The following is a 72,089-nucleotide window of genomic DNA, read 5'->3' on the forward strand; positions in this document are numbered from 1 at the left end:
CAGCTAGCCTCATGGTAATCATGCTATCATGGCAACACTCACACACATGCAAGGATGCTAAAGCAAAAGAACTTACAGAGTACTCCAAGCCAAAATAGAAACTAGTTAGTAATCATAAGCATGATCTTAGTTCATGTTAAGATGGCTAATGCAACACATGCAGAATGCAACTAAGATAGGCTCGGCTAATCTACAATGACATGCGAAATGCTACAACTAACACGTATTCAATTTGAAATTAAAATACAAATACAGTTAGAGTGATGCGCCGAGCCCGATGCATGTAAGACAAATGTGTGGATGCACGCATGCATAGCATAAGGTATGCTAATTTAAATATGTCCTAGTCTACCATCATAAGCGGGTAAATAAAAGGGAAGAAAGACGTGGGGTTGGAAGACATACACACACGCAGCCACACTTATTACACAATTGCCCTCACTCGGAGGGTCCAAATAAATATTATCGTCCGAATAAATAATACTAAATTAATTATTACAAAATTTCTAATCTAATTAACAAATTAAATGCAAAGAGAAGATGGCCATAGCTCCCGCCTCGGGATGCGTGAATGATGCATGCTCGGATTTATCTTGCCCCGAAAGCCCGTGCCATACCACTGCTGCCTCTGTTTACACTGCCCTACTTCTCTGAAAACTGCCAAAATCCTGGGACAGGTTCCCTGAACCCTGTAGGACACCATCGGCTGGAGGGAATACACACCGGCCATGGAACTTATCCATCGGCTGGGATTTCATATTATCGGCCACCAATCCATGGCCGGTCGGCACTCTACAGTGCCGGTCGGCAAGAACTCCCTGCAGAAACTGGTTTTTGACAGCAACAAGGACAGACAGTGTATGGCATGGAATTTCAAGCAAATGTATGCGCGGGCACACTCCCTATCATGCAAGGGACTCAAGGGAGCATGACCCTCAACCCTCGGGCCATCAATCATGCATTTTGATGCGTGATGGCCTAAGGAGCCAAGGTTGCGATTCAATGAAAATGCATGCAAGACACGAATGAAGACCAAGACCCTATCATGTCAAGGTCAAGGGTCTTGGTGACTGAGAGTTAAGGCGTGTTACATCACTCGTAGTATGAACACTTCTTAACCCTCACACTTGGTTTGACACCCCAAACCAAGCAATGCAATGCATGTTATGCAAACATGGCTCGAAAATGCAACATATCACAAAAAAAGCAAGGCATGCCAAATATAATGCAACATATCACGGCGAGCATACAATGTTCCTAATATGCAATGCTACAATGCAACTCATTACGTAATGCTAATATGGTACAATGCACGCATGTAATTAGAGGCAACAAGTCAAACATACAACCATGTCCAAGAAGGGACTTAGACTGAAATGGGAGGCCTCAAATACCCCCAAAAACAGTGGCTAAAAGTGCCTCAAGTGATGGACAAATGCACTACAAACATGCAAGCCAAAAGGGGGGACCAAAGCTAAGGCATAACAAAGGGCATTCTACCACCACTAACCCAAATAAACATGGCATGAACTATACAACCAAAAACAGAATTTTAGCATGCAAAAAGAGCTCCAAAACCCACACATATGGCATCCCAAATGAAACAAACACCTAGGCATACACAATGCACGTTTCAAGGCATAAGAGGGTACAACTTCAAAGCATGAGAGGAGCGATGAATGCAAGTATACAAGCATGGTTTAGGGACTGAAATGATATGCTAAGTGATTCCAAATCACCGAAATAGCCTAACCAATGCATGTTCATGACCCATACCCTTAAGGCTCTCAAGCCAAAATGCAAAGAGGTGACACCAAACATGGCAAGCATGACTGAAACAGTGGCCAATAGATCTTGAACATGGCAAAATGATGCTAATACCTTCATAATATTAGGCTAGATCATGCGAGAATCATGGCCTTAATGTATGGCATACCTCTAGGCAACCTTGAGGAGATATAAAGCAAGTATAATATGCATGAAAGAGACCAACAAACCCACATGAGACAGAGGTAAAACATGTTGTATAAACACCAAATAAGCTCTGAAATGAAGCTAAACAAGATTAGACATGCATGCTACCACATTGAGCCAAATATGCAAACAAGAGAGAGACCAAGGGAGAGGGGTGTCCCTCCCTTATGCAAGACCTCAAACCCTCTTCTTTACCACTAAAAATCCACTGGATTTCAGTGGTGAAGAGAACCAAACACTCAAGCAAATAAAGCCTAACAATGGAAGCACCAAAAGGGCCAAACAAGGCCTAAGAGGGTGAGTTCGACCCCAAACCCCAAAACACCCTTAATGAAAGTTCTTAAGCAAGAAAATGTAAGACTTTTTTATGTTATACTCAAATCTTGAATCAGCATGCAAGACAGGTCAAGAACCAATGCAAGATTGGGGATAATAAAGTGAAAGTCTTACCCTTGAAGAACACTTCAAGAACAGTTGGTCCAGCCACACTCTACTGAGCATAATCAGTCCAAAATCTCAAAAAACAACCCTCAATGCCTCTCAATCTCGAAGCAAGGTGTAATGGTGTGTGTATTAGTGCAAAAGTAAGGTCAAAATGCACTTTTAGGCTAAGAAAACACACACAAGGGAGGAGAGAGAGGGAAATATAGAGAGAGAATGTGTATATATCAGATGTATATGTATATAAGCTCTGGTTTTTATGTTCAAAACTCCAACCCCCTACAATGGAAGAAGAGAGGTGCTTATATAGGCAAAAGAAATGGTCTCAAGCTTCTCAAAGAAGCTAAGTGAAAGGGGCAAAGGGGGCAAAGGAGTCAAGGCTTCTTGAGGAAGCTAGGACAGCTAACCTTCTAGAAGGAAAAGGGGTGCAAAGGCTCAAAACAGCCACTTCATGCACGGGGAAGAGTGTTGGTGCATTCCAGCTGGCACAGCTGGCATGCACCAAGTCTGAAGGGTGCAAAAGGGTCACACCGGCCAGCAAAATAGGTCACCGGCCAAATAAAGTGCCGGCCGGCCAAATATAGTGCCGACCGGCCATTGGTTTTAAGAAACCACTGCCGGTGGCACCAATAAACGGCCGGTGATGTGAGGGGACAGCCGGTGGGGTGTGGGAATGGCCAACAAGCCATTCCCTGCCTTTCAAGGCAAAAATACAAGTGCTTGGTGCAAAACCAGACACCAAAAAGTCGAGTCGAGAGATCCTGAGGTGAGGCGCGTAGCCGAGACCTTCGGGAACTCGAGACGAACACAAGCACAGATGATCACCGAGTGTTCCAACGGTGACGTCCAAGTCTTGAGGACGGTCAAAAATGGGGTGTCTACAGTGATATTAGTGGATCAAGGTCTTTTATCCACATCTTAGAACGTGCATTGGCTTTGCATTCTTCTAGAAATGCAATCGTTATTCATCATTTGCATTAAATTCTCTTTTAATCCTTTGAACATCTCACCACTTTAGTATTCGAACAGACTGATACATCTTTTATGCCTAAACCAATTCTCTCTTTTATTGATCGAGTATACGAAAAGTCATCTGATAATGTTGCTCTTCCTCGAAAGAACCTTCATGCATTGATTAGCTACCTTTACCCACCTTTCTATATTCAAGTCATGGAAGCTTTTGCAAATTATCAATCCTTGGACTACAAACACACTGTCCACAATCCTTTGATTCAAAAATTTGCAAATATGGACATGGGAAGTTCTTCTTCTAATCCACAATCTTCTGCATGGGATGAGGCTGTGGCTTCTTCTTCCTCTAGGGCTTCTGGCTGGAGAAGCTGGTCGGAACCTGAGGCATGTGAGTTAAGGGAGCGAGTTAATCACTACTTTGTCGAGTTCATTGATCCTCTAGAATTCCCTTCTGATGCTCGATGTTTGGTGGTTTATCCTTACGTGCCCATCGACCGCCGATGCAGTTTAAAAGACAATCTGCTTGTAGCATGGTACACATCCTCCATGCCTACAAAGATAGTACAAGCAACCCAACGCCCAGAAGAGGCACAAGGGTATAACCCATCGTTCTTAGCCCAGAAGGCGAGGCTTTGCTCTCTTGACTGGCTTAATTGTGTTAATGTCCCTCGGTTTCCTCCTTCTTTCGAAATGGAAGCCTCTATACCTCTTCCTTCGCAAAATCCCTGCTGGACAGAGAGACTGAGGCTTACCCTCTCTACGGAAAAGGTTTTTCCACCTTATATGCCTCTATCTTCCCTTACTCCAGCTCAGCGAAAGCAAGCCCAGCTTCTGCTTGCGGTATTTTCTCACTTACCTTTCAATGTTCTTGAAGACAATGTTCCTCTCAAGAACTTTCGATGGGCTTGTGATATTATGACTCGGGGTCACGTCCTCAACCCCATCGCCCAAGCAGAACTCCAAATGTTTTGGACCAACTCCCATTGCTTCTTCATTGGCACCGAACTTCTGTGGCCACCACCCAATCTTTGAACCAACTTTCATCCCTTCGAGTTCATACCCAGTACGAAGCAGAGAACCTTATCGAAGAATATGATGACTTCAAGAATAAAGACTCTGCGTACTGGGATGACTTGGATATGGACGAGCTAGAATAAGGTTTAAAAGAAACAGCGTTCGAAATAAAGGCTGAAGAACTCTTTTATCAAGTAAGAGCACATCAACTTCAGCAGCCAAGCCTAGAGGAAATAGAGGATAGAATAAAAAAGGAACAGAAATTTATCGACCATAGCTGGACTAAATTCCATGATCTTGTTATTTATTCTATTCCTTACTTTTATGAACTCGAATTTGTACCCAAAGAGGGCCCTTCAATGTAATTGCTTTTGTTTCAATACAATTAGGACTTTTATCTTTGTTTGGCATGGTTTGACTTTATCTCTGTTTGTCTTTACAAGCAAATTTAGGGCTTCGAACTTCAACAATCTCATCTTTCGAATCTAGATTCAATCATCTCAAATGAAACACTGAAAAAACCCAACAAGAGCTTTTCCAATTCATGGAATATAGTTGACAACTTTTGCTGGTTTCCATTTAGAATCTGTGCTTCGAATTTAATAATCTTACCCCTTAAAGCTTGTTTTAATCATATCTAACATATGGTCATATGATTAGTACGATCAATCAGTTTTAAATTGATCATTTTTGCTTCGAACAATAGTCCATACTTTCAAAAATATGGAAGCCCCTCTCAAGGGCTGCATTGTTTTCATCTGAGAAGCAATCTCTTCTATATACTATTAAACCAACTATTGGTTTTGATACTTCGAACAACAATTCCCATTCTTAAGGGATCTCAAGTTTTGCTTCGAAGGATACTACTCTCATTAAGAAACCTAAAACAGGTCTTTAATCCCCTTCGAAGTAAATAAATACTTGAACATTCTTACATCCTTAGGTGTGGAATGTGCTTCGAAGCAAGCTTTCAACATTCGAAGCCGTTTGTCATTTCATTTTGGCGCCAAAAATTGGCTACGAAGCCAAATATTTTATTTCGAAGCTGACATTAGTATTTGAGATGTGTTTCCCTCTAGAAATTATCAATATTGAGGGAAACTCCTCACATCCATACTTTTAGTACTTTTTGTGAATTATGTCCGTGTCACACGACCAGGTATACTTTCAGACACAAAAGTTTTAAAACCATTTTATTTCGTGCTCGGAATTCACCTATTTGTCTATCGCATAAACCCTTTATTTGTACTGACCTTCCACTCCTCTCTACGCTTTTTCCCAACTTCGTCTTCTGAAAAAACTTTCTATCAATGGCTTCTTCTTCGTTGAAAATGCTAGTTGTAGAGAGTGCAAGCCCGTCTGTAACCTTGAAAAGGATCATTGAGGTAGAATGTGAGAAGTACAAAGCTGGTGAGATAAGCGCCATTGACGGACGCATCTTCATCCCTCATCGTCATGAGTAGTAACACTATGTGCTTGGGCCCATCTTCAAGGAGATTCTTACTGAGCTTCCAGCTTTATATCCACGTCTAGAAGACCATTGTCTCCTTTACGAAGATGGTCTTGACTGGGGAAACTGGAGAATGAACCGCCCCCACCGCTGCTGGCCTACGGGGAGACCAGAGTGGCAAGAATGGTATGATCGGGTTGTCCCTGATAGGACTCTGGACCTTCAAGAGCTCTGCCTTTTCTACACCCTCCAACTATCCAGGTTCACTATCTCAGAGGAGCCTTTCTTAATACCTGCTGCCCTTTGCTTTTGAAATTCTGCCTTTAATTTCTTTCAATTTAGATGTGGGATGATAGCCCCTACTGTTCTTGATATCTTCCATCTATTAGGATTATCCCCCATTGGAACCCCCATTGAACTAGATTATCCTGACCTACCAACCCATTTTTCCTTCCCCTCCCTTAACTCATCCTATAGTGACTTTGTCAAGGCTGAGAATATAAGGGAGGGCCCTGTGACTGATAGGGAATTCTTTTCTTTCATACTATATTGGCTTTGCAAATTCCTTTTCTACACCTCTTCTCAAAGAATCATGCCTGAATTTGCCCCTCTTGCCAAAGCCCTTGTTTTACAGAAAAATGTGGCCTTAACTCCATATGGTCTAGGTCACGTATATAGAACCTGTTCTCTTTTTGGTGAGAAACCCTTGGATGCCAATCAAGGGGGTCCATTTTGGATACTTCAGCTTTGGCTTTTTGCTTATTTTACTGAGCTACAATCTAAATGCCTTAAATTTTCTGAGCCAAACCCTACTACTCATGGCATGAGGCTAGCCAACGCTTCACTCTATCCTTCTACCTTTGCTTTTTACTTCTTTTTCTTCTACAATCTTCCAGCTTCCCTTCCTTCTTACAGCTTTCGTCCCTTCGAACCTACTATTATTGGCCCATCTTGGTTGAAAACTTTCTAAGTGATAGGTTCTGTGCTTTACTTCATCACAAGAACATATGGGTCTCTATTCTGATCCCCAGAGAGTTATTCATTGGGACTATGAACCCCAGAGCTTACAAGTGCATTGCTGAGCCCTATTGTCCTGCTCAATTTGCTGGGCAATTTGGCCTCTCACAAGGGGTCCCAATACCTCTCTGCAGAAACACCAATTTAAATCTTACCAGCAGGGATTTAAAGGTTTGAAGATCCAGATTAGAAGAAGCAACTTCTAAATTTATACAGGACTTGATTGATTTTGAGTATATCTCTTTCATTCCTCAAGGTAACCTATCGAAAAGGTGCCAAAATTGGTGGGTGACCAATATGGAGGTATTCTTAGCCATTCCTTATCAGGACCTATTAATGGTGTTGGATGTGCCCCAAGCCAAGCCCAAAGGAGCTGGAGTTGTCGTCTCTTCCGCTGCTCCTACTACTTCAGTTCCTGTGCCTGCCACCACACAGTCTATTCCTACTGGCTTAACTCCTCCTAGAGTTACTTGGGCTACCTCGAAGAAAGGTATATACCCTTGTTTCTTTTCTCTTCTCCTTCTTTATAATGCTTTTAGCCTTATCTCTAGTTCTTCTTTTGGTGAAGGTGGTGCAGGTGCCTCACAGGAAGATTCTCCCCAAAAGATCCAAGCTTTAAATCTTCTCAGGAGCAAACAGCAACCAAAGAAAAGGAAACTTTTACTTGATCCTGAAGAGGAAATACCTGAGGTTCAGGCAGCAGAATAAGAAGAAGAGGCAAATCAAGAGTAGGAGACACCCTTAAAAAAAAAAGAAAGAAGATGATTGTCTCTCTTTCTGATTTCGTCGAAGATCCCACTCATGAGGCAACTGCCAAAGTAGTAGAAGAGGAACTCACTCCTGAGGAATCTGAATCCCAAATTGAAGAGAGAGAGATTGAGAAAGAGCAGGAAATACCAATACAGAGAAAAAAGAGAAAGAAGATGACTGTCTCTCCTTCTGATTTGGTCGAAGACCCCATTCATGAGGCAGCTGCCAAAGCAGTAGAGTAGGAACATTCTAAGGCCATAATTGTTTTTCAAAGAGCTGAAAAAAGGCAGCAGCAGCAACTATTAAGAGATGAAGTTGCTGCTGCTGATGCAATTCAAAGAGAAACTGCGAGAAGGCAGCATATTGCTGAGCATTATTCCATTCGTAGCTCTCCCATTATTGCTACCACTTCTGAAACAAGTAACTTTTTTCATGCCTCTATTCTTTTTTCTTGTCAAATTCTTGGTATTGAGACTTGACATTACTTTGTACTTCCTTTTTTTTTTTTTTTTTGCAGCAACAACTACTGAGCCTATTTTTCCAATAAGGACTCCCTCAGTTTCAGTTGAAGTTGATCAATTGCAAAATGTGAAGTTTATTCAGATAATACTCCCACTTCCTAGGCCTATATTCTCTATACCCTCCTTGAGGCCAAGTATTCCTGCTCATTTCCCTTCTGGCTTAATTCCATATCTCCCTCATTTGACTTTTGATTTATCTCGATTTAATTCTCTTTCAAGCTTGTTTTTCCTCATCCTCCTAAGGAAATTCCAGTTGCTACTCCATCTCTGATGGTAGCTTATTCTTCTATAGAGGGTACTGGCAGCTCTCCAACTCATGGTCTATTATCTTTACCTAGTTTCAGCCCCTCTTCCCTTGACTTATTGGTGGCTAGAACTATAGAGACTGCTGAAGATGCTCCATCCACTTCTCCTATTCCTATGCAGTCCTTTTTTCCTTCCACCAAAGCTCTTTCTGCACCTTTCATGTCCACGGATGAGGTAGACATCTTCGAAACCAGATTAGCTAGTCTCTTCGACATACCTTCCACCTCTCCAATGGCTAGCGATGAGACTGAGCCATTAGTTCTGGCTGATTCTCTACTTTGAGAGCTCTTCTACCAGTAGTAAGACTTCCTTGCCTCCAATAGACTTGGACAACTGTCTGGAGCTGCTGACATCTTTTTCGAGGATCCCTTTCGAAGCCTTACAGAGGCCTATAATAAGAAATGGCTTCCTCCAGTGCTACAAGATTGTTGAACAATCCGACATGACTGTCTCAGATCATTTGTCTCAGGCAGCAGGCAGCATTGATTTCTATATCAACATTTGCCATGCTGCCAAGGCTGCAGAGGAAAAATTGGTGAGAGACCAGAGCTTTGTTTCCAAAATACATACTAAAGTATCAGAGTTAAAGGAACAGCATTCCTCTGTCTCCCAATTTCGAACTCAACTATTGGAGAAGAAAGCTCAACTTGAAGAGGAGCTATCCGCGGTTAACCAGGCCATAGATCGAACTATCACAAAATTGCAGATTACCAATCAAGGACTGGCCGACCAAAAGCAGGAAATGACCACAGCCATCCAGTTGTTCTCATTATTTAAGAATAGAACATCCATTGTAAAAGAACAACTGAGACATTGTATTGATTTTTGGGCCAATTTATGGCAGAATGTATTCAACTCTTTATGAAAAGCAAATTCTTATTCATCATTTGAATATTCTTATGTTCTTTAAGTTAACATTTATTCTATTCCTTGTGTTTCCCATATGGTTGGAAACTAAGGCTTCAAGTATCTGCCATTAATCTTTTTGGGATGTACATATCCATTCAAATTTCTCAAATGGTATGCTCCAAAAGACAGGACTCTATGAACTTGATATGGTCATTTCCAGTTAGGTGACCATTTGCCTAACTTATGGCTTTTAATCCCTATTAGGAGTATTGTCTTCCATACCAAATCACCTTCATCGAAGCCAATGTGTTTCACTTTCTTATTATAGTTTTTGGTTGCTTTCTTCTTTTGGAAAAGAATGCTATTTAATGCCAGAATTCTAGCTTCATTTATACTTTCTAACTCCAAGCACATACTCTGATGGTATTGCTCAAGATCTAACTGATCCTGGCATCTCACCCTTAATGACTTAACATTAATTTCCACAGGTAATACTGCATCATGCCCATACACTAAGGCATATAGAGTGATTCCTGTACTTGATCTTGGAGAAGTCCTATAAGCCCACAATATATCCAACAATAAGTTATGCCAATCCCTAGGATTGTCTTTCACAACTTTCTGTATTCCTTTTTTCAAAGACTTATTGAATGATTCAGCTTGACCATTGGCTTGTGCATAATAGGGGGTGAAATTAACAAGGCTAATCCCAAACTCTGCCACAAAAGACTTTACCATTTTCCCATCAAATACAGTTCCATTATCAACAGTTATAGTCTGTGGAATGCCAAATTTATAGATTAAATGCTTAATGAATCCAATGACTTCAGTTTGGTCTACAGCCTTGTATGGCTTAGCTTCGACCCACTTGGTGAAGTAATTAGTGGCCACTAAGATGAAGCAATGATGCTTCGAAGAGGGTGGGTGTATTTTCCCCTATCATATCCATGGCCCATCCTCTAAATGGCCAAGGCTTCACAACTGCATGCAAGTCAGTTATGGGCACGTGCCTTATTGTGCCATGCTTTTGACATGCCTGGCAACCTCTTGCATATTCTATGCAGTCTTTAAGGATAGTAGGCCAATAGTAGGAATGCCTTCGAAGCAACCATCTCATCTTCACACCGGGTTGATGAGCACCACAGATGCCTTCATGAATCTCAGCCATAGCTGTCAACGCTTCTTTTGGGCCTAAACATTCCAGCAATAACCCACCTCCCCCATTTTGTAAAGAACATTACCATACATTATGTATTGCATAGACTGCAATTTAATCTTTCTGCTAGCTTTTGAAGATGGGCCAGCCAGATACTGCATTATTGGATGCCTCCAATCTTGTTCTTGTAAGTTATTATGATTGACTTCCAAGACCACATTCCTTTTATTTAAGGGTGGTATTAATTTCTGATATGTTGTTTGGCTTATGTCCCTTTGAGGATTATCCCTTCTCTTGAAATTCGAAGCTTTTTGAGCCACCTCATTAGCTTTATTATTCAAGAATCTTAGGACATGAGTTACATTTGCTATCTGAAATTAAGACAACAAATGTAATGTAACAACATAATATGGCAACATGCTTATACTTTGACATTTGAAAATCCCTTTCACTTGGTTAACTACCAACTGAGAATCTCTAAATATGTCAACTGCATGAGCTTGTAATCCAATAAGTATTTTCAGTCCCATTATTAAGGCTTCATATTTAGCTTGATTATTGGAACAAGTAATTTCATCCACTATGAAACCATGTGTGGTTCCTACTCCTTGTGGTGACATAATTACTACACCAATTCCAATTAGACCATTGGCTTTTGATCTATCGAACCACATTTGCCATGGTTCAACACTAGCCATACCAAGTTCCGTTATCTCTTGGCTTTCTGTTTGACATGGATGGTCTGCCAAAAAGTTAGCTAAAACTTGTCCTTTTACTGGCTTTTGGGAGACATATTCTAGATAAAATTCCGATAAAGCTAGTATCCATTTGCCAATTCTTCCCCTCAACATGGGTCTAGATAACATATATTTAACCAAATCTGTGGTTGCAATTACCAAGACAGTTGTAGGCAAAAGATAGTATCTTAATTTCATTGTAGCAAAATACAATGCAAAACACAGCTTTTCTACAGCTGAGTATTTACATTCGCAAGAATTTAGAAACCTACTAAGGTAATAAACAGCTTGCTCCTTGCCTTCTTCATTGTCTTGGGTTAAGAAAGCTCCCAATGAATCCTCTGCTGTAGCTATGTACAATTTCAAGGGCTTATCACCCTTTGGTGGCATCAGCACTGGAGGGTTGGCCAAGTAGGCTTTGATTCCTTCGAAAGCAGTTTGATGCTCTGTTGTCCACACAAACTCCTCTTCATCTTTTAGCCTTAACAAGGAAGAAAAACTTTAGTTTTCCCTGCAGTACTAGAAATAAATCTTCAAAGGAAATTAACCTTTCCAAGGAACTTTTGTAATTCTTTCTTACTTGATGGAGGTCTAGCTTCAATGATGGCTTTGGCTTTATTCTGGTCAATCTGTATTCCTTTCTTGTGTACTACATAGCCTAAGAAGTTTCCAGATGATACGCCAAAAGCACACTTAAGAGGATTGAGTTTCAACTTAAACTTTCTCATTCTTTTAAAAGCTGCTTCTAAGTGAAACAAATGTTCCTCCATGGATTGGGATTTCACTACAATGTCATCAATATAACACTCTAAATACCCTCCAATGAGGTCATGAAAGATAGTGTTCATAGCCCTCTGATATGTAGCCCCAGCATTCTTTAGGCCAAATGGCATTTTAACCAATTTGAAGGTGCCAATATTCCAAGGACATCTGAATGCTGTCTTGTGGATATCCTCCTCTGCAATACAGATTTGGTTATAACCAGAATGTCCATCCATCATTGATAAGACTTGATGCCCTGCTAAACTGTCTACCAACAAATCCACTATAGGCATAGGATACTCATCTTTTGGGGTCAGTAAATTCAAGTTTCTGAAATCGATGCATACCCTCAATTTACCATTCTTCTTAACTACAGGCACAATATTGGATAGCCATTCAACGTACCTGGCTGTCCTAATAAAGCCTGCCTTGAGGAGTCTAAGAATTTCCTCCTTAACTTTGTGGATCACTTCTGGACTCATTCTTCTTGATTTTTGCTTGTATGGCTTGAAATTAGGCCTCATGGGAAGCCTATGTTCCACTAATGATCTATCCAATCCTGGTAGTTCATTATAAGACCATGCAAAACAATCTTTGAATCTCTTTAAGACCACCAACAACTGGTCCCTGTCAAGAGCATCCAAACAAGCACTTATATAGATGGGCTGCTGTATGGAACCTTTCCCTAAGTCCACTTCTTCCAAGGGGTCTTGTACTTGAGAACTCACTGTTCCTTTTTCTTTGATTCCTTCTAACTTCGAAGCAATCTCCTTACTTTGTTCTGCTCCCAGTTTCTTTGGTTCGACATCCTTACCCTTCTCCTCATAGACAAAGTCTGTTCACAAGGCATCTTCCTCTTGTATTTCTTAGACTTTTATTTCAATGTCCAAATCACAATATTTATCTAAGGCCAAAAATCTAACCTGTTATTGTTCCTTCTTACAACCAATCATCATGGCTTCTTTCTCTTGCCCTTGCATTTTCTGGACTATTGATTTTATATCCAATACTAAGAACTTAATTAGAGCCAAAGACTTGGCTTCTTAGGTTTCATCTCTTTGCCTGCAACCAGGCATCATTGTCATCATTAACGACAAACTCTTCATCAGCATTCTCCTGGACCAAGTGCTTTAGGTGTGCAAATTCTTCATCAGCCGTCACATCGGCTGATTCATTAGGTTTTCTCAGCATACTGAGTGGTGCCACTCCTTCAGTATATAATTTGGCCTCTGCAAAATTTGCACAAGTTATGAAGGGTTGAGGATCTGCATTGATTTCCTCTGTCTCTCCATTGCACAAGGCCATCATGATTTTCTGATGTAAAGAAGAAGGCACACATATGTTGGTGTGAATCCAATCTCTTCCAAGTAAAGTATTATACTTAGCATTGCTGTTGATAACGAAGAATGCTATCATGCAGTCCCTGGTTCCCACACTCAAGTTGATGGGCAAAATACCTTGGGCCATTTGTTTGTCTCCAGCGAAACCAACAATGGCTGTACTGGTTGGGATTAGTCTGGGGTTCTTCTTTCCTAGTTTCTTCAACGAAGATTTTGGAAGCAGGTTTACTGCTGCCCCGTTATCCACTAGCACCTAATACATCTGTATTCTATCGAAGAAGGCCTTGATATACAAGGGTTTGACATGCTGTGTCATGGACGTCATGGGATACTCAAAAGGGTATGAGAGGTTAATACTTACCTCTTCCTCACTCTCATCCTCAGTTTCCATTGGTGTGGCTGCTTCGGATTCATCTTGCACTGTACTTACTAGTGAGTCTTCACTGGAGACTAGAATTGGGTCAACCTCCTGACCTTGGTTTTCATCTTCAGCTTGAAACTTCTATGGTAATATAAGCACCATATTCACTGACACCAGAGGGAACAAGACAAATTGGACGACTAGCTGCACCTACTTTCCCTCTTGGTCAATTTGTTCAATTACTTCAGGAGCATCTTCCATGCTACATTCTGGCACTTCTGTATTAGTAACTTCCTTCGAATGGTCTGTTTCTGTTGGTTTTTTGACCAAAAATGTCTGTTCAGCCATGAAGGCTTCAAACATTTCTTCCTCAACCATCCCCTTCGTTTGGCCTGCGATGACTTCATCTTCTATCTCACTATCACTTTCCATCAAAGCTTTTTCCAATCCTACCAAGCTGGATCTTTCCTTGGCCTTTAGTTCAGAATGAACTTTGGCCAACTGCTCCCTGCTACAACTACTTTTGTCTGGGAGAGTTGATTTCAGATTATGGTCTAACTTTGAATCTTTTTCTCCTTCTGCCTGGCTCTTTAACTGAACCAATGAAGAACTTTCCCCACCTTCTTTCAGATCCTTCTGGTACTGAGTGTACCTTCATTGGATCTTCCTTCTTTGGGACCTGGAAATCACTGGGACCATATTTGGTTCTTTAGTTTTTGGATGCTTAAGCAATACCCAATTGTTTGGAGCCATTAAAAGAGGTTTGACCATCCTACCTAGGTTCCCAACAACATTTCTTTGGGTAGATATCTCCTTAGGTTTGTTCTGCATGAAAAAATAATCTGGAACTCCAGGTACCCACGAACCTACTGACCCAGCTGTTGAATTGTTTCTTTCTTCCTTCGAAGCCATCTTTGAAGCTGGCTGTGAAGGCCACTGCTTGGCCCTGACTCCCTGTTTTGGACCTAACTCAGGCCTTTGATGAAGGTGGCCACTTTCTGTCCTGTGTGAGGCTAGTCTAGGAGGCCAATCTCTGGCTTTGATCCCATAAACCGAACCCTCCTCTGGTCTCCTTTCAGGATGACTGCTCTCCACTCTGTAATAATTAGGTGCTCTGGACTCATATAAAGGCGTTTTGCCTTTAGAATGCACTGTAGCGGCTGCTGGCTCAGCCATTAATGGCTGCTGCCTAATGTTAGTTGGATATGGCCTTTTGTTATAAGCATTTGTTGGTTTAGGAAGCCTCTGCACATCCTTGTAATATTACTTTCCATCAATTGGAAGCCTTTTCAACCACTTGTAACTCAACCTGCATCTGGGACACATTCTTTGCATGACAGCTGCTTCTAAAGAATCGTCATCCAGTGCTTCTTCATCAGAGTCTTCCCTCTGGTCTGAAAAACCTTGTCCAATAGCTGGTAGATTTTCAATGTCTTTCTTGACAGTTGTCTGGCTGGCAACATGCATCTGCACATTGACTTCTTCCAATTCTTTCAAGGACAAGTTCTGGAAGTCTATCGTGATAACATTGGCTGCCACCTCTCCAATTTCTGGGAATGGATTAGTATCAATCCCCATGGCCTTTTCTACTTTAGTTGTGAATTTTAAACTCCCCTTTTGAACCTGCTCTTGGATCTTGTCTCAAAAAACAATGCAATTTTTAGTTGAGTGAGACCAAGAATTATGCCATTTACAATACACTTTTCCTTTAAGTTCCTCTGGAGATGGAATTTTGACTCCTTTTGGTAACTTCAGGAAATTTGCAGCAAGCAGACGATCAAAAATGTCATCTGCCTTTGTTAAGTTGATATAGTATTTCTTATGAAGGTCTTTCTCTTTAAACTGCTGGTCAATTGTTGTGTCTTTATGAATTAATGCTTCATAGATCACAGGTTCTTTTCCTACGATCTCTGCTGCATCGATCTCATAATTAGGATCTCTATAATACGTCTTGTACGATGCATTACTTTGATCTTGTTCTTCTTCTAGTAATGCTTCATACCTAGACACCTTATAGGTTAATTCCATCAAGTCTCTAAACTCAGTTAAGTCAAACTTCTTTCGAAGCCTAAACTCTAGACCATTTTGAGCCAATCTCACAAATTTAGGCTCTGGTAAGATGATCCTACATTTATTTCGTGCTCGTTTAAATCTGGCAATAAACTGAGTAGCCTTCTCATCAGGCCTTTGACTCAATCTTGCCAAGTTTGCCATGGAAACCTCTGGCTCTGTTTGGAAGAATTGGGCATGAAATGCCTCTTCCATTTGTTGCCAAGTTTGGATAGAGCCAGGTGTAAGGTTAATATACCATACAAATGCTCCCCTAGTTAGAGAATTTAGGAATAATCTTAACTTCATATAGTCACTATTGGTAAATTCATTGCACTGAGTCGCGAACCTAGCAATATGCTCAACTGTTGACTGGTTTCCATTCCCATAAAAAAGGGCAAAATCTGGTATCCTGAAACCTCTTGTGTATTCATGTACCCTATCTACCCATTCTCGGTACGGTTTCCTGTACACAGGAGTCTGAACCCCCCGAGCCATTGGTCCACACATCTCTTTAACAACATCAGCAATTTGGTCCCTAGGGACCATATTTTGTGCCTATTGAACCACTACTGGAGGAACAAACACAGGATTTGGTGGACAACCTTGTGCCTGGGGTCCTCTTAGTCCATAGGGTGGTACATTTGGGACTGGTTGCCCTTGTGGTACTGGCTGTTGTTGAGCGTATGGATGACCTCTTTGAGCCTGTCCTGCAAAAGGACCTGCAAAAGGTGCTGGAACAGGTGTTGTGTCTCTTCCAGTTGTAGGAAAACCTTCCAACCCCCGGGTATAAATTCGAATAAAGGGTTAGTGAACCCCCTTGTGCCAGGTATGGCTTCGAACATGGGATTTGGAACCATCCTTATGCCATTTTCTTGTACTAGGCTAGATCCACCAATTTGCATGGCTTCATTGTTAAGTAATGAGGCATTTTGACTTGCCATAGGCCTCAAAAGAGGCTCATACCAAGACTGAGGTGGTGGTCTTTCATGGTTTTGGTTACTAGTTTGACCATTAGTATATCCATTACTCTGCGTAGGCTGTTTATCTCTAGGCAATCTTTGCTGAGAGACATTTGAAATTTCCTCTATAGGTCTTGTGTTTGTTGGTTGGTGGGTATTCATTAGTATATCTATTACTCTGCATAGGCTGTTTATCTCTAGCCAATCTTTGCTGAGGGGCATTTGAAATTTCCTCCATGTGCCTTGTGTTTGTTGGTTGGTGGGTATTCATTCGATCCAAAAAGGATGTTGCCCACCTTTCCATTGTGTTCATTAAGTGCTGTCACATGGCATCTATTAGACCACCCCATGGATTCATTGGTTGAGTAGATAGAACAGTGGATGGTCTAATTCCTTGGCCTCGTCCAATAGTATGAACATGTGGTACTTGTTCCGAAGTGCTGGTCTGTTCGACCATAGGTTTTGATAAAATAGGTGTTTCCACAGGATGTGTTATCACATTATCCTCTAGATTAGGTATTTCTACCTCTCCTTCCACGCCTTCTTCCAAGTGTTCATTTTCTCTTTGTCTTCTACGTCTAGCCATTTCAATTAGTCCCACTGGGCGTGCCAAAAATATATGTTGGCTTTTTTGGCTTTCGAAGGTTATTTTTGTAATTGTGAGCGTGCCAACAAGGATCAATCAGTCCATACAAAAATTTAATTGCCAACCAATTATCAAACGATTGTGTTTTAATTCTTTCAGCCTCAATGAAGAGGACTTTTACTGGTGGCTTTTCTTAGGAAGAATAAACTGACAATGATTAATTGAAGAACAATTGCAGTATTTCATTAAGTAAAAAGAAAGACACACAATGATCCAATTCAGCCTCGTAGAGGTTTACAGCAACAATCTATTTAAAACTACTCCTATGAATGAAATGCAGTGCAGAAATTTGTAGTACAGAAATGTAAAGAACAAGAAATGTAAAAACTGGAAAAGAAATAAAATAGAATAAAACTGGTTTTCTAGATTTGAGTCTGAGTTTTTCTGGGGCTTTCTCTGCTATTTATACTTCTCAAGGATGACCATCGAACTGCACTTCTAACCGTCGAATCGCTCATCCATGATCGCTGATCATGTTGCCTTATAGTTAGCTCCACTATGCCATTACCTGCAGTTAAGCTTCCCTCTTGATTTTGAATTTGAATGTGAGCAACCGTTGAAGCCACATCACTTTGCATCTCTTTGCTGATCTAGTGCTATGCAGATCTTGTAAGAAACAACACTAACTGCCACGTGTACGACCACGATCGAAGACTTGAGCAGTCTTCCCATATTACCCTTATTCTACCACGCATCGAATTATAATTGGCTTATACAAAATATGTAGCCAACAAATACACACAACAAACAATGTTGTATATGTAACCAACCCATCACTGAAAAATAGAGCATAATGACTTCTTCAACTGCTTATTTGTTCACTAATTTTTCATCCTTCTCTTCTTCCTCATCCTCTGATGATGAAAATGCTGATGCAAAAATTGTTTCCCTTGTGGATCTTTATGAGATAAATAATGCTAGTATGATACAGATAGTGACAGGAAGTGATCAATCAAAGAAAAAAGGTGGCTCTGTTGTAAGACATAAGTACATATGTCGCGAAAAAAGAAAGGAACATGATCAATTGGTTGCGGATTATTTTGCTGTAAATCCAGTTTATTCATCTAACACATTTTGGAGACGTTTTAGAATGCGTCGTGATCTGTATTTACAAATTTGCATGCCATTGAAGCACATGACACTTATTTTGTTCAAAAAAAAGATGCAGCTCATATTCTCATATTGTTTCCACTTCAAAAGACAACTTCAACAATTAGAATGCTCGCATATGAAGTGGTAGCAGATGCAATTGATGATTATGTGCAAATTGGGGAAAGTACAACAATTAAAAGTTTGAAACACTTTTGCAATTCAATTATCGAAATCTTTGGACTTGAATATCTTAGATCTCCATCACCAACTGATGTTGCTAGATTACTTGCTATTGGGGAGGTTTATGGGTGTGGACTGGCCTTTTTCCGCACCCCGCCTTTCAGAAAGGTTTGGAAAGAAGGCCTCACAGTTCGGACTCTCGCGGTTCTGAATCTAGTCTCACAAGTGCAATGTGAAACTGATAAACATCAAAGAGTCCAAATTCAACAAATCGTTTTGGAAAATCGATTTTAAATCAAATAATGCTAAAATTGGACTGCTTTGTCAGATACAGAGTTGTCACCTAAATATTTTATTTTTGGAAACATTTAGGAAACCCATGACTCGTGCCAAAGGCCACGCATCCGTCATCACCAAAGTTGCCTCGGCTCGAGAACTTAGGTACGAGAGAGGAAGGTCATGAATTGAGCACCCCCACTCGCCCGATTGAAGATCGGCCTCTACTAATCATGATATGATGTTTTATAAACATTATATGCTCTTGTTCCAGTTATTTACACTAGCTTTATTATGTGATGCGCACAAGCAAGTATAAACTAGTTTGATAGACTTGGAACAATTCAACTCATGTTTGTTTGAGAAAATGGTTTGAATTTGCCACCTCAAGTGGGCTTAAAGATGCGGATTTGCCACCAAATATAGTGAGCTTAAAACATGATTTGCCACTCAACAAAGTGGGCTTAAAACGTGCATTTGTTGAATCGTTCCAATTCAAACAACAAGCCTTCATCCACAGGCATTCATGCAGTTTAGCATTTGAGCACATAACCTCATGGCAAACATGCTAATCATGGCAACATTCACACTTATGCAAGTATGCTAAAGCGTAAAACTTACCGAGTACTCCAAGCCAAAACAGAAACTAGTTAGAAAGATGCATGATCCTAACTATGTTAAGTGTCTAATGCAACACATGCAATATGCAATTAATAGGCTTGGCTACTAATAAGACATATGGGTCAATTTGATAACATGCAGTTAAACACGTATTCAAATAAGATATCGAAATGGCAATGCAGTTTGAATGATACGCCGAGCCTCTGTGCATGCAATACAAATGAATGGATGCAAGCATAAGATATGCTAATCGAAACACGCCCCTAATTTAACCATCAAAAGCGATTAAATAAAAGGGAGAAAGACGTGGGGTTGGAAAACATACACACACGCACGCACACTTATTACAACATTACGCCCTCGCGAACGAAGGTCCGAATGAATAAAAGCTAACTAGCTAGCTACGCTAATTAAACTAACTAATTATTACAAACCGAAAACTAATTAACTATTCTAGCCAACTAATTAAATAATTACATCACATCTAATTAACTACTTAGCTAATTAATTGCTTACAAGTCAACTGCAAGTAAGCTAAGTAATCAACTACTTAGCCCCGGGAAGTGAGGGATGCATGCATGCTCGATCCTTCACTCGAAAAGCCACTGTCTTCCTGCTACAAGCCTCTGTTTGCACATTTGATCACTGAAAATTCTGCCAACTTCCAAAACACCTCTGCTTCACCTTACCATCACACTGTGCAAAAATTACTGATGGCCGACAAGAGGGACAAGGGGCCAGTCGGCTACCAATAGTGGCTGGTCGGCTGCCATTGGTGACCGGTTGGCCACTGCTGGTTTTTACTTCCATGCTGCAACGGAGAGCAAAACAGTGTATTCTCACAGGTTGTTTGTACTGTTTACCCTTCTTACCATCACACAAACTCAAAGGAGAGAAACTCTTGGCCCTCAAACCATCAATCAAGCAATTTCCAAGCATGATGGCTAAGGGACAAAGTTTGTACAAGTCCAATAAATGCACAAACATGACCAAAATGACCACCACCCTATCATGCATGATCAAGGGCAATGGTGACCTAGGACAATAACACATTTCATCACTTTAAGTATGAAATGTTCTTTTTTCCTTGTGTTCGAATTAACGTCCGATTTGAACACATGCAATGCAACACAAAGAATGCTTATCTTGTATACTTTTACTTGCCAATTTTGTTTACTCATTTTAATTACCAAACCATTCGTTAGTCCATTTGTCCATTGGTGAGTGTCTTCTAAAGTGAAAGAAGTGTCAACCAGGGGTGGTTTAAGGCATGAGAGAAGCTTCATGCCGTTGGTAATGAACCCTCAAATGAGGATTAAACCATTAAGCATGTGCCTCAACCTCAAGCTTAAACAACCCTAAGGTTGAAACAACTCTCAAAACAAATAAAAAAGTGAAGAAATGAGAGAGATTGCAGAGATTTTATGTGCTGAAATTGAGTGATAAAAGCACTAAAAATTTGCAACCAACTCACACCAATGATGCTTAAAGCCTTAAAACACTTAACTAGTGAAGAAATTAACACTATAACTATGCAAAACAAGACTCAAACAAACTAACTAACCCAAAATAGAGCTAAAACAGGTTAAAATAGAGTGTAAAACATGCTAGACTCAAGCTAAGTAAGGCTAGAAAAACATGCTAACATGTGATGCTAACATGTGAAGCTAACTAGGCATGCAAGCAAGACATGAGGCGGGGAGGCTAACCCCTCCAATTTTGGACTTCAAAATAAGTTTTTGGCCACTAAAAATACTCTGAAATTCAGTAGTTAAAAGGTCCAAAAAAGTTGATTTGAAAGTGATGAATAAAGGCAAAAAGTTATACAAGCTAACAAGCAAGAAGGGTGAACCACCCCTAACTAAAAAAGGCTCAAACCACCACTTTTAAGACACAAAAATAGAGGTTTTTTTGGTTCAAAACCAGCCTCAAAACAGTTTAAAAAGATGAGAAAACAAGTATACTAAACAAGTGAACAAAGCAAGTAAACTACCTCTTGTAGCAAAGAGCGACTCTAGGCACAAATCCAAGCTAAAACCATTTGCTAGAGCTCAAAACAAGTCTCAAGGAACCTCAGCTCAAAGAGAAGTAACTTTGATCAAGGTAGTGTATATAAAAGTGTAGAGAAAACTAGCTACAAAACACAAAATTGTAAGAGACAGAGAATTTTGTTCCAAAATTGTTAACCTCTCAAAATGGGGGAGGAACCCCCATTTTTATAGAAAAACACTCTTTGAGCTTAGGAATATTCCACCATACATGTGTAAGCAGATGCAGCTCAATGTGCTAACTGCTGGCACATCTGTCAACAAATATCTGGAAAAAGGCATTGGTGGTCGTCGGCCACACCCCTGGCCGACAACCATTATCCACGGCCGATAGCCTATGGTGGTGGCCGACAGGTCACCAAAAGTTCTAGGTAAGAAAAAAACAAGGTTTCGGTCCAAAACAAGGCACAAAACAGATAAAGTTTCAAGGCTCAAAGACAGGGCACTCCGCTAAGGACTTCGAACACTCAAAACAAACACATGCAATCACAATCACCATATGCACAAGTGATGACGTCCAAGTCTTGAGGACAGTCAAAAATAGGGTGTCTACAATGGGTTTCTGGGTACGTTGGGAAGTTTGGATTGCATGTATTGGGAGTGAAAGAATTGTCCGACGGCATGGCAAGGTCAATATATAGGCCATCAGAAAAAACCAACCATAATTTTTGAAGCAACAGTTTCTTATGACTTGGCATGCATTTTTTGGAATGTCTGGATCACACAATGACTTGAATGTCTTGGATCATTCGCCCTTATTTTCTTATCTTGCCCAAGGGAAAGCTCTGCCTACTAATTTCACAGTTAATGGACACACTTACAATATGGGTTATTACTTTGCTGATCGTATATACCCTCCATGGGCAACACTAGTGTAAACAATCTCTTCTCCTCAAGAAGCAAAGAAGCAACCACTTTGCTTGGTTAGAGTTTTCCAAAACACCTTTCAGAAAATTCTCCTTTCTTATTTTCCGTATTTTTTTGTTTTTACTGAATTTTTTTAATATTTTAAGCAATTTTTTTTAGACATACCTAACATAAATAAACCTAAAAAGCAAAAAAATTGTGAAAAAAACCTTTTAAAAATTCACTAAATACCAAAAATACAAAAAAAAAAAAAAAACGAGAATTCAATACATTTTTTGTATTTTTATGTATTTATTAATTTTTTAAAATATTTTTTCACAATGTTTTTACTTTTTAGATACATCTAAGTAAGGTGCATGTAAAAAAGTAAAAAAAAATGTTTAAAATTTTAAAAATATTCACTAAAAACAAAAAAAAAAACCCAAAAACACAAAAACCAAAAAACTTAATTTTCAAAAAAATTAATCCAAAAAACTCAAACTAAACACACTGAGCATTTTTCTATAATGCAAGAGTCAGCAAGGAAGGATGTAGAGCGAGCATTCGGAGTGCTCCAATCCCGATTTGCTATTGTAGGTGGTCCAGGAGGTTTTTGGGATCCCAAAATCCTTGGTAACATAATAAAGACTTGCATTATATTGCATAATATGATTGTCGAAGATGAGAGCGAGAGACTCCTATCTTGATTTAGATTATGAAATATCATCAAGCACGTCAGCAGTAGTACTGTCTACTACCAGTAATAATGACTTTGAATCGTTTATGTCCCGTCATTTAGGTATTAGATATAAGAATACATATCATGCCCTCTGCAATGATTTAATTGAACATATGTGGCAACTTTGAAAAGTAACTTGACCATGTGGACAAGAGAATGAATTGTTTGTTGGCTTTTTTGATTGGGAGGTGTTTAGGGTAATTGATTTGTTAGTGTTTGTTGTTGTTTTGGTAGTAAAGATGGTCTTACACCTGTACACATATATCAGTTTTGCAACTAAATGCATGAAATGAATATATAATGTTTTTGGATGTGGTTGAGATGATTATTGGATTTCATTATTTTACTGTATTGAATGCATTAATTGACATTTTACTGCTATCTAACTTTTATTTGTGGTTTTTAACAGTTGACTTTGCATCACCAATTTAATTATGGGAACAAGTCAACTACCAAAATTTTATTTAAAGAAATTATACTTTGTGTATCTAAAGTATTATTGGTCCTTCAATAATATTCAAAATCCACTTTACTGTCAATATACAATTTACTGATCTAAAATAACACTAACCTTTTTCATTTGTATGATGATAATACTGTGTAATTTGTTTACCCTCTACAAAACTATTATTTGTTATTACTTTGATCTTGAAAATAGCAAATTTTTTCCATAGCCAAAAAAAAAAAAAAAAAACTACTGTCAAATAATTTGACAGTAGTTACCATCTCCAAATTACAATTTGACAGTAGTTGATGCTATTTCCTTTTGTTATTTTTATTTTTTTTTAATGTACATCAGTCGTGCCATTTTGAAGTTGATGGAAACATCAATGTATGCATTGTCATGTTTTGCAAGCCTCAGAACATTGAATTGGCTTGAGAAGGCTCAAAACCATTCAAGGCCACACCTACCTCATTCATGATCAACCACCTTATTCAAGATGTACATCTACCTCATTGATTATCATATACTCTCTCACTTATCTATAAAGTAACATCACTATGTCTGTAGGTTTGTGGTGTGGACGAAAACAAGAAACAGTACCATAATGGCAAACTGAAAGCAAAAAGCAAAACTAGAAGCTTCACATAGCCGGTCGACCGGGGGACATCCGGCAGGACGACCGACCAATCAACCGGTGGATTTATTCTCCACTTCAACTGCAGACAAGCTCTGCAGTTGAGGGTTCAGCCTTTCTGTTCCTTTATTTGTTGCTTACCTATTTATACCATTTTGCTTTCTTGTTCACACCATTTTGCAACTATTATGTTCCTTAACATTTTCAGATAATCATGCCTAGAACCAAAAGAGCAAAAAGCGAACCTGGACCGTCCTCTAACCTTGTTCCACGTCAACAACTGCCTCAACAACATTATCCAACTCAAGATTTTTTGACTTACAGTCATGAACAAGCCCTTTTAAACTTCTATAGTCGACCTATTGTTACCAGTAGAAGGCTAAATCTTGCTCCTCAATATGATACTCTATTGGTTACCAAACTTAAAACTATGGGGTGGATAAATTTGATCAATTTACCACAGAAGGTAACTTGGAACATATATCTGAAGATGATGGAGACTATGCTATTAAGTCTTATGTGAAAGGTAAACACATAGAATTTGACATCCCCACTTTGGCATAAATTATTGGAGTTGAGCAAAGGGAGATACAAGTCTACTTTCACAATGAGTATGAAATGATTGCTATTGTTGACAACATAACGGAAGTATATCCTAATATTTGTGAGAGTAGATTTACTGGAAGTAATTTGCAAACAAGACATTTGAAACTCTACCTTCGTATTCTCCACCGATACATAATAGAAAATGTCACTCTGAAAGGAGGACATTCCGGAGGACATTTTGATGTCGTGCCAGTTTTTAATGCTTATTTGCTCTACTATTTTGAAGTTGGCCACAAATTGGATTTATGTTATATACTCATGAAAGAAATGGTGGTTGCAAATCTTAATATCAATGGCCAGTCATTAATTTTTGGAGCTTTGCTTACAAAAATTTTCAAACCTTTCACGATCAGACTTGTAGGTAAAGCAGAAACAAAAATATCAGCTACGCTTTTAGAGTACACACTCACCCGAGCTAATGGTGGTGATTTGTTATTGAAAAGTCTGAATGCTCCAAATGCAACCAACAAATGATCCCCAACATGATGAGAATGCCATGCCACCCCACCTTAACAATCTCAATATTGGACTGATTTTTTGTCTATGGAACAAGAATGACATAATCAGCGCATTCAATGAGAACAACACATGGCGAATCAATTTGATGCATTTGGCACCGCTCAGAACGCATTAATTCAACAATTTGGTGAGTTTCATATAGACACTGAAAGACGTCATAAACAAGCGACCAATTGCATTGAGCAAATTGAGCACCGAGTGACTGACATCTACCAGCACTACTTCCCTCCATCACCACCTGACACTGACCTTTGAAGTTATGGACAGAGAGACTGGATGTAGTTTCACTATATGATTTTTATTTTTATTTTTATGGATGTAATAGTAGTTTTTTTTTTTTTGGATATACTACGAGTGTGGTTTTTTTTTTTTTTTTTTGGGTTTAATGGTTGTACTACAAGTGTGTGTATGTGTATGTGTGTTTTTTTTCAATGGATGTACTACGAGTGTGTGGTTTTTTTTTTTTTTTTTATTAATGTATATCCTAGTACTATGTGGTTTTTAAGGTATATCATAGGTAAGTAATTTAAATAAATTCCTATACTTTATGAGACAAGTTATCAGTAATAACTACTTTTCATCATTATTTATTTGTAAAATTAAACAAAAGTTCAAGAAATATCCTTCCTAGGAGCAGATCAATAGTAAAAATAATTTCACATCATTACTATAAGAAGATCATGACTACAACACTCAGAACATTCAATTACTAAAACGATAATACATTAAACAAACAAATATGAAAACTGATGTGAAACTAATTGGGCTAAAAAAAGCGGTCTTCATAAAACAATCAAGCAAATCTATTTGTTGATTGAAATAAGATTTGAAGCTCTTCATAGTAAGACATTTGCATAGGATTTCAATTGGTCATATCCATTGACATTATTTTATGTTCCTCATTTCGTTGTTCTCTTTCATTCATCATAGATAATATTTTCAGTTGTTCCTCCATGTTCTCTGCCTTTCTTCGACGTTCTATTGCCTTTTGTTTATATTCTATCGCCTTTTGTTCATCTCAATCAACACTTCTAGAGGACATAGTTGACAATACTTCAACAATTTTAGACTAGTTGACTACCATTTCATCAAACCTAACATCGTGACTTGCTTGTTTCTTCAACTTATCTTTCGCAGCCTTAGTACCAATTGGTCGTGTTGATGTACTACTCCGTTGTTGGTCCAAATATATTGTTGTTGGGTTCCGACACCTCACCTTCAGTTGCTGGAGTCGAATATGGATTCGCTGGTGGTGTGGGTTTCTTGCCTTGTGTTCTAGTTTCATTCCACTTATAACTTTGGCGCAAATTTCCCAACTTGTATCAAATGTGAAGTGGTTTTTTCGGATTGCATGATACATGCACTTAGCTTCAGCAACCTGAAAATGGAATACATAGTAAGTATAACAAGTAGATACAAATCAGAAAATATATATGGTATAACAACCAATAAAAATCACCTTGTCTGCCTCATTTGTTCCACTTTGTTGCCTCAATTGAATTTGTTCATGAAAACCATAAAACTTATTAATTGTCTTTTGCATCACAGAACAACAGTGAGACAAAGAAATACAGTTTTGATTTGATTGACTATTCAATTGTGAATTAAAATAAACGAGTACCCATTCCCAGAATATTGCCATGGCCTGACTATTATCTGTAATGGAATCTTGAGAGACGGCCAACCAAGATCTATATAAAATTTCATCTTCTATAATAGTGAGCGCTTTACCACGAGGACTACGAGAAATTTCGAAAATAATACTTACATCATTGCTCTGGAAAAAAAGTTTGTGATTCGTCAAACATTTCAAAATTTTCCATAGTTTGAAGGTAAATTTTTTACAACTAAACCAGTTCAAAAAAAAAATCAATATGATCGAAAATTGAAGTTGACAGTGAAACATATCGTAAAAGAAACAAGTGACAAATTAAAGAAAACCTAAAGATTTAAACTAACAATATCCAGCTTATAAAATGAATAACTGAAATATTAGACAACACATGAATATTGAAGGAAATTATAACAAAGAAAACAAAAACTGTAATGATATTGTGAAAGTAAAACAGAAATCAACTCATATTTTATAGACACAATTTCTAACGGAAACTTTGATTAACCCTTTGGAAAACCAACTTTGATCAACCTTTGCAAAACTAACGGTAACCTTATAGGGCAAACATCCTACAAAAGCAACAGCTAATTTTAAATGGCATTTTTGAATCTTCATGCATCCTTCAACCCTCTGCTACATTTCCCTCAATTGTTGGACAAATATTTGGTATTGTTGGCACACAATTCACACAATTTTGCAAGCCTGTATACATAGAGGATGTCTGGGAAGACATATGCCCGGTCGTCTAAGGGCATGCATTGCTATGAGAAGCTATCTACCAATCGGATGACTGGGGGGGGACAACCGGCCGGACGTTCGATCGGCCGTCCAGTGCTGCCAAACCAACGGCACCAAACAGTGAAATGGTGCAGACTCCCAGAAATCCTCTATTTGGTGAAAGAGTTTTGATATTCTCGGTTTGATATCGATTTGGTGAAACCGTTGGAGCTAAAAAAAGATTATTTTTTTATCAAATTCAAAATTGATAATCATTTGATACAACATTGGAGATGGGCCTAAGGTATTGTTTAGTTGCTCGAAACGAGACACAATATAATAGAATAATTATTCTTAATTTTTTGTATTTATTTATGGGATGATCATTGTTTTTAATAGTGTAGGATAATAAATCAAACGTGATAATAAATATTTTGATAAAATGATTATTTTATTTTATTTCATTCTATTGAACCAAATAAGTATTTAAAAGAATAAATTATCACTAATATGTTTATTCAAAATTTAAGAGTATCTCCAGTCAATAACAAAATGACTAGCTACCATTATATTTTAGTAATGAATATTGTCAAAATATTATAATTTAGCAATGTTACTTCAATAGTGTAAATGCAATTTCTTCAATTTTTCTCACACATGCCAAGTAGAAGGGTTATATATGAATCACATCATGAGAATAAATATCTATGAGGTTCAGCCAATATTGAATGTGATGTGCCTTTCAAATTGTATTGGACCATGTAATTAATTTCTCTTAATTTTCTCATATGTTTTATTCTTTTGTTTTAGACAAAGCACACAACCACCTGATATGTCAAACCTACCAGATAATTTCTCTATTATGAAAGACACAGCAATAAAGAAGATTGTCAAATTTTAACTCTAACTAAACTTTATATCAAACATGACACAAATTTTAATAAATTAAAAATACCATTGAAAAAGCTCAAACAAAATATGAAGTTAAAAGTGTATCATAGAGATTTTGAATTCGATGACCATTGATTACCTTGTATTATTTGAAATTTAGTTGTGGATATTTGAAAATTTACTAAGAATGAACCTAATATGACCTTGCATTAGACAAATTTTTTTTTTTTTTTTTTTGCCCCGGGGGGGGGGGGGGGATTGCATTAGAGGATTGCTCCATGTAAAAAATAAAAGGATAAATTAAAAATACATCCTTAAAGTTTATTTAAAATATAGATTATCTCCTGTAATTTGAAAAATTATAAATACTCCCTTGTTAGAATATGTTATTTAACAAAATTAACTAAAAAAATAAAATTTCTAACTGTTCTCCTATATAATAACAAAAATGTCTTAATTATTAATGAAAATAAATTTCTGGCATCATTAAAAACTGTTAATTGAATTAATGATTTATTAATAAAATGAACTATTTGTTATGAAATTAAAAACTTCAAGAGGCAGGATGAAATTTCCAAAACCACAAAGAAAAATTTGTATTTTAAACAAATCTCATAAGATGTATTTGCAATTTATCCAAAATAAATTATATATATATATATATATATATATATATATATAATTGTGTGTGGAAGGAAATCATGTAGTTCATGAACTAAGACATTGATTTTTTTTTTCCCCAAAAAAGTACACACAAAAATAAAAGAAGGTGAAATGTGTGATCTGGGTAGATTTATTTTGAATGTAATTTATTTTCAGTAGATTTTAGTTGGCCAGAGTCTGCATAGTGCTATTTATACGCATTAAACTCCATAAAGATACTCATTCTTCCCATAAAAGGATAACAAATTTTGGAAATTGTATAGGCCCCTAGTCATGAAATAGTTACTCATTTTGGTTTTTGTTTAAATTTTTTATACCATTTGTAACATTTGTAATTAATTGCTTCCATGTGTGCCAAAAACAAAGCTCAAGAGAAACATGAAACGAGGTTTATTTGAAAATTTTTAATTTTAAGACATACAACCAACCTCAAGAGGAACATTTATACTGTGTTTGGTTGGAGGATTTGGGGAGGGATTTGAAAAGAAAAATGGAAAAGGTAGATAAAATGTGAATAAAACATATCTACATTTCATCTAGTTTCACACACCTTTTCCCTTCCCCTTTCCAAATCTTTCCCAAAATCCTCCAACCAAACACAGCGTTAAGATTGTTAGGCACCAAAGAAAACTGGAATACCAACTTATAAATAGTTAAAAGTTGAAGAATTGATTAAAAACTGTTATAGAAAGTTCATACAGGGACACCCGTTGTAGTTTCTAAGTGACTTTGTGCATTGAAAGTCTTCTGTTACTTCTACTAATTGGTAACAAACTAACAATGTAGCGGGTTTCTGCTAATTTCAGTACCTCAGCACACAGATTTGCATCTAAGATAGCGTTAGTTAGAAAGAACGGAAAGCTATTTTAAAAACAACGAAATGTCCTCCAAATACCTTTCCAAAGGAAGGAAGCGGTTGCCATTTGATTTGGTCAGCACGTTCTTTCCACTTCACGATCATGATCATGGCTCGTTTCCCTTAACTAATAATCTTCTCCCTTTTTTGGAACCTTCACTGGCATAATTACAGGATAGAGAAATTGATTGCTAAAGTTTTGACCTCAAGATCAATAGGGACAGAAGCTAGGCCTGGTAGGAAAGCGGAGATTGTATGCGCTGCACAAACAAAGTGATATGCTGGAGAATGAATGAGCTTCTTCTAATCATGCAAGAATGATGCCGAGTGAACCACTCCTGTAATCTTCCCTAAGAAAAGGAATTTGAAATCTAAAGGGGCAGCCGAAAGCTTTGTTTCCGGTTACTTGCTTACTCTCCTACTTAGAAGAAGGATCTGTGGCAGATTCTTTAGATCTGGATAGAGTCTTGCTTAGTAAAGATGTAGCTTCATAAGATCATGATAGAGTCCCCTAACCTTTATATTAGACTAGAAGAATGCTAGCGCACCCTTGCAGCCTCTTTCTTGACAATTACCATAAAATTCGTAAGATAGGATAAAGGTCTTTCTAATATACTTGCAGAATATATAGGGTACTGTCAATCTAGCAGTCATTCTGTAAGTTATTAAGTTATGACGGGAAATTGGAAGATAGAAGATCTGACCAAACCTAATCTTCCAAGTGTTCCAAACCAATGGTTACATATGAACCCCGAGTACTGTTGAAACCAATAACAATGGTTGAGAGAGAGAAATATGTATGGAAGAAATATGTATGTGTTATGTGTGATATATATCAAAATCAATGTACAAATCTCTCCTATAGGAGAGATTATAGACAATCTACACACAGCATTATCAGATTAGGACCTAAAGGTGGCCCAAAGTGTCAATCACCGAAAGTGGCCCAAAGTGGCTGAAAGGCCAAAGGCTAAAGGCTAAAGCATATACACTAATACACACTAACATCTCCCCTCAAACTCAACGAAGATAAGCATCAACCAACTTGAGTTTGGAAACCAAATCATTGAAATGACCAAGAGGATGAGCTTTGGTGAAAATATCAACAGGCTGATCAGCAGAAGCAATAGGAAGGAGGTGGACGTTGCCAAGAGTAACATGTTGACGAATGAAATGGTAGTCAATCTTAGTATGTTTGGTGTGATCATGGAATACATCATTATGAGTAATCTGAATGGCACTATGATTGTCACAGTGGAGAGAGGTAGCACTAGAGAAGGAAACACCCATGTTAGTAAGAAGCCAACAAAGCCACAGAAGTTCCTGAGTAGTGTTAGCAAGTGCATGATGTTCATCTTCTGGACTAGAACGAGCAATGAGAGATTAAGCGAATCCCCTAAGAAGAAACAGAAACCCGTAGTGGAGCGGCAATTAGTAGGATCCCTAGGCCAATCAGCATCAGAAAAGGCACGAAACTCAAGAGACGAGTGGGCAAAAATAATGAAGTCCATAGAACAAGGTTCCATTGAGGTAGCAAAGTATGCGAAGCAGAGCAATGTAATAAGGGGTGCGAGGAGCCGACATGTACAGACTAACAAAATGAACGGCATAAGTAATGTCAGGACGAGTCACTATGAGATAAACATGACTGTCGACCAGCTGGCGATAGAGTAGCATCTGAGAGAAAATGGTCAAGAGGAGTGAGACAAGTCTAAGTATCAATCGGAGTAGAGCCAATCTTGCAATCAATAAGAACGGCATGAGCCAAAAGATTGGATGTATATTTGGCCTGGGATAAATAATAACCAATAGAATCATGAGAGATTTCAAGACATAAGAAATAATTGAGAATACGAAGGTCTGTCATCTCAAAGTGTCGGCTGAGAGATTGTTTAAGGCTAAGAATATTAGTCACATCATCACCGGTAATAATCATATCATCCACATAGAGAAGAAGAAGAATGGTGGCATAAGTAGTTGTCCGAACGGATAGAGCACAATCATATGAGCTGGAAGTGAAGTCAAGATCATGAATGGTGGAACTAAACTTAGCAAACCAAGCACGAGGGGCTTATTTGAGACCATAGAGAGCACGCTGAAATTTGCAAACCTGATTAGCCAAATAGGTAGACCTAGGTGGAGGTTGCATATAGACCTCCTCTAAAAGATCACCATTAAGAAAGGCATTTTTGACACCCATTTGGAAAAGATCCCAGTGACGAGTAGCAGCAACATCAATTAAGTTGCGAACATAGGTAAGTCTAGTAACAGGAGCAAAGGTCTCCTCATAGTCAATGTCATATTCCTAAGTGAAGCCTTTTGCAACAAGGAGAACTTTGTGCCACTCAATAGAACCATCAGAGTGAGTCTTGATTTTGTAAACCCATTTGCAGCCAATTGCAGTTTTTCCAGGAGGAAGATCAACAATGGTCCAAGTTTGAGTTTTGTTAAGAGCCTAAAGTTCATCAATCATAACTTGCTTCCATAGAGGATTAGTACAAGCCTCGCAATAGGAGGTAGGTTCATGAGTAGAAAAAACAGTGGAACCAACAATATAATCACGAAGATAAGCAAGTTGTTGAGTTATCCGGGTTAGGCAACTAGTGTGAAGAGCATGAAGAGACATAAGGAGCTCAATTGGAGAGTCATCTGGTGAGGGAATATTAGAGACGGGATCGAGTGGAGGCAAAGCAGAACCATCAGAGGGAGCAGGCGAGGTGGGATCAGGTGTTGCAAATGCGTCTCTAAAGAGGAGGAATCTACATCAAAATCATTAAAGAAGAGATCCAGAGAGGGATGAGTAAATAGAATGGAAGTAGAAGATGATGATAAGTGGAACAAGGATAAGGATGAAAACATTTTATGCTCCAGAAAAACACATGACGAGAGATACGAAGACGTTTAGCAATAGGATCCCAACATCGATAGCTTTTATGTTCAATCATATACTCGAGAAAGCAACAAAGACGAGAATGGGGTTTAAGTTTGGTGTGTTCATGAGGTTGGAGAAGGACAAAACATGCATACCCAAAAACCCGAAGATGGATATATGGAGGACGAGTGTCATGCAAACATTCATAAGGAGTTTAATTGTTGATGATAGGAGTAGGGACACAGTTGATAGTGTAAACAGCAGCAAGTGTAGCTTCCCCCCAAAATTTTCAAGATAAGAGGAGAGAAGAAGAGCTTGATTAGTGTCAAGAATGTGCCTGTGCTTGCGTTCAGCATGTCCATTTTGTTGGGAAGTGCCAGCACAGGAACGATGAGGCTGAATACCCTGATTCTGAAGGAAAGAGAGAAAATCAAGATCCTTATATTCCATACCATTATCAGATCGGAAAATTTTAATAGTTTTTGAGAATTGGGTTTGAACCATTTTTGCAAAATTGTGATAAAGTTATTTGAGTTCAAACTAATTTTTCATAAGGAACAACTATGTAAACCGTGAAAAATCATCAACAAAAATAACAAAATAACGTGATCCCCCCATGGTAGCAATAGGTGATGGCCCCAAAATATCAGAATGTATAAGATCAAATGATATAGAAGACACAAAAGTACTTCTATTAAATGATAATGCGGGTTGTTTTGCAAGTTGACAAGGCAAGCAATCCAAATGATTTGAAATGATATGACCTAACTAACCAGCAGATACTAAAAACTTTAATCGACTAACAGTAATATGTCCTAAATGACAATACCAAAGATGAAAAAGGGGACAAGACGAAAACAGATGTAGGAGTAGCAAAGGAGGTGGATTCTGGAGCATGAAGATGAATGAGCTCATAGAGACATCCAAGCTTATAGACAATCCCAAGAGTCTGTCCTGTCTGAGGGTCCTGTACCAAACAAACATTAGCAGAAAATGTGACGATTAGACTAAGCTCACATAATTGACTAATAGAAATAAGGTATAAAGTGAGGACATGAATAAAATAAACATTTGATAGGGATAGATGAGATGTGAAAACAGAACCAACATGATTTACAAACATAAGAGAATCATCAACAGTATGAATGAAGGGAATATGAGAAGCAGAAGAGATAGAAGAAAATATAGTAGAACTAGAAGTTATATGATTACAACATGTTAAGTCAAAATACCAAGAAGATATACCTAAAATCACAGACAAAGCAGTAGGAGGAGTACCAGAGGTGGTGAGAAACTGTTTGAGCATGACCTCAACATCAGTTTGGGAGAAGACAGGAGTGGCCAGATATAAAGGCTTAGAAGAATCCGTAGCAGTAGTACGATGAAAAGGCTGAGATCTGGACTGATTTGAGGGACGATATGAACGACCCCGTGAAAAGCCACCACGAAAAGAGTGGCCAGTAGGAGATGAACGGGTTAAATTGCAAAAGCAATCGGGCTCTCTATGACCAGGACCAACGTTGTTGCAGTACCGACAAGATCTGACTGGGCAATTGAATAATAGATGAGCAGAAGAGAGGCCACGATTTTCATAGTAATTGTATGAAATATGGTGTTTTCTGATAAATTGTAATCGATGGAACAACAATTGTGTTTTCTAGCGGTGTTGGTCTAACAGAACCTTACAGCTCTAATACCGTGTTAAATCCAATAACAATGGTTGAGAGAGCGAGAGAGAGAGAAATATGTATGAAAGAAATATGTATGTATTATGTGTGATATATATTAGAATCAATGTACAAATCTCTTCTATATATGGGAGAGATTATAGACTAATCTACAGACAGCATTATCAGATTAGGACCTAAAGGTGGCCCAAAGTGTCCATCACACACTCATATACACTAACAAGTACTTTGACAAACATATCGTACCCATACCGGGGGTTGATACTTTGCATGTTAGACATACATACTCAAATTTTTTCTACTTAATTTTTGTCGTACCACAAACGTATCCCAAGTCGTACCTTAATCAAAATAGTATTTTCTTCTATATAGAGATAAAGTTAATTTCTTAGACTGCTTTTAATAATTAGCATGATTTTAAAATTAAGTTTTAGTTTCTAAGTTATTTAATATAATGAAATTTTATTTTATTTTGTACCTCCTGGCATTAAATGTGAATTGTAGCTTAGATCTTAATAAACTAAACCATTTAACTAATTTTTGCATTGCTCCAAATTAAATTATTCTTTTTTATGAACGCATCTAGTTGTACCTGTACCGTACTTGTTTTATATTTTACTGTATCAACGTACATGTAGCATACCGATATCCATATTTGCTTCATAGATGTTACTACCTTCAACCCCCGAGTCCTATTAGTACCCCAAAAAATGCCTTCAAATGTACTGAATCTCCCTATCCTCCAAAGCTGTCTAAAACAGAGGATTCCACACCACTATCAGAAACTAACATATAACTGTACATTTAAGCATTCACATTCAAAACCAAAAGAAACGGGTTCAGTAACACCTCCCCTTAACAGTCTATGACTGTATAAACACACCACCAATCAAGCAAAAACCTCACTCCACCTCCATTGCCAGCCTTGAAAAAGAACTCTTTTGCAAAATTCATCCCAAACCCCCCTAAAGCTTATAATGTTGGAAGAAGAATTCAACTTTAATGCAAAGATGAGGAGAGAACTCAGAAATAGATGAATGATAAATTTCTACGCCAATTTGACCAAAAATACCTTCAGAAAAGTTATAAAACTCTAATATACATGTTACAAATTTACCTCTTCTGCTAACTCTCTCCCTACAGAAGCAACATCAGCATTTGAAGCAGCTGTACCCATGCTAACACTGCAAGAAAACATCAATAGAACAAAAGCAAGAAATACTATATTTGTGTAAGAATTGAAGAAAAAAATGGTCACGAAAGGGGCATAACCTGTACAATGGATCTATACGACCAAAAAGAAAAGGAAAATACCAATAACAAACATGATTTCAAGCATTACCCAAAGCCATTACAAAATGGACCAAGTATTTAGGTTAGTATGATCCATACCCGACAGTGTAGTGATGCACAAAGTCTGTAACAAAAAATTGACTTAAATTGTCTTAAAAGTTCAGCTGACACCTTGATATCACAATATGCATTGCTGATGCTGATATAAACCCACACCGAAACATTTTAATACTCCAAAGTAATATTCTCTGAATCCTAAATATCAGAAGACTCAGTGGGCCGTACAAATGACAAAAGAAATTTGAATAGGAAATGAAACAAGGATAATTATGTGGCATATTAATTCTTCACATGTTAAAGATGGTATAAAACATGTAAGGTCTCAATTCAATGATCAAGTTTGACAGGCCTGCACACATTGAACTTCAAACCAAAAATTCTTCCCCATTATAAAACAAAAAAAACAGGCTTTATTTATTTTTATTGAATTTTATGAGTACATAGAAGGACATTACAACTTGAAGAAATGTACCTAAATTCTACTCTACCTTTGTTGACTCACATTCCTGAGTAACTTCCCTTCATCTTGAGCTCAATGTGATGCCTCCTTAAGCTATAACTTGTTGGTTTGGTTACCCATACAATACAAATCTTGAATCCTCCGATTAAACAAAACAATGGAGGTTTAACTACCTCTCTAATTAAACAAGAATCATCCTTTTACAAGTGATTAAAATGAAACGCTTCTTCACATTTTTGAATTTTCAATTCCCACCATTATCAAAACTCATGAACAAAATGGGTACATATTACATCAGACTTTTTGTTTCACTCCCAATCTTCATCACTCAATTGATATTCAGTCTCTTCTCTTGGTGGCCTAACAACCAACACTACAGTCCCTAAACTCTCCTTTACACCATTTTCCTTCAATGCCAAACCCCTCTCGACCTTCAATCCATAACTATCATTACCATCACCATTATTTGCCACCAAATAAAACCCATCATCCACCTCCACCTCCTTCCTCCCCCGATCCGCCACAACCAAAATCGCCTCCTCCTTGTACCACCTATTTGCCTTCCACGGCAAAACCTTTGCATCCGCAAACGCCACCACCACTCCTCCTCTCCTCAACCCCACAACCGGTTCCCAACCCGGCAACACCACCCACCTATTCCACCCTTTCTCCGCCACCACCACGCCGAATTCCCCTTCATTCCCACATTCCCACGGCACCTCCTCCAACTGTCTCTCCATCTTCTCTGCCTCACAAACCGGCAACACCACCACCGTAGTGGACTCCGCCACTTCCCCCACCTTCATCCTCACAACAGGAACCCTAGCCCCATCTTCAAGCCCAATTTTGTCCTTCCCATTACCACCACTCCCTTCCAAATCCCCCAAAACCCTCTTCTTCGCGGCCTCCGACACTGCAGTCTCCAACGCCACCTGCAACCCCGCCGTCCTCTCCTCCGACGGGTCTCTATTCTCTAGGGCTTGTCTATAATACATAAACGATAAACAATCACCAGGAAGAGCATAATCAAAGCTGTCCCAACCTCGATCTCCGCGGCGGCGAGGGAAGTCCTTCATGGCTCGAGCCAGATCCTGAGCGCCCTTCGCATCGAACTTGTTCTCGACGACGTAGCGTGCGGCGGCGGCGCGTTGGGAGGCGCTGAGGAGGCGAATCTCGTAGAGGAGCTCGGCGCCGCCGTTGTCGAAGAAGGAGAGGGTGGCGGGGTCGGTGGAGGATTGGATTAGGGAGTCGCGGACTTGGGCGGCGACGACGAGGCGGTTCTGGTCGACGCCGGAGATGCCGGTGATTTCTTCGACGGAGGAGGGAGAGAAGCCTTCTTGGAAGAGGGAGGGGATGAGAGGGGCGTATTCGAACCACAGGCCGAGACGGTTGGCGAGGATGTCCAGGCGGCCGGCGATGTCGAGAGAGCTGAATTTGGAGGGGAGAGAAGATGGGGGTGGGCGGAAGGGTTGGTAGAGTTGTTGTTGTTGTTGAGAGGGGTTGGGTGATGATGGGGTTATGGTGGCTGAGATGGGTTTTGAGAGTGAAGCTTTGTGGTGCTGGTGCTGGTGCTGGTGCTGGTGCTGGTGCTGGGGAAAGGGTAGAGGGTGGTGGGGGAGGAAGGTGGAGGGAAGAGAGAGGGGTTTGGGAGTGTTTACAGTTAGAGAGAACATGATGTCACAGAGAGAGAGTGTGTGTGTCTGGGGGCTGAAGTTCAGGAGTGGTAAGGAGAGAGACCTCAAGCCTTATCTGCTGAAAATTCTGATATTTGACGAGAGAGAGAGACAGAGAAAAGGGGGACATGAACCGGGTCCGGTTGATTTTTTTATTTTTTACTTTTCTTTATAAATATTTGAAATGATCAAATCATATTTTTTAATTTTTTTTTTTTTTATAAAAGATGTATAAAAAATAGACAGATTTTATAATCTAAAATAGATAATATATATATATATATATACTTTCGTAGTACATCCCAAACAACCTCTTAGAAAGTTGTTATTTACATTTTTTATTTCTTTGGATCCCCTACTCTTTTCATTTTTTTAATTCCAATTTTTTCCAAATATAAAATTTCATTCTACTCTTATTCCTAACTTTCTAACCCTAATGTCTCAAATCCTAACCCTAATTTCATCGGCCATCCCTATTACCTCTGGCAATCCCTATTACCTCTGGCAATCTTCTTCATCTCTCTCGATCGGTCGTCCATCGTTGGCCATTCATGTTTCTCCACATCTTCTGAAACCCTAACCCTAGCCCTAGGGTTTTAAAAAAATTAGTAGTGGGCGGTGATGACAGCGGCTTTAGACGGTGATGGCGATGATGGGTCATGACAGATAGAAGAAGAAGAAAAAGAAAAGAAGAGGAGGAAACGTCTTGAAGCCTTCAAGGCACTTGACATTGTCTTTAATGGTGGTGATGAAGGTGCAAAGAGAGAAGAAGAAGATGATGAGGGTTGGAGAGGAGGGTGTGAGGTGGGTTTTCATGGTGGTTGGTTTAGGTTGGGTTTTGAAGGGTTTGGGTTTGGAAATAGAGAGGGTGCAGGTTGCCGAAAGGAAGGTCACCAACGGTGAAGTGCTGCCGACAATGGAAGGAGTTGCCAAAAGAATAAGAGTTGAAGATCCAAAGAATAAAGGTATAGTTGGTATTAAGGTGGGGGTTCAAAGAAAATATGAAAGGGTTTCAATTATGTGAGTAGGGGTCAGAGAAATAGGTCCAAAGTAAATAGGTACGGGCATTTAGCAACCCTCAAGATTCAAGGATAAATTACAAATATACCTCCCTAAGGTATACTTATTGCCTCATATGATTGGAAAAATAATAAATTTTCCTTTGTAAAAAATTTTATTTAATAAAATTAACTAGAAAAATGAAATTCCTAACTAATTTTTTATACGATAATAAAATTACTTAAATTATAAATTGAAATATATTTCTGACATCATTAAAAAACGTTAATTAATTTAATGATTTATTGATAAAATGAATCATTTATAAAATTAGAAATTTCAAGAGGTGTGATGTAATTTCCAAAATTATAAGAGACAATTCATATTTTAAGTATATTTATAATTTACCTCATATTTAAATACAATAATGTACATGTTTAGCCTAATTTGCTAGGTTGGATTTATAACTTTCAATAAAATAAAGTAAAAAAAATACTATGAACTAAAACAATTAATTTTGCAAAGATTGTCTTTGTGCAATGAAGATTGTATTGATGTATTATGAGATTCATGTATATGTATAGAATGAATGAGTCATCAATTATATTTCTAAGTAAATTTTGGATAAAATTTTTCGATGTGTAGTATTACTAGTAATAAAAATCAATAAAAACTAGAATTTTATTGGACAGAAACAATATGGTAGAGATTTAACTTATATGCAATTCAAATAATAAAATAAAATAAAATAAAATATTTATTGTATAATGTGTTATTCAAGTGATAATAATCTTTTTCATTAAATCTAATGTCCAAAATTTGATTCTCACTCCTCTCAACATAAAGAGAGAAGATTATGAATTCGAGTTAGCTATTACAATAACTTCTTTGTTTTTGAAGAAAAAAATTAGGATTATATTAGATCTAATGTCCAAAGTTCAAATCTCACTCCTCTCAACATATGGAGAGAAGATTATGAATTCGAGTTAGCCATTACAATAATTATTTATTTTATTTTTTTAAAGAAAAAAATCAAGACTAGTTACATTTAAAAAATCAAGACTAGATACATTTGAAGAGCTTTATAGATATTTAAAATATAGAGTAGCGTTGAAATATATAAATAAAAAAAGGAATTAAGATCATTACTACAGAAAATAAACAACATTTTTCAAAAATTTGCATTCTATTTTCATCTAAACTGCGAAATAAAATTTTGAAGGGTTGTGACAATATTCAGGCATACAAAACATATTAGTCAGAGCTACTAATTGCAGATATCTTCTACCTTCAAATCTCCAATTTACTTCCATGACAGATAAATAACAGTACATTGTATCATATTCTTCTGCCAAACATTTTCATTTTCCATCACAAATTCCTTCATTTTCCCATCATCAGTTCTCAGTTACCTGACCACAATCTTCTATTGCAACCGTCTCCAAAGTCATCCCTTCATCGGACCCCACCTTCTCCATCTCTTTAACCACACCATAGCCATCCACAACCTTTCCAAACACCACATGCTTACCATCAAGCCATGGTGTCTTCTCAGTACAAATGAAGAATTGAGATCCATTTGTATTCGGTCCAGCATTTGCCATTGAAAGAATACCAGGCCCTGTATGCTTCAACTTGAAGTTTTCATCCGGGAATTTCAATCCATGGATTGACTCCCCACCAGTCCCGTTACCCCTTGTGAAGTCTCCGCCCTGACACATGAAGTTGGGGATGATACGGTGAAACGTGGAGCCCTTGTAATGTAATGGTTTCCCTGATCTACCAATCCCTTTCTCCCCAGTGCTGAGGACACGAAAATTTTCAGCAGTCTTAGGGGTGACATCAGCAAATAGTTCCATTACAATTCGACCCGCTTTCATCTTTCCTATCAGTATGTCAAAGAAGACCTTTGGGTTCGACATTTTATTGAATTATCTGAAAATTTTCAGATCAAGACTTGGATTTCGGTAAAAGGGACTACATTCAAACCAAAGCTATATCAGTCAAATAGCAAACTAACAGTAGGATCAACAGTAATCTCAGAATTCTGATAATACTCTGAAGATTAAAAGTCAGAGTAAAGCGCTAATCATTCTTTATGTCATTGAGATTAATTAGACCAAAATTTTCAAATGTTCAATATATAGAATCAATGTAAACATAAATCTACAGTAAACCAACCAAACCAAGCTAAGCCTTAAGTCCCATCAAACAGAATTGGTTACATGAATCCTTTTTTTCCAATGGACTCTATTAATGGCCAATTGGTTAGTCAAATTAAAGAGATTCATATCTCTATTTACTACACTAACCCATGTCAATCTATGTTTGCCCCTTCCACTGACACTTACATCTACTGTTAGTATATCGCATCTCTTTACTACTGCCTTCGTATACTCTGTTGTATATGACCAAACCATCTCAATCTATCCTCTCTCTCAACTTATCTTCTATGGGTACTACTTCTATCCATTCACGAATATACTCATTTCTAACTATGTTTCTTCTAATCTTGTCACACATCCACCTTAGCATTATCATTTTAACAACACTCATCTTATCTACATGTTGTTTTTTAGTTGCCTAACATTCCGTTTCATACAATATTGCTAGTCTAATAACTATTCTATAAAACTTTCCTTTTAGTCTAGTTGGTAATCATTTATCGCGCAGTACCCAGACACATTCCTCCACTTAAGCCACTCCACCTTAATTCTATAGACCACATCCGCTCCAATCTCTCGCTTCAATCTCTCCAACCGTTGTGATAATCGATCCTAAATAAGAAAATTGTTCACTCTTAGGTAGTTTTTGTTCTCAATTTTCACTTCTCTTAAACTAAATGCTATGTTTTCATACATCAAAGGTTACAAAGTAGTATAAATTATGTAAGTTTTTTATTCAGAAATTTGTGGCTACTATAACTGCAATAGTAAGTTCAGATATAAAAGAACAGAACAATAAACACAGATTTGTTCTCTCACACACATGCACAACCAAAAGAAGAAAAAATCTCATCGGATCATAACTAGATTTAGACAAAATTGAGCATCAATGTAGTATAATTGGGTACAATACAAAATGAAAAAAACATGCAAAGGTGGAAGCAGCTAAATCATGGGTTCTACTCTCAGAAACAGAACATTATTTCAGAATCATTTTCCTGGAAAGGACCCTTATTGTTTCCTTTTCTTTCTTGAAGGCCCTGTGATGGTAACAGATATGTCACCATAATCTTTGCCCAGATCTCAACGATTAGCAAATTAATCTCTCTGCACTTGATTTATAACAACAATGGCTAATAAAATCCCAAAAGCCTCCATCATAGGGTCTCCAAAATATGTCTTGCACCTAAAATTTACTTTCTATTTTCTTTCCACTAAAACATTTCTCAAAAATATTTTCCATCAAAACAAATGAAGCAGCACTGTACTGAAGAAACAAAGGAATATAAGCATATCAAAGAAAAAGTTGTATGTATATATATATATATATATATATATAACGAGAGAGCTTACATCAGTGTGAAGTTCGATTTTTGGTATGCTCTGCTTGAGGAGAAGAAGGTGAGGGTTAGGGTTTTACATGTGCCTGTTAATTTATACCAGTAGAGGTTGGGGTTTAAGTTTTTTCTTTTTGCACTTATTCCCCTTTTATTGATAAATTTATTTCTTGGTCCTTTTATTTTTGTAAATATAATTCTTACCCCAATGGTTCTAAATTTTTTATTTTTTTGTGTCAAGAGAAGGAAGGGGAATCGATAATAATGAAAAACTGCACTATAGCGACAACACTTTATTTTAGGAACTTGGAAAATGTCTTATAGCAATAATACTCAAACTCTGACATACCCATTAATGTTGTGTTTGGTTGAGGGATTTAGGGAGGGATTTGGAAAGGAAAAGGGAAAAGGTGTGTGAAACTATGTGAAATATAAGTATATTTTTTTCACATTTCACCTACCTTTTCCATTTCCCTTTTCAAATCCCTCCTCAAATCCTTCAACCAAACACAGCATAAAGGAGTATCCTACCTCAACCACTAGACAAACTCTTTAGGCTTCATTTTGCAATGTTGAAATTACCCATTTCAATTTTGTTACAACCATGGGAAAGGCTGCTTCAATTTTGCTATTGTGTTTGTATATTTTATTATATAGTAATAATGCAATTTAAATATAATCTTGTTAACAAGTCTTTTTAGACGCAAGAAAAAAATAAAAAGTAATGAAAAGTATAAGACACTTATTATTAAGGCAATAAATAAATCAAATCGAGTAATAAGTTATTTAAGATCTTGAGTTTGGTCCAGTGGTTTTGTAGTCACACCTTAGGATGTGATGAGAAAAAAATCAGGATTCGAGTTGATGGAGCAATTCTTTTTGTTATAATCTAATTTTATTAACAAATCAATATCTTACAATCTTGCCCAAAAAATAACTTATTTAAGCTTTCAAAATGTGTTCAAATTTAGATTGTTTACATAATAAGCTAATTTAAAATAAATTTTTAATAAAACCGAATACAGGTCAAATTTTATTTTTTTAATTTTTATGGTACATATAAACTTATCAAGCTGAATAGTTTGTTATTTAAACTTGACTTGAAAAACTTTAATAAGCTTAAAATTATGTTTAAACTTGACTTAACAAACCAAACCAATCTTGAACAAATTTTTAACATGCCAAACATAAATCGCTTAGTTTGTTTAACAGGAGCACTTCTCATTAATTTCAAAACAATTTACATTGATTCCAAAAAGAAATACCTTTTAACCATTATCAAACTACTTTCCACACAAATTTAATATTAAACATCATCTCAATGGAACTTGTAGCATTTTCCATAAAAATTTATCCGAGCAAGGATAGTTCCAGTATGGTTCCCATAAACTTTAAAACCATTTCATAAGAACTGTAGATAACAAGGTAGGTTAGGTTGATTCTGAGAACTGATCAAGTAAATTAGGCCACCCAACAAGCACACACAAGCCGCCAGAAAAATTAATCTGTTAAATTGCTGCTACATGTACAAAAATCAAGATGGAGTAATTTACAACTAATGAATAGACAATTCTATCCTTTCCCACTTTTCCCTTTTCTTTCCCGAATTGTCATGACTAATGCTGTGATACAAACTAAAAAATACATCAGCAAACAGAGCTCCGTGTCAGTCAACCAAGCCACTGTTGAGCACGACGATCCCCGCTACCTCCGACAGAATGCCGAATGCTGATCTTCTCATTTGCATATTTCTGCTGCAGCCACTCAAATCCATTCACATCTAGTTTCCCTGAAACGGACTTGCCTTGCTTCCTCCAAGTCTGCTGTTCCCGTATGGATGCCCAAAGTTTCCCGATAGCATCTCTTTGTTTAGTAGTGAACCTCGTAATGTTATCGAATGCATGCTTTACCAGGATATCTATGCCCGTTTGGCACCTTAGGAAAGAAAGATCGACACGTTAGGACGGGAAAGAAACAAACAATTAAACAAAAATAATAACAATTAGTATCAGGGTTTGACCATGGGGTTTTGTAACGTCGCGCAGCAATATCCAAACAAAGAATCAAGGCTTCTCTCTGTGATTTCAGAAATCTCTTGGTCTCTTCCTCTTCCTCCTTAATCCTGGTTGTCGCCTCTTTGTTTCCCTTCATTTTTTCATCTTTCTTCAATGTCCGAGGAATCAGAGCATCGAGCCCAAATGGATCCGAGTCATCCTTGTCATTTCCTTCAGATGTAGCATCTGGCTTTATCTGACTGTCCACTTCTGCCACTTCCATCTTGTCTTGCAAGGCAGCAGCTTCTTCCATGTCTTCGTCCTTGGTTGCAACCGGAAGGTTCAATATAGCTTCTTTTATTCGTCCAGTGGCTTTTGAAAACTAAAAGATGTCTCCCCCCCAAAAGCAAAAGATGAGCAAGAAAATCAGTAGATTCAATAATAAAATTCAACAATTCACACAAAAACATGGTCACATATCAATCAAAACTTCCTAGGTCATGAAATTCAAAAATTGGTCACTCTAGAAACTTTCTTAACAAGGATATAATAATGAGATTGCAGAATGTTAACAGTGAAATATGTAAGTAGTCAACCAAATATCAAATAAATCATTTTCATCTTTTAGTATATTTACCAGAGGCAATAGTCATAGCAATCTATAGCAATCCTCTTCAACTACTTCAACCATTCATTTATGTTCTTTTTTTGTTTTATCGATAAGTACAACTGCTTAGATCATTTCCAAACACCACATAGCATTTTCAAACGGAATTATCATGAAGATTACGTATGCCAATAAAATATGCATTCCAGACAAAAAAGCATAGCAAACTCGGCAATATAAATTAACTAATACTAACAAATTAGCAATAAGAATCAAGATTAAACAACATAAACAGAGACTATAATTTGAAAAGGTACAAACAGAAAGTTTTCAAGTTTTTCACTTTTACGTCTCTTACTGCTCAGGCAAACTACTTCAACCAAGATTTTACTCAAGTTTCAATTACTACTCATCTTGGCACCAGATTTCAATGAATAATCTTCATACGTACCTTTCATCCATAGTTTCAAATCGCGAATAGAGTCATGAATTGAAATTACCTTCTTCCAAATTGTGCATAGTAAAGATTTGGTCATAATTTTTAAAATACATTAATATATATATATATATATATATATGCCTGAACAATTAGATATTAAAGATATATTAAATATATATAAAAAGCTTAGATATAAATAAATGAAAAGGTTGTTTTGAATGATGAGCACATGATGTAATAGCTAAGAGTAAGATAAGTTGCCTCTATGGCAAGAAACGTGGGTTAATCCCTAGAGTGATAAATAATCGTATAGTATTGATTATATGAGGATTTATGAAAATCCATAGATTTTTTGTACTTTCATTATGAAAAATAAGAATCCAAGACCCATCATTTGAGAAGATCAAAATTTCAAATCACTAAAGTTAGATAAATTTAACACATTACGCATTTATATATAATATTAAAACTACCACAAGATTCATAATTTCTCAGGTTCCAATTCTAACAATTTTATTTTATAGAAAACCAAAAGTCCATATATTGCGCATATCAAAAATTTAACAATTTAATATACAAGAATAAATTTATACGCGTGTCAAAGAGAAACCATTCAAAAACGAAGGTTAGGAGACAAAAACTCGAAGCCTCCAAAACTCATTAATTCTTCAATCTTCATAATAATAAAAAATAAATAAAAAATTTCTTAAAATTCAAATCATCTAAATACTTACCTCAAAGGACCCAGAGTACCCAAATCACCATATTTTTCAAACCTCACTTGATACACCTCCAAAGTTTTTTCTTTTGCAAGTAAAAACATGTGTATAAAGTTACATAGACTGATTCCAATGCGATTCCTATTTCCGTTGATTCATGCCTTATATGTGAATTGATTGCTTGGTGTATCAAACTTATCACGAATCGTGTAATTATATAACAGAGCTTTCTTCTTTCATTCTTCTTTTCCAGCTTACTCTTTGCTGGACCATCACCAAGTGATTCAGAATTTGTAGTGAGGAGATCCACATTCAGTGTTGGATATACCATCATTCTTGTCTCTCATATTTTAACAGTGCCCGTATTTATCTGAAAGCCGTTGTACTGGTGATCTTACTGAAGCAAACAACTGTTTGATTGCCTCCTTTTCTTTCTAAGATTTTGAAGTCAACCCATTTGATTAACTTTGAGGACTCCAAATGTTTGTACCCTGGTGTGTAGTAGCATAAGCTCTGCCATATCATCTCCTCTAAATGAATTGACTCATCAAAACACGATGTTCCACCACCATTCCTTTCTTAATTAATGTTTTTCACTACTAAAAAACTACCCTAAATTCAAAAACTTTCCCTGGTTGATGTTACATTGGTACTTAAAAAGTTTCAAATATATGATCCTTAGTTGCACAAAGCGGGAGCGGGAGCGGGGAAGCGTGAGCCGATAGAAGTTTCTTAGGTTGGGAGCGCCTCGGGGAGCGGTAATATATATATATATATATATATATTAATAGTTATTTTTAAAATATGTTTATTATATAAAGGTGAGTTAAATAGTTATTTTTAAATATATTTATTATTTTTATCTTGGTATTATTATTATTGATAATATTTTTAATTTATTTATATAATTATTTTTATTTTTAATTGATGTATATTATAAATAAAAAATATAACAAATAAAGAATAATAAAATATGTTAAAGTAAATAAAAGTTAAAAATTGGATATTTATTTTATAGATTTGATTTGATATTTTTTATTATATTTGATTTAATTAGATTTATTCTTATATAACAAATTATATTATTTATTATATTTATTATATGTTAAAAATGGGAGGGGGGAGACAGAACAAAACATAAATCGACGAGAGAGAGAGAGGAGAAGAAGAAGAAGAAGAAGAAGAAGAAGAAGAAGAAGAAGCAGATCGAAGAAGTCGAAGTCGAAGTCGAAGTCGATGGCGATGGCGATGGCGATGGCGATGGCGATGGCGATGGCGAGAAGATCGAAGGCGAGAGCAATCGCGAGCAGATCGCGAGGCGAGAGCAAATCGAAGGTCCAGGCGATGTTGAAGGTCGACATCGATGTCGAAGGAGAAGGCGACAGCGAGTTCAGGTTTCTTTCTCTCTCTCTCTCTCCCCCTTACGATCCCATCTTGAACTGGATCGCGTTTCTCTCTCCACAGAAATGTGATTCTTACACGTTTCTTTCTAGGAAGCGCGGAATCGCGATTCTTACTCAGAACGATTCTTACTCAGAATCGCCACCTCAGAATCGCCACCTGGTTGCACGATTCCTGCAACTAAGGTATGATCTATCTATCAACATGGAAGGGAACACAGAAAGCTCTTCCCCCCGACACGTGCATCATGCTAATAAAGAGGTGGTGGATAATTTTGTATCTCTTGCATTAGGGTTCTATATATTTATTTGCTCCTTGGAATAGCTATAACTAAATAGCTTTCAATAGGCCACAGAAATATGACATTTTCCTTTGGCCTTTCTAGTGCCATCAGATGTATCCTTTTCATGGGTTTCTGAATAAAGAAACTCAGATACTGACCTCCTCAGCTTATAGATGTGCCACACCCACACCCAGTCACCCAGCAAGACCATCTCGCCTTCCCACCATCTTTAAAAATTAATATAATGCGATACTTCTTTTGGCTTGGCTGCAGAGATCCATTTCCAACTGAATCTCATCTCAGCATTCTTGTTTCCAACAAACAATACCTGACACCATTTTCTAAGCCGTATCCCCCATTAATGTTCAGTTCAACAGTAGTCAATTACAGGCAAAGACACCAACTCCTTCATAAAATGTTCTCCAAAGAATATTGGCAATCATCAACTACTTTCAAGTAATCATTTTTTGCTTGATTATCGTAGTTACAAATTCAACAAAATGCCTCCTAAAGTGCTCTATTTTCACAGCATAAAAACTGTTTCAAGGGAAAAATATATATTCAATACTCCATGACAAAGATCAAGGCAACACAAATCCACTGGACTTCTGTCTCTTTCTACTCACTCTATCCTTATCCAAGGACAACATAGACTACACCATTTTATTATTCAAAGCTTCACAATATTATTTTTAAAAAGGACTGTAAAAAGATAAAACAAATCCCTTATAATTCATATCATTTGAAGGAAGCTTCAAAAATTATTATTATTATTTTTTTTAATAAATCCCTAAACCTCCAAATCATAAAGGAAACTAGGATCACATACAACTGAACTGAAGCCCAACAGCTTCACAGCCACACCAGTCCAACAAAGACAGCTCCAATATTCCACCAACAAAGAGAACCCAACTTGAATATCCTTAACTTACCTATCATAATAATAATAAATACAACGCAAAAGATCACAACGCAAAAGATCACAAAACATAAGTATTAAACCTAATAAGCATGGACATGGACATGGACATGGACAAGCGACATAACACAGATACGGACACGCAAACACTCCAATTTTCAAAAAATGCAAGACATGACACGTGGAGATACACATGAAATATATAATTTTTTATATTTATTATATGTCATATATATATGAATATATCATTTAAAGATTAAAAAAAAAAAAATTTAAAAAGCAATACGACAATAATTCCTATAAATTTATATGATTTTCCTTTAATTATTGTATCTTAAGTTTTTTGTTCAAACTTGTAATTAGTTTCACCCGTATCTAATCGATAGACACGTTTTAAGCGATAGACACAGGTGTCTTCCAAGAGTTCAAAGAGTGTCTGGGTCTTTAAAAAAAATTAAAACAATAACACACATTTTGATGAGTGTTGGACACGTGTTGAGAAGCGTCCAAAAGAGTGTCGGTGTCTGACATGAACACGACACGCATACGTCATCTTTTTAGAAGTGTCTGTGCTTCTTAATATTAAACTAATAAACAAGTTCCAAATTCAAATGAAGAATCAAATAGAGAGAGAAGACAAATGCCCCAATTAGGGGTAAAACCCCTAAGGGTTAAAGAGAGAAACCAAACTCTACTCCAATCTCAATGTATATTCTTTACTTCAAAGTTAAGTACAATAAGTATTAAATCACCTATTTATAGACTACAACAAAAAAGCTATTTAACATACACCTAATCTATTTATTCTACTACATCATACTCTCTCTCTCTTTAAGAGACTTGTCCTCAAGTTTAAATAGCAACTAAGTGTGCTCAATGTAACACCATGCATTGACCCTAGGGTAGGAATAGGCGCTGCATCTCTATGCTCACACAAACATGTCTCCTCACACAACTCATCCCTACGCGAATACATCAATCCGCTTCTTTGGCTAAGCAACCATAGGTGCAAACCAATAACTCCTATCACGACCATACTCCCCTTTGTTAACACTTGGACATACTCTCATTTTCCCGAGCCATTTCACCTCGGACATGCAGACCGGTAAAATGAGTACTCTTCCTATTGGAACGAGACTACTAGGCTAGCAAATGATACCGTCCAAAACAAACAAGGCTGAAAGATGGGACACAATGCGACAGGATTGACATTGCAACTACTAGGTAAGAGCCACATGAGAAAAGCTAATCAGAATCGAGAAATCTGAATTGCGTTATTCCTTCTATCCCATAGACACAAACGTCAAATGAACATCACTGCCAACAGCATACTCAACTCAAACCAACATCTTATAGAGGCATATAGAAGCATGAAACACTTACAATTTCAAATAAACTCTTTGAAGCTTTACAAAAATATCATTGTACCTCTTTCAAGACACAATTTGTTACTCATTTGTTTCAACTCATCTCAATGATTATGAGTTTGATTTGGATTTGCATCATTTCTTCCAATTGAAAGATTCATCTTTATTTGTCACCTAAATTCGCAGCAAATGCGCTACCATAGCCTCCTTTGCGACCTCTATCTTTGCCTCTGTTGGCCATTATTGTATCAACACAGTAGCAAGAGTTCAAGGATAAAGGCTGAAACAGTCTGACTCAATTCACACTAGACAAGCAAAACTTAGAGACAACAACTGATTAATATAATTCTGAAAGGATCTCCACCAACCGACCACCAGAATCGAATTACAACAACAAAGTTGAAGAATCAAAGATTCACACCCCAAGTGGAAATCAATTCACCAAGAACACAATGATTCACAAAGGTTGGTAATCACAGGGATCTAACGGTTGAAATCAACTCAAATTCAAAATTGCATAACAAGATCGAAACAGGAATCCAATAATAAAATTCAGATTTGAACTCAAACCTTCATGTGCAGTGGAACTCAACTCAAATCAATGATCAAAGTCACACAGACTCAGAACATTGAAGTCGCATGAGGTCTCAAATCGGAATCACTGTTCGCAAGTTTCAGATCTCAACCAGGGAGTCCATTCATGTTTGGTTCTCAATTAGAGCCTTCGGAATCAAGTCGGATCTTGAAAATTTTTTGGATCGATTGGGTGGAACTTGAGTAGGCTTCATAGGCGATTCGAAATGGATCCAGATTTGGATTCCTTGAGTCGCAAACTCAGATCACAAATCGAAACTCAGATTGATGCTGGAACAAGACTCAGATTAAGTCGAAAATGGTCGATCTTGAACCCTGGGTGATTTAATCAAAGTTGCGAAACCAAGTTGCGATGTGTTCTTCAATTTCGAGTTACAATATATTCTTCACTTTTGAAAAAGGAAGTCGACTTCACAGATTATGGGTTTCAACTTTGAAGAAAGCCTAAAACTCTCGAACAGGGATCTTGAAGAAAGCCCAAGTATTGCAAAAAAAGGAAGTCGACTTCGCAGATTATGGGTTTCAACTTCGAAGAAAGCCCAAAACTCTCGAACAAGGATCTTGAAGAAAGCCCAAGTATTGCAAACCAAATGCGAACCAGAACCAATGAACAGAGTCCCTCCTTCGTCCAGTGGAGTCGATGAAAGTCTAGTCAGATTCACAAGCTCTTCAGATCGTGACTTCCACTTTAGAAGAGAGATCAGATCGCGATGGTAATCCCCTGGTTTTCTGACAGATTTGAATAGGGGTTTGAACTCGAATGAAGGCTCCGAACAGATATGTAAATCAAATTGTGGCTGTCTAGCAGGCTGCGATCTCAAATCGCCTGAACCCAGGTGCCTCAACTGTGTGTTGTGACAGAGATTGAACCAGGTCAGTTTCTAGGTGATGATTCAACTCAAAAATTGGAAGAATAGTAGAAGAATAGGATCCAAATCCTAAAGATCTGATACCAAATGATGAACTCCAACTTCAAATCAAGAAGAATCAAATAGAGAGAGAGAAGACAAATGCCCCAATTAGGGATAAAACCCCAAAGGGTTAGAGAGAGAAACCAAGCTCTACTCCAATCTCAATGTATATTCTTTATTTCAAAGTTAAGTACAATGAGTATTACACCACCTATATATAGACTACAACAAACAAGCTATTTAACATACACTTAATCTATTTATTCTACTACATCACAAGCATAGATAAAACATCTCCAAGCAGATACACTAAATCAAAATGTGATCCAAATGTAGAGGTCCTAAATCTCTGACAGTAATTGGATGATAAATATTTTTTATTCTGATTAATGAAATGTTGCACGATATGACATGATTCATAACATGCATCATTTTATTTTTTACTAATTTTTAGTAGGTGAAAGGAACGGGACCCAATTCTAGGGAAACTTGGTGGTGGAGGGAAGAGGTTCAAGCGGTAGTTAAGGTAAAAAAAAGTGCTTTAAAAAGTGACAAAAGGATAGAACTGAGGAAAATCTTAAGAACTATAGATTGGCTAATAAGGAGATCAAGAAAGTAGTGAGAGAGGCTAAGTTGAAAGCTTATGATTAAGGAGGGAGAGAAGAGGGTATACAAACTTGCTAAGATATGGGAGAGGAAAACAAGAGATTTTAATCAAATTAAGTGCATCAAGAGTGAGGATTCTACGGTATTGGTGAGGGATGATGAGATTAAGAAAAAATGGAAGAACTATTTTGAGAAACTATTAAATGAGGAACATAGAGGTACGGCAATAGAGGAAGAAATAGCCAGTAATACAATAAACCAAAACTATAAATTCTATCGCAGGATTAGGAACTTTGAAGTAAAGATTGCACTTAAGAAGAAAAAATCAAATAAGGCTTTAGGACCAGATGATATCTCTATTGAAGCTTGGAAGTGTTTGGGTAAAAAGGAGATTGCTTGGTTGACTAGGTTGTTTAGCAAAATTTTATTGACTAGGAACATGCCAGATGAGTGGAGGAAGAGTATTTTAGTGCCAATCTATAAGAATAAAGATGATGTCTAGAATTGCAACAACTAAAGAGGAATCAAACTAATGTGTCATATAATAAAAGTGTGGGAGATGGTGATAGAACGTAAATTGCGAGATATAACGGAGGTGTCAGAGAATCAATTTGGGTTTATGTCTGGCAGATCAACAATGGAAATGATCTATCTTTTGAGGAGAGTAATAGAAAAGTATAGAGAAAAGAAAAGAGACATTCATATGGTATTTATCGACCTTAAGAAAGCATATGATAGAGTGCCCCAGGATATAATATGGTGGGTGTTAGCAAAGAAATGGGTAACAAAAGGTTATATTGATGTGATTAGGGACATGTATGAAGGGGTGGTGATCACTATTAGATAGCCGGCTGGAGAAACAAATGAATTTCCTATCACTGTAGGGTTATACCAAGCATCTACCTTAAGTCCTTATCTTTTTGCTTTAGTTATGGATGAGTTGACAAAAAATATCCAGGATAACGTGCTATGGTTAATGCTTTTTGCAGACGATATAGTGCTAGTGGATGAGACTAGAGAAGGGGTTAATACAAAGTTGGAGATTTGGAGAAAAACTCTTGAATCTAAAGAATTCCAGATAAGTAGAACTAAGACAGAATACATGGAGTGTAAATTTAATAACAGTAACAATGAAAGCAGAGGAGAAGTGAAGATTGAGAATCAAGAACTGCCTAAGAGTGAACATTTTCGTTATTTAGGGTCGATTATCACAACAGCGGGGGAGATTGATGCGTATGTGGCCCATAGGATTAAGGCGGGATGGTGTAAGTGGAGAAGTGCATCTGGGGTACTGTGCGATAAACGAATACCCAATAAATTTAAAAGTAAGTTCTATAGAATGGTTATTAGACCAGCGAGATTGTATGGGACAGAGTGTTGGGCAACCAAGAAATAACATGTAGATAAGATAAGTGTGGCTGAGATAAGAATGCTAAGGTGGATGTGTGGCAAGACTAGACAAGACAGAATTAGGAATGAGTGTATTCGGGAATGGGTAGGAGTAGCACCGATAGAAAATAAGTTGAGAGAAAATCAATTGAGATGGTTTGATCATATTCAATGGAGACCAACAGATGTAGTAGTGCAGAGATGCGATGCTATAACAGTAGATGGAAGTGTTAGGGGACGGAGTAAGCGTAGATTAACGTTGATTAACGTTGTAAATAGAGATATGGATCTACTTAATTTGACTAACGAAATGACCTTTAATAGGGCTGCGTGGAGAAAAAAGATTCAAGTAGCCGACCCCATTTGATGGGACTTAAGGCTTGGTTTGGTTTGGTTTTAGTAGGTGATAGATATCAAACACCTTATTATGTGTGATATAGCATCGCACAACGTGTGAAAACTCCATAAATAAATTCATGCTTCTTTCAGCCTAAAATAATATGAGAATTTAAACCTAGAAAATTTCATAAGTAACACAATTGATGCAGTATACATAATTAAGAGATTGCTAATAGAAAAATTCATAGCATTCTTGATGCTTACAATTGCAAGCAAATGATGACCAACAAAGTTGTAACAACATCTACTATAAGTGAAAAACATACCACAAAACTGTCATCCGTAAATAGATCATTCGCCACCACAGCCCTAATCATCCATGTAGTTAATTGATTTCTCTGCTTCTTGTTAAAACACTACAAAAGCAAATGATAGTAAAAGTTGAGCCACAAAACGCATCACAAAACTTTCAAGGAACTAAATATTCTTAAAATTTGTATATCAAATACTTAATACTCACTTCAACTGCATCTTGTGCTGCTGAGAACAATGCATGACAATCTGCTCTTACTGAAGCATTGTTACAAGCAGTAGGTGACAACATTGCAGACTCCAATATGGCAAAGAAGTAGTCACTCACTCCAGGCTTAACACTACCAGCCTGAATCAGTTGAATAGCAAGCTTCGATGCCTTACCAAACTTGGCAGGGTTCTTTATATGTGATGATATCTTCTGCATGGCCTCTATAACTTGCGTTTCTGAGGCATCCGTTGTTGTTTTAAATCTCAGTCGTTTTTCAGGCACAGTAACTGGAATTACAATAAACAATTCAGCTTCTCTTTTAAATGTGAAAGGCTATTCAAGAAAATCAACATCTAATATTACTCAATTTTACAATTTCAACTCGGATGTGAACCAAGCTTGAACTTGGCTAAGAGGCTTGTTTTGTTAAATGAGTTGGGAAGTCGGGCTATCGATGGCTTGGGGCAGGCCGATGAACATGAATTGAACTATGGTAAGGTGTACAAAATATCATTTGCAAGGTTAGGAATAATCAATCAAACTATATGTACAAGTATTATCAGCTTAAATCGCAGTCTCATTCTTCAACAGGCATGCAGTCAGAGCCCCGGGCTCCTCCCACTGCATGGGAGCTTATGGTTTCATGTTCTATTTCACTCCCTGATGGGGATTCTTTTCTCCCTTCCCTCACGGTACTACTTCACTATCGGTCACCCTTCTATTAACAGATCCAATAGCCAATCGTGGAAAGCCATGTGCCAAAACCACATGAGACTTCAATGTACCATATCATACCTCATTTTTACTGGGAAAAGCAATAAGGTCTTCAACTACAGTTACGACACAACTTCAAGGTTTCTTAGGCCTGGTTATAAAATTTCCTTCCTCTGTTTGTGCACGCGCATATATACATACACTTTATTTTGTTTGAATCAAACAAATCCCTACCTTTTGATTGTCAGTGACTGTCACGAACATCAAAGTATTCAAACCAAGTTGAGATGAGCTCAAGCTCAGTTAAAACCTAACTAGCCAAGCTCAAAGAATGTAAAATGGACCAAGATAAGCTCAAAGACTCCACTATTCGGCTTGCCTAGGTTCAATTGCAGCCCTAATTCAAACCCTATTAAAAGATGAAATCATTTGGCATGTTGAAAAATAACAATAACAACAACAATGATAATAAATGGATCAAGGATCATTTCTTTTTCTTTTTTGTAATTTTGTTGCCCAAACAGATATATAGATGTCTTAGGCTTCTTCAAGTAGACTCTTTTGTTTCCTAAAGGAGAGGAGGGGGGATTTGTTCCTTTACCCAAATTTTCTGAAAAACCAAGAAGGGTAAGAAGTAGTAAAAATTAATGAAAGATTCATCAACAGATATATATATATATATATATATATAAAACCTACTATAATCGCCCTTTAAACTACAAACAATCAAATTGGGCAATATGATGGAAACCCTTTCAAACCAAATCAAAGATCACTAAGTAGCCCTACAAATTACACAAAAGTAGTACCTTGAGGTTGAGATTCAGAAGGTTTGGAGCGTTTGAGAGCGCTCTTGAGGGCAGGTATCGGTGGCTTTGGCAAAGATTCTTTGGCAGCAGCGGTGGTGATCTTTGAAGATTGTTGTTCCACAGAAGGCCGAGCAGGAGGAGGCGCAGAAGGAGGTGGTAACCCTTGAAATAGGTTGTCACCCATTGTTCTCTCTCTCTCTCTCTCCCCTCTGCAAGTAGAGTTGAAATACACAGAACCAGAACCCACTTTGCTTTTGGTTTTTTGACAGGCACTTTGCTTTTGTTTGATTTGATTAATTTATCACGAGTGAAAGAGATGATGGGAGTCGGGGTTGAGTTTTCCAGCCCCTCCGGGTTGAGCCCTGATTTGCCTGAAAATTCCCTTCATTCTTTTTCACTTTTATCCCTAGATCATAGTTTTTTTTGTTTTTTATTTTTTTATTTTTGGACCCAAGCTTGTCTCCCCGTCTAATCGGATAAATTGATAAGTTGAATTATTTAATGTGTAAAATTTGTTGAGAATTTTATTTTTTTTTAAAAAATTATGTTGATTAAGGGTTTGTTTGGAGTGTCCTAAATAAGTGCACTTTTTGATTTTTTATGAAATATGGATTGGGTATGGATTGGGTTTGAAATGATGTGCTAGAGAGGGGATGTGACTTAAATAAGATGATGTGACTTAAATAGGATAGTGACTTTTTCACTTTTTAGATTTTTTTGAGGATGCCAAACTTGGCCTAAATATTAATAACTTATTTTGAAATATGTTTTTTTATTTTGTTAAAATAATTAATAAAAATAAAATAAGTTAAAATAATCAATAACATAAAATGTAACGTTCAAATTATATTTATTTTATTTTTTCTCTTACAAATATCAAATCAAATATAAAAAAATAAAAAACTATCATCTAAAACATAAATTTTTTTAACCAAACTAAAATAGCCAAAAACACAAACACACACACACACACACACAAAAGTCAAGTTCCCAAGCAGGACTTATTCATTTCCATGTTATCTTTAAATATGGGTTTGACTTCTCTTAACTTAGTCATCTCAATTTGAAAAAACATTCAGACTTATAGGCTCATTTTAACATAATTTTTTTTTAGCCAGATTAAAATAACTAAATAGACAAAAAAAAAAAAAAACACTAAAATAATCAAGTTCCCAAACGGGACTTATTCCTTTCCATGTTATCTTTAAATATGAGTTTGACTTCTCTTAAGTTAGTCATCTCAACTTGAAAGAGCGTTTGAATTTATAAGCCCATTTTAAGACAAATTTTGGTGATTCAATCACTTTTAAAAACTTGTTAAGTACAATATTTATGTAAAAAATCAAAATGATTGGATATCGATAGCTATATATTTGAATAAAATTTATATTATAAAAAAAATGGATAGCTACTTGTCTTTTTTTTAAAAAAAAAAATAAATATGATTCAAACATATAACTACTCATATTCAATCATTTTAATTTTTTTACATGAATATTTTACTTAACAAATCTTAAAAAATGAATGATTTGAATTACCAAAATCAATTTCAAAATGAGTCTACCAAGTTCAAAAACTCTCTCAAGTTATGATGGAAGTCAAACCTTTCAAATATCTCAATTTTATAAATCCAATTTTGTTCATATATTTTAAATATATTTTTTGTTTGATCAATTTATAAGCTCTATCAATCATAAGGTGCTCTCTTTAGGATTTTTTCTCTCTCTCTCTCTCTCTCTCTAAGAAGTTCTAGTTGTTCTCTCTTTCTTTGCTTGATAGAGGAAAGAGAGTGGTATTTTGAATCTTTTCTCCCCTTTGTTTTTTCACTTGTGGTTTCTGTCACCATACTAGTCACTACTGCTCATCTTGTCTCCATCATCAGCTTGCCAACGAGGAAGCTTTCAACGATTTCGTTCATAACCAAGATTTGATACTATTACACGCATTGTTATATGATAGACAACCACCTCAGATCCAAAATATTTTATTTTGTAACGTAGAGGCCACGATTAAGATACTAAATGTAACGCTCCAACTTCCAAGCCGTTAATAAATCAAATCAACTTCAAATTTAAAATACTAACTAATTAATAACCTCAAAAATGCAAATTGGCTCCAAAATAATTACACAAATGTCTACAATTTATAATTTATACAAATCTCCAAAAATAATATATAGTGGTAGGCCCAAAAATCTCCAATGGCTCGGATAAAGAATAAATTAATAGGGATCCAACAATTTATGACATGGCACAAAAGATTCGATTTGAGAAATCACGCAATTTACCAAATTGCACAGACAAGTCAACTCGACATATAATAATTTATCCAGGACCAAATACCCGGTCCTACTCGGTACATGACTAGTGACCAGCCTCATCTGCCTCACCCAAACTCAACCGCTTATCTAGGCTATTGGTCTAAGCTATTGGCAAGGTCCACTCAATCGATGTACGGAGCATTTTCATGTCATTTAGCCAGACAAATCAACACTAATTACACAGAACAACTTCACATAATTTATCAAATGACTAGAATAATCAAACGTATCAACGTGAATGATTTCACAGGATGTAACATATGACCATGATAATCAAGATGAGTACAAATGTGAAGTAATTAAGATAAGAACTCTTTGCAAAGCGATTTAGAGGAAGCATATTTTATACCACCCAAATTATCTCAAAATAATTCCATGACCACTTGCTGCAAAATCCCTCCAACACCAATGCTTTTAATCATCTGCTATATCACTATAAATCTCCAAAGGTTATGGATCCAAAAGATATCTAAAGTTTAACAAAATCTACAATTCTCCTCTTGAACAAAATGCTAACTCTCACTCTAAATACTCTTAATCTAAACTCTAAATTTTGATCATAAAGAAAGAGAGAGAGAGAGAGATACGGATGGACCAAGAAGAAGAACCATAGAAAGAAGTTGAGAGGATGAGTTCAAATTTATAGGCAAAACAAAGAGTAGTCTCCAAGTAAACTTGGAGAGCAAGAAAGATAATTAACTTGTAGGCAAAGAAAGGTTGCTTGGAGGGAAAGAAAAGAACGTTTGTTTAGAAGGAAAGAAAAGAACCCAAGCAAACTAAATAAATAAATAAATAAATAAAAGAGATGAATAATGATAATAATGAAATCGAAGTAAAAAGAGATAAAACAAATAGAGAAAATAAGTTAGATTCTCATCTAAAAATCTTACCACCAAACTACCACCAATATCTCTCACTAAAGTATTAATACCTCAAAAATATAGGATTTCGCACTAAAGTTATCAATTGTGGTGATGAACGATGTGATAAGTATTGTTTGTTTGGTAGTGATCATTTTATTTATTTATTTATGTTGCAATAATATTTCTCTATATGGAGGTCTCCTCTTTTCATGTAAGTTTTCTCCTTTATGGAGACTCGTATCTTTCCTACCTAGTGGTTCTTTTTATCCTTTTTAGAATCTATTTTGTACTCCGATGTATTTTACTCAATAACTTACTGTCAAATGTATAATATAATAAACTTTGTGATTTTCCATAAAATAATAATAATAAAAAAAACTCCATCAATCATAAAGTGTGTTTTGTTCGCACATATTAAAAGCGTGTGAATAAATTTATTTTTCAATTTTATCTATATTAGTCTCATTAATTTTTAGTTTTAACTAATATGATGCAATTAAAGTCTAATTTCATAAGCCATGAATGACAAACAAGCCTAATTTCATGAGCAAAAAATTATTTTTAAATTTGAACAATTTAAATTATATAATTGAATATTATTTCATGGTATTAGTCTAATAGGGCTGTTTGGTACGGTTTATCTGAGCTGCTTGTATAACTTATTTTATTTTGACAGTCTATATCAGACTATTTATAGTTTCTATTTATAATTTATTAGGCATATTTAACTTAAATATATTGGGGGGGGGGGAACAAGAAAAAGAAAAAAAAAGAAGAAGATGGTGCTTTCGATTTCTGTTTTTTATTATGAGCTTTTAACTTATAATAAGTTAAACCAAATAAACCCATAAGAGTAATAAAATGAGTGATTGGTAGTGTGATTTAGGTTGTTTAAATTATAAATTACCCTCTTGCTTTCTAAAGTTAGATTTTCACCATTACTAATTTGGATGGATTATCTCCAATTGGATTATATGAATTGAATTCAAAATTCCAACTACTAAAAGGATGAAATTAAAAAATTAATAAAAAAATAGTTTAAGGAATAAAATGAAACTAACCCTTTTGTTTTAATGAATATGAATAATGTTTATAATTCATTATTTTTAGATTTATTAAAAATAGTAAGGAACATTTGTAACCTATAAATCTCTTTGGAGGTGTGCAACAAACACATAACATTTTTATGTATTTTTGTGGTACATATTATGTAATTTTCTGATAGAGTTGCGATAATTAATGATTGAAAAATGAAATTGCATATTTTGTAATAATGTTATACATTTTAGTTCAAAAACATTTCGATGAAAAGACGTGTAATATTCCCACAAAAAATGCATAATGTTGTCACAAAAATGTGTAGTTTTATTTTTGAACCACTAATTGTCATAAGCTCTTCCATCACTACAACAATTGGCACTTTTGGCAACTAAATTTTTAGTCGCCAAAAGTCAATTTTAAGTTGCCGAAGGGTTTTAGAGACTAAAATATTTGGTCGCAACATTAATCGTGGAAGAATTGTCGGGAAAGATATTTAGTCGCCAAATGTAATAAATTCCCAACTAATTTTTTAGTCGTCAAAAGTATTGAAATAAAATTAAATATCACATTTTCAGCGACTAAAAATCTTTTATTTTTAACGACTAAACATTTAGTTGCCAAGAATTTTTTTTGGTACATCCTATTATTTTTGTAGCTACTAAATATATTAGTCGCCTAAAGTAACTATTGTGTTTTGGCTACTAATATTTGAGTTGCCTAAAGTCTCTTCTTTTTTTTTTTTGCCTACTAAAGGTTTAGTCGCCTAAAGTCTGATATTTTTGGCTACTAAGATTTTAGTCGGCAAATAGTTTGTGTTTTGGCTACTAAACGATTGGTCCCCTATAGTCTCATATTTTTCACAACAAAATTTGTAGTTGGCAAAGGTTTTTTGTTGTTCGGCTTATTTTTTTTTAGCTACGAAATATTTTAGTAGCCAAATGTCTGATTGCTTTTTGGCTACTAAATTTTTAGTCACCAAAATTGTTTTCCCAATTTTTTTAGTTACTAACAATTTAGTCGCTAAAATATGTACTTCCTTAGTCACCAAAAACATGATCTTATGTTTAATCGCAGCATTATAATTTCTTTATACAACATGCCTGTATTTCATGCAACCTGTAATACATATATAAACAAAAACAATACATATACTATCAATCATTCCACAATCTACATCCATTTTACTTCTAACCATCCGAAAATGAATAACTTTAAATGTCAAATTCCAAACAAACTAACTATTGTCCAAACTAAAATAATAATTCCATACAAATTATAGAATCATATACAAAAATCCAGCCCTCCATATACAAAAAATACATTTATTACCATGCGAAAATGGCGCGGTACAAATTACCATTATAATCTATACCACGACAAAAGGTGATCTACGTACCATGACAAAAAGTGATCTATGTACCACGCCAATGATTATCAATTGGTTTCCAAAAGTTATCTGTATCAGTAATACTAAACTACACAAAAGTAGAGAACAACAAAAGTATTACTTGTATATGAAATTGTAATTTCTCTTCCCTACACCAAAATGGATTATCCACAAGTCCACGCCAAAAGTCATCTACAAAAAAAAAAAAAAAAAAAATGTTGCAATTGGCTACAAAATATCAATTGTTTCAGAGATAGGGAAAAAATTATAACATGCATTTCAGGTAGAACAATCTATAAATGCCTTTTTGGAAATAAAATCATATATATATATATATATATATATCATGCAATATTTATTCCAACCAACTGCACAAATAATCTATTTTGTAATTTCTTCATCCTATAAATATACAAAGGCAATTATCAGAATCTATGGATGTTATTTTCATAAAGCTGTTAGTCTTTAGAACTAGAGTTGGTGAGGTTTCCCCTTTATTTACATGCCCTGGTTGTGGTTGTAAATTGTAGTGGTTGTAAACATATACTACATTAGACCTGCAGCTTTCCATCATCTTACTAATTTGAGGTTCTCTTTATAAGCTTCATACTATTATTTTCATAGATGACCAATGTGTCGCCATTCTTGGGGAATTTGCAAAGGATCCTGAGCCTATTGTCTCCCAGATTTGTGGAGTTGCCCTAGGCATTCTTGAGGTTCTGATTTTTATTATTTTGGAGTGAAATGACTAAACATAATATGTTTTGTGCAGTACTTCTTTATGCAGATACCTCAAGTTTAAGAAGTTTCATACTAAATCTGGTTCCATGCAATTTGCAATTACTCTGGTTATTTTTATCTGCCAGCTTGTGAAAGAAATAATCTAGTTCTAATATGAGGATTATCTAGGTTACAAAAGTTGGCGCTTAGGGGCATACAATATGTAATTTGTTATGTCTGAGTTTGAGAGGCCAATCATCATATCATAAGGTGAACTTCTATAATGAAACCTTAGAAAAGTTAAACATGTAGCAGCACATTTTTGATTAGTTTGTCCTATGGCACTTCTTGTACCTGTACAAGATGTAGCGGTGAACACCCAACCTATAGCGATTCAAGCTTAGACTCGACCTATTTATTACCTTCGAATCTGGGAACCACATTCGTAGCGGTCGTCCTTCCCTCTTCTCTTGTTGGATTTTGGCTTAATGGTGTCAACACCGCCTTTTTTCTTCTGTTTTGTTCGGCTCCTAGGGTCGACACTAGCCTTTGTGGTGTCGACACCACCTTGTTGCTATGCCCTTAGGGTGGCTACTGAAATTTGGGGTTGACACCAGGCTTAGAGATATCGACACTTACCCTGTTATTGGCCTCTGAGGTCAACACCAGTCTTGGTAGGGTCGACCCTTCAATCGTTGCTTTGTCTTGGATTACATACTGAAATATAGGGTCGACACCACTGTCGCCTAGGGTCGACCCTCGTCTATTGTAAAACATTAGTGTCTCAGATTTTTTCCTAAAGGTCAACGCCACTGTCGCGAGGGTCAATCCCTGTGAGTCTTTTTCTAGATTTTGTTTGGCTTGGGCCTTACTTTCTGGGGATTCTTGACTAGTTCTTTTCATTTGACCTTGGAGCTATTATTCTATTAATATCTAGCCACCATAAATAGCTCTCAAAAAATTTTCCTTTTATTATTTTTCACCTCTTTTCCCCTCTCACCAATGACTCGCTTTCTTTCTCTCAAAGTTCACTTTTTTTCACTTAGACCTTTAAATATACTTACCTAGAAGTACCATCTCACCTTGGTCCTTTGAAATAGATTGTAGATCGTCTCAAGGGCTTCCTTTTGATCCGAGTGGCTCATGGTTTCGTTTACGTTGAGTTTTTTCAAGTTCTTCTCTTCTATCTTCTAAGCTTGAGGTAAGGATTCTTCGCACTCCCTTAAGAGTTTCAACTTAGTTACTTGTTTTTATAAAAGCACTTTGTGAAAGAAATGGATTTTTGAACAATCTTAGTTTTGGTTCGAAAAGAAAAGAGGGGTTTTCAAATGGTTTATCGATAATGATTGTGGATGGATGTTTATTGTTGAGGTATGATGCAATGAGGGGTTTTTATCTTAGGAAATGGTTTTATAAAGGAAAGAGGGTTTTTGCCCTAGAAATCTCAAATGTTGATTTTGTATTGATAAATGGAATTGATATTGAAATGGTGACATTGAGTTGTTACGGATGATGATGGTGGAGTTGGATATGTATTACCGCTCATATCTTCAAATTTGGAAAGTTTATCTTTAATGAAATTGTCTATTTGTTTAGAGATATCTATTTTGGGTTATCGGTAGAGGATAGCTATGATTGTTGTAAAAATTGCATGGGAATTAGGAGAATTGAAAATGAATTTCTCATCCAATTGCATTGAGCATTGTTGTATATTTATTTTGTGGAAATGTATATTGTTTTGAGAAAATGGGTGAATCTGGGAAAGAGCTGTTGTTACATCAAATAAGTTGGCCTATGTGTCTAGGGTGAAAGTCTCAAAAACCGTGCGTATACATGGGAGCTGATCCCACGAACAAAATATCCGTAAAATGGCAATAGTAGTGCTTGTATAGCCTACGTTTACATGGGTGCCGGTTCACGGTTTCCCATGGATGAAATTTCTGTGAAATGTGATACTTGTTTTAGAGATTCCCAAAGATATGATTCATTGCCCTGTTTTCCAATGAAAAGATAATGTTTTATGAACTGTGATATAAACCTGTCATTGTATGGTTTGAAAGAGATATAAAATGTTTTGTCACTAGCATTGCATATGCATTCACCTTATTGCTTTGTTAAGATTCATATACTGTGTTGGATTATTTCTACTGGGCTTTGGCTCACCTTAAGTGGGAAAACATTTCAGGTGCTGATAATATGCCTCCGCCAAGGCCATAGCTTTGGAGAACTTGAAGCAAGAGCTTTATTTTATTGAATTTTTTTTTTTTTTTTGGTATATGTTTTGTACGGGCCAAGGGCCTTTATCTGTTTTGGACTTCAATTCTATTTTTTTGTAACCAAGCATTGTCTTGGAAAGTTGTAAGTCTTTAGGGCATTTATTATTTGTTTTACTTTCATACTATAACTCTTGTTGTTACTTATGCTATAGATTCAGGGATATGCTTGTGAATGTATATCTGCATATATTACTCTTTTGTAAACTCAATTGGACTCTTTTGAAAACTCAATTGGAATCTATGAAAAATAATTTCTTATACTAGTGTAGTTATTTAATGTATACGATGGATGGTTCTACCTTTTATTTCGGGGGGTTACATAACCCACGCGTGCTAATTACATTCCATCTATTATCACAGATCATATTTGTCATAGGAAAGCTGTCTGTGATAGCCATATGGTGATTTGGGGGCTGTTTTGAATTTTTTTCCCTCGAAACGCCATTTTTCGACTAAGTTTAAGGCATTTTCGGCTCTAACTCCCAACCTACGTGTGCTAATTACATTCCATCTATTGTCACAAGTTCAATTTGTCACAAGAAAGTTGTCTGTGACAGCCATATGGTGGTTTGGGGGCTGTTTTGAATTTTCGCCCAAGAACGCCATTTTTCGACTAAGTTTAAGGCGTTTTCAGTTCTAACTCCCAACCTACGCGTGCTAATCACATTTTTTTCTATCATCACAGGTCCTATTTGTCACAGGGAAGTTGTTCGTGACAACCATACGGTGGTTCGGGAGTTGTTTTGAATTTTCACCCATGGAATGCCATTTTTCGACTAAGTTTAAGGCGTTTTTGGCTCTAACTTCCAACCTACGCATGCTAATTAGATTTCATATGTTGTCACAAGTCCTATTTGTCATGAGAAGCTACCTGTGATAGCCATACGGTGGGTTGGGGGCTGTTTTGAATTTTCGCTCCCAGAATGCCATTTTTCGACTAAGTTTAAGGTGTTTTCGACTTTAACTCCCAACCTACGCGTGCTAATTACATTTCTTCTATTGTCATAGGTCTTATTTGTCATGGGAAAGCTGTCCGTGATAGCCATACAGTGGTTCGGGGGCTGTTTTGAATTTTCACCCCCTGAACAACATTTTTTGACTAAGTTTAAGGCATTTTTGGCTCTAACTCCTAACCTACGCGTGCTAATTACACTCTGTCTATTGTCACAAGTCCTATTTGTCATGGGAAGCTGTTCGTGATAGCCATACAGTGGTTTGGGAGCTGTTTCGAATTTTCGCCCCTAGAACGGCATTTTTCGACTAAGTTTAAGGCGTTTTCGGCTCTAACTCCCAACCTATGCGTGCTAATTACATTCTGTCTGTTGTCACAGGTCCTATTTGTCATGGGAAAGCTGTCCATGATAGCCATACAGTGGTTGGAGGGTTGTTTTGAATTTTTTCCCTCAGAACAACATTTTTTTGACTAAGTTTAAGGCATTTTCAACTCTAACTCCCAATCTACACGTGCTAATTACATTACATCTATTGTCATAGGTCCTATTTGTCACGAGGAAGTTGGCCGTGACATCCATATGGTGGTTGGGGGGCTGTTTTGTATTTTCGCCTCCTTAACGCCCTTTTTGCGATTAAGTTGAAGACGTGCTAATTAAGGTGCTTTACCACAAGTCCTATATGTTTTTTTTTTTTTTCTTTTTTTTTAAGTTCATCATTTAACAAAATTCCATTGTTGTAATAACATGGGAAATTTGCATCATGAAATATTAGCTCTGTTCCTCTGCTTTTTTTACATAATTAATTAATTAGTTAATGAATTAATGTGTTATTTCTTTTCTCCTCTTATTTGTATATTGTCAAAACAATTGCAAGTTCTTCAAACCAATAATGTCAATATGTGAAGTATTTTTGTAGAACTTTTAGTATCATATGAATAAAATTCTTCTTACCAAATAGTACGATGACCATCTGAACCCTGCAAGAGAATTATGAGTCATAAAACCATGTCGTTCAAATGATTCAGTTGTTTTTGTTGTACCTCACTTGCTTTTTTTTCCCTTTTCTACTTGTTTCATCATCTCCTCCCTTGCTTTTTTTTCCTCGTCTACTTGTTTCATCATCTCCTCTCTCTACGTCATTGTAGACACCCCATTTTTGGCTGCCCTTAAGATTTGGGCAGTTCACATTGAACACTCGATGATGAATTATTATGCTGTACAATCGTTCAATTTCTTCAGCAAAAGGCTTCAATTTTGAGTTTCAGAACCTAAAACCTTGCACCTCCTTTGGACCAAAACCTCGTTTTTTCTAGCTTGACCACTCAGAGGCCTACTGGCCAACAAGTGGCCGGTAGGTCAATTTTTATTGGCTGGTCAGCCATGTTCAGTGCCAGGCAGATATTTTGTAGCTAGCTGTCCCCCTATGTGCATGCCTTGCACTAGTTAGCTCAATACAAATATTTACGACAAGGGAACCTTTTTTCCATAAATAGATGATCACCCCTCACGGTTTGCGGTTAGAAAATTTTGCAAAGAGCCAAAGACTTGCCAAACACTCTTCCTCTCTCTTTTGTAATATACATACACTATACATACACTTCTTAAAGCAAAAATTTGGTTCTTGTTGAGATTATTAAACCCAAATTTCAGCCTTTCACAGGATTCAACTTGTGATTTGTGAACAAAAGAGTATCCTCTCTTCAATAGGTATAGCCTTTGCCATCTTTTGCTTTGTTTACACTACTCTTTTCTTCTCTTTTTCTTGTTGTTTATACACTGTTTTCGATTGATTTTAATTGCTGAAACTTGTGATTAAAAAGCCACCAAAGGTGGAGGGGTTAACCACTCTTTTTTAAACCTTATCCCATAGCCTATATCCTTGTTTTTCCACTTGTTTCTTTGTTTTTAGCTACTATTTTTCAAAGTTTTTAGAGGCTAAAATATGTGATTTAAAGGTTCAAAAAGTGGAGGGGTTAACCACCTTTCCTTAGGCTTGCTTTCTAGCTTTGTTCTCTTCCATTTTGGTCTATATTTTCCACTCTTTTCAAACTGATTTCAGCATTGTTTTGTGCTATTTAGGGACTGTTTAGTTTGTTTATTTAGTTTATGCTTTGAATACAATGCTTGAGTTGTTGTAAGTCCTCATAGATTTGGTTGTTTAGGCCATAGACACCAATCTATTTGAGTTGATAGCTTTCTTTACATAGTTTTCATGTAAATATTTACACTTATAATAATCACCTTTGTATAATCATCTCTGCCAGCTTCCTCATTTCTTTGCTTTCTTCGATTAAGAGTCGTCTCAAACACTAGGTTATTGTTCAAGGCATGAGAAAGAGACTTTCCATGCTTAATGGCTTAATCTCTTCGGAGGTTCATTACCAAGGCATTATATCTCTCTCATGCTAAGCACAACTTCTTGTTTGACACTTTTCTTTCTCATTTTTTACACTTAGTGGACGTAGTTATTATTTTTGGAAAAAATGAAAAAAAGATAAGAAAATAACAAGGTAATGTAAAATAGGCTAATAAAATTGGAGTAAAAGAGATTAAAAAAAAAGGTAATAAAATTGAGTTGGGTTTAATTGGACGTTATATTGAACCTATTGCGTCTTGAATCATTACATGCTTTGTAGTGATGTTTAGTGATTCAAAAAGCAATGTCTACCACTTCCCTTGAGATAACACCATGATAGGGAAGAGGTATTGCTCGTCTTTTCTTTCATTTTATTGAGCTTTTGTCCTATCAGTCTATAGATCATCACGTAACAAACTTATAACAATTAATGGTTGGTGAATCGAATCTACTCCTCCATTGATCATCTTCATGATAGAGAAGGGTAGAGAGGATAAACATCTCCTGGAAACACTCTGTTTTTGCTCTATTTTGATTTTGTGGCAGCAGGGTAGTTCCCAAAATTTGTGGCTAGCCGGCCAACTTTCTGTCTGGCCAACCACCTTTTATTGTGCAAACAGTGTCATTTTTGTGGCACAACAGAGTAGAACCTGAAGCCAAAACAGAATACTTCTTTGACTACAAACAAAACAGATTCGGTAGCAAATAAAGAGGTTTCCGGGAGGATGTTCTTGGTTGCACACATGTGGCTCCTCGCCTCCCGTTCCATTTAATTAGTTCTTTAATATTAATATGTGTAATTAATTAGTTAGATTCATTTGAATTTGTAAAAGGTAGTTAATTCAGTTTATTCAATTGTGTTGTAATAATTAGTCAATTAGGACACTTATTCGGACCCTCTTGTGCGAGAGCAAATTTATAAACATGAAATATTGTGTGTGTCTTCCAACCCCCATTTCTTTCTCCCTTTTATTTACGTGCTTAACATGGTATTATTATTGCCATGCTTAATATCCATTTTTGCATGCATTGGGTTTGGTTCATCATTATAACATCATTGTCATTTCCTATTTACTGGAATATGTGTGCTATCACATGTTTTGAGTTGATTCAAATGACATGTTAAAAACCGAACCTCATAGTAGCATTTTGTATGTGTTGCATAAGTCACTTTACATATTAGAACATGTATTTTTCTAATTATTTTATTTTCTTTGCTTGCCTTGAAGTACTAGATGAGTATTTTTTGCTTTAGCGTATTGCATGTGTGTTTGTGTTGATATATCAAGCATATTACCATGAGGCTAAGTGCTTATTTGATATACTTGTTTGAATGCCAGTGGATAAAGACTATTCGCTTAAGTTAGGATGATTTTGATTAATGTACATATGAGCTTACCTTTTCAAGTAGCGCATATTCAAAACTCTTTGCAAACAAACATAAAATCAAAGCATTTCAAAGTGGGTGACTTAGTTTATACTTGTGTGCCTCACATAGTAATGTTAGCATATTAATCAGAACAAGAGCATATAATATATATAAAAATCATAACATGATTAGTGGCTTACTTTTTCAAGTAGCGCATATTCAAAACTCTTTGCAAACAAACATAAAATCAAAGCATTTCAAAGTGGGTGACTTAGTCTATACTTGTGTGCCTCACATAGTAATGTTAGCATATTAATCAGAACAAGAGCATATAATATATATAAAAATCATAACATGATTAGTAGAGGCCGATCCTTGATTGGGTGAGTGGGGTGCTCAATTTATGACCTTCCCCTCTCATACCTAAGTTCCCGAGCCGAGACACTTTGGTTATGATGGACAAGTGGCCTTTGGCACGAGTCCTGGGTTTCATAAATTTTCCAAAAATATTTAAGTAACGACTCTGAAATCTGGCAATGCAGTCTATTTTTGACATTTTTTATTGTAAATCGATTTTCCAAAGATTTGTCGAATTTAGACTCTTATTTGTGTTTTTTTCTTTTTCACTTGCACTTGTGAAAACCAGATTCAGAACCATGGGAGTCCGAACTATAGGGCTGTCGTATCCGAGGAGACTAAACCCCTCCAAGGAGCACGAAAAGCAAGCTACACTCATCATTTATTCACGATCTCTTTGGCACTTTTCTTTCTTCTTCATCAACTCTTCGTGATCTCTTTGGCGTTCCTCATGAAGAACCTCTATCTCAGCTCTCATTGGCTCCATATGTTTATTACGAGCTCGTGCCGCACTATCATGTGGAGAAGTGGGTCGTGGGCCAATACCAAATCCACGCAAGTAATGCTTTTTTTTGGCCAAGCACTTGCCGTGAGAGTTCCTCCCGTGTCAATGGCGTTCCCGCTTCTGTGGCTGCCACTTATAGATTCACCATCTCATCCTGTCATTACAAAAAACAAGAAAACAAAAAAAAAAAAAGATTATTCAACAAAAGCACAAAGAATAACATGCAATTTTGTGCCAAGATACTAATTAATATTAAATACAATTGAAAAAAAAGTTCAATACTTACATGTAGCTCACCATATTTGGGATGAATCCATTCATTGGTCTTCTTCGATTTGTGTGATTTCGCAAAAAATTCCGGAAAATCCAACTCTTCATTCTCATCTACCTATTAATTTCAAATAACAAAATTATTTCGTCAAAGTATTAACCATGACTTTTGGTTATATAAGTGATTCATATATTTTTCAAATGAACAATTTCTCACCATGATCGACATTGTCATTGGAAATGATCGAGATCCACTTGTATGATTATATGGTAACATACTTTTGTTTACTTTACCAGCTTTTGATCGTTTCTAAAAAAAAGAAATTATTCAATAATTATTACTTATCAAGGCATAATATAATTTTAAATCAATAAAGTGGTTTATTTTTGTTTGTTGCCAAATGAGATTCATCTTTCCAAGCCACATCAATCATATGTTTCCAATCGTCCAAGCAAACTCTTGTAGGCAGATGGCTATATAGGACATCAACACCCTCTTCCTGAAGTTCGAGAAAGTGTTGCTTTAGGTTGTACCTCAAATCCTTGTACAAGAGATAGGCCTTTCTATCAACGATCTTTTGAGCTTCTTCATCAGTATGAAAATCCTCACCAATATCAAACTTGTGTTGCAAGCATAAATATGTGAAGTATTATATAAATTAATTGCAGCAATTACAAATATACATATTGAAGACATTTAGGTCAAGGTCAATAATTACTAGCACAGCTTGTACAACAGCATCTTTGGTACTCTGTGATATGAGCCGAAATGTTATACTTTGAGGCTCCTTATCTTATGTTTTTAGTCTTTGAGCTTATGATATTTGATGCAATAAAGTGTTTTTTAATCCTTTTCAGGCTAATATCACTTTGGAAACAAAAGGATGGCAAGTAGAGGCAAAATAGCGAAAAGTCCGTCACTGATTGGATCTGCCCAAGCAAAATTCCCAATTCACATGAGCGGATTTTCCTACGAAAAATTCCTCTTTGACTGGATCCGCTCAAGCAGAATTCCTAATCCGCATGAGCGAATTTGCCTCGATATATGTGCGCATGTTTTTGACACTGAATGGAGTGGAGGCTATAAAAAGGAATTTTGGGGACTTGTTTTGTGATCTGAAACCCTAGAGAAGACGACTAGAGTTAGAGAAGGAGAGCAAATCATCAATCCATAGCTTTCTCTTCAACATTCGAAGTGCTCAACCTCTCCAAAAGCGGCTAAGCTTTTTTCTTAGGATTGAAATGAAACTCTAATCAAGTATCATGTAATTTTGTATTTTAATTCTAGTTTGTCTTTGGAATTGGATGATCGTTGTATGATCGTTTTTAGATCTTCTATTCAATTAATCTTTTCATTCGATTTATGTATTCGATTTCTGTGATTGAGAATGCATGATCATAAAATTGTTTTACTTTCTTGTATATACGAATCGTAAGACGAGTCATGCTTAGGGAG

The 72,089-nt window shown here is 36.6% G+C and overlaps 3 protein-coding genes and 2 long non-coding RNA genes across 6 annotated transcripts; all 5 read right to left on the reverse strand.

Annotated features, from left to right (window-relative positions):
• Positions 1-26,098: 26,098 nt before the first annotated feature.
• Positions 26,099-30,879, reverse strand: LOC114286405 (uncharacterized). The gene is made up of 2 exons (XR_014358030.1): positions 30,095-30,879; positions 26,099-26,691 (listed from the first exon to the last, which is right to left on the reverse strand). It is a non-coding gene; the product is annotated as an uncharacterized LOC114286405 (long non-coding RNA).
• A 2,720-nt stretch (positions 30,880-33,599) lies between these two features.
• On the reverse strand, positions 33,600-35,811 carry LOC145814687 (uncharacterized). The gene is made up of 2 exons (XR_014358031.1): positions 35,733-35,811; positions 33,600-33,894 (listed from the first exon to the last, which is right to left on the reverse strand). It is a non-coding gene; the product is annotated as an uncharacterized LOC145814687 (long non-coding RNA).
• A 544-nt stretch (positions 35,812-36,355) lies between these two features.
• Positions 36,356-38,193, reverse strand: LOC114286420 (rubisco accumulation factor 1.1, chloroplastic-like). The gene has a single exon (XM_028229585.2). It carries the CDS (start codon positions 38,099-38,101, stop codon positions 36,737-36,739), a length of 1,365 nt encoding a protein of 454 aa, XP_028085386.2. The 5' UTR covers positions 38,102-38,193; the 3' UTR covers positions 36,356-36,736.
• Positions 38,194-40,267: 2,074 nt separating this feature from the next.
• Positions 40,268-42,741, reverse strand: LOC114286422 (peptidyl-prolyl cis-trans isomerase CYP19-3). 2 transcript variants are annotated; one of them, XM_028229587.2, is made up of 2 exons: positions 42,619-42,741; positions 40,268-41,077 (listed from the first exon to the last, which is right to left on the reverse strand). In XM_028229587.2, exon 2 carries the CDS (start codon positions 41,020-41,022, stop codon positions 40,498-40,500), a length of 525 nt encoding a protein of 174 aa, XP_028085388.2. In that variant the 5' UTR covers positions 41,023-41,077; positions 42,619-42,741; the 3' UTR covers positions 40,268-40,497. The 2 variants fall into 2 exon arrangements, with proteins under 2 accessions (XP_028085388.2, XP_028085389.2); XM_028229588.2 differs by having other exon boundaries at positions 40,268-41,035; positions 42,619-42,698.
• Positions 42,742-44,102: 1,361 nt separating this feature from the next.
• On the reverse strand, positions 44,103-56,686 carry LOC145814688 (uncharacterized). The gene is made up of 5 exons (XM_082911674.1): positions 56,217-56,686; positions 54,691-54,980; positions 54,497-54,586; positions 44,623-44,978; positions 44,103-44,537 (listed from the first exon to the last, which is right to left on the reverse strand). Exons 1-5 carry the CDS (start codon positions 56,398-56,400, stop codon positions 44,273-44,275), a joined length of 1,185 nt encoding a protein of 394 aa, XP_082767800.1. The 5' UTR covers positions 56,401-56,686; the 3' UTR covers positions 44,103-44,272.
• Positions 56,687-72,089: the final 15,403 nt, after the last annotated feature.

Source organism: Camellia sinensis, unplaced genomic scaffold (assembly GCF_055761805.1).
Source record: "Camellia sinensis isolate YWXY unplaced genomic scaffold, ASM5576180v1 Unanchor12, whole genome shotgun sequence".
Lineage (NCBI taxonomy): Eukaryota > Viridiplantae > Streptophyta > Magnoliopsida > Ericales > Theaceae > Camellia > Camellia sinensis.

What these genes read in the sequence shown, in the direction of transcription:
- LOC114286420 (XM_028229585.2), bottom strand. Translation starts at nt 38,101, where the DNA reads ATGTTCTCTCTAACTGTAAACACTCCCAAACCCCTCTCTCTTCCCTCC.
- LOC114286422 (XM_028229587.2), bottom strand. Translation starts at nt 41,022, where the DNA reads ATGTCGAACCCAAAGGTCTTCTTTGACATACTGATAGGAAAGATGAAA.
- LOC145814688 (XM_082911674.1), bottom strand. Translation starts at nt 56,400, where the DNA reads ATGGGTGACAACCTATTTCAAGGGTTACCACCTCCTTCTGCGCCTCCT. An exon ending in CAGCACAAGATGCAGTTGAA is followed by an intron (nt 54,587 to 54,690) that starts GTGAGTATTAAG and finishes TTGCTTTTGTAG; the next exon opens with TGTTTTAACAAGAAGCAGAG. An exon ending in CGACGTTACAAAACCCCATG is followed by an intron (nt 44,538 to 44,622) that starts GTCAAACCCTGA and finishes TTCTTTCCTAAG; the next exon opens with GTGCCAAACGGGCATAGATA.